This window comes from Apaloderma vittatum, unplaced genomic scaffold (assembly GCF_000703405.1).
Source record: "Apaloderma vittatum isolate BGI_N311 unplaced genomic scaffold, ASM70340v1 scaffold5565, whole genome shotgun sequence".
Lineage (NCBI taxonomy): Eukaryota > Metazoa > Chordata > Aves > Trogoniformes > Trogonidae > Apaloderma > Apaloderma vittatum.
Genome location: NW_009716385.1, coordinates 1 through 61,473, shown reverse-complemented (window position 1 = coordinate 61,473; position 61,473 = coordinate 1). Strand labels below are relative to the sequence as shown.

The window sequence follows — 61,473 nt, the reverse complement described above, 5'->3', positions numbered from 1 at the left end:
CTTGAGCACCCTGTTCTAGTTAAGGGCACCCCTGCCCATGGCAGGGAAGTTGGATTAGATGATGTCTAAGGTCCCTTCCAACCTAGCCATTCTATAATTCATTGCATACATTTCTTTCCAGTCTTTTATTTGACAGTGACCATTGTAGTCTAGTGCACCCTTATGCACGATGGTTTTAGGAAAGATACAAACACTTGTTCCCTGCACATGGCACTCAGGCAGATGGCCTGTCACCCACAGTCCCACTGCAGTTGCTGGCGCTGAGCCCCTCATTCACCTGACTGACACAGCTCTCCCCACAGTAGCTGGTTTTTTGGGACACACAACTTTCCCACCCAGTGGTTGGCAACTGGGAGTCTCACTTGCTTGAGTTGCAGACACCACAGACCAAGACTGCCTTATTTCCTCTGCCCCCTCCCCCCTCCTGGTATCAGACGCCAGTTGGCACCAAATTCACTCATGTCAGTTCCCTACAGTAGCTGACACTCTGGGCTCAAAGTCTGTAGGACCCACAGAGATGTTCCTGAAACCTTTGGCTTCTCCAACTACTGATGCTGAGACCCTCATTTACTCCTGTTGCTGGCACTACAGGCCTAGGGACACCTACACCCCAAGTCTGATTCCAGTTGCTGGTCCAGTATCAACTCATGCTGGTCTTGCTGGTAGCTGGCACTTACTCCTTGCAGCACCTGCAAACACATAGGTTAGTGAGTGAGATTACACAGAAATAGTTAAGAAAGGATTTATAAGAAAGGGCAGATTCTAGAGATGAGGTACAGGGCTCAGTCAGACAACTTTATTGACAGGCCATGGTTTACATGTGACTGGTGCCTTTTATACTATGTGTTTTTATTTTCTCCCCTTTGCACTTCCTCAATCCTCCTCCCCTATGCATTCTGTCATTAGTTTGTGCAGTTTCACTGACCTGCCACGAATATTCCAAATCCTCATGTTCTTCATGTCCCCTCCTCTTGGGAGTTTCAAAAGCCAGGTGGCCCTCAGGAGTCTATTGGTTTCATACCTTGTCTTACAGGTTTGTGTCTCTGTGTATCCTTGTTTATGGCTTCCCTCTCATTACCACCTTTTGCATTGAAAAGGTCCTTGATCAGATAGTCTTAATGAAGCAGACGCTATTGTACCCTTACAAGTATCAACTGACAAAACTCTGTTAGTTCCAGAATCACTTTTTTTCTGAAACTGAACCCTACCGTCAAGAGTGTTGTAATTTAAAGCAGAAATCTGTGCTCCACAGACAGTTACATTCCGGAGGTATACTTTTTTGACTTGCAACGTAACTGAGTACTAATGTACTTGGTGCCTCTGACAGTGAGGTGTTTGATTCCCTTGCTAGTTGAGCATACCTTCTTCATGTGCTGTCATTGAAGTCCTGATCCTACAGAACCAAGGCTTATGCCAACTTGTTGCTAGCAGACATCAACCCACATTGTGGAACCACTCTCTGCAGATTCATACTTGTTGTAAGAAGATATGCTTCCCATATCATACCAGTAACTATGATGGGACATATGGAAAAAGGTAAACTAGTTAGTTTTCTCTCATTTTTTCACATAGAATCATAGAATCATGCTACATAGCTATTCAAAGTTCTTCAATTACTAGCAGACTTTTGGGGAGAAGTCATGATTAGGGAGAATAGATTTACTCATGGTTTGATCATATAAATAAAAATATTTTTGCATTTTCAAAACTCCCTCCTGAAAGAATCAACCCCCAGAGGGAAATATAAGACAGCAGTGCCTTACAGGTAAAGAACCTACAGTGGTACTGGATTAATCTGACTGACTAGTCTCATTTTTCTGTAACTTGGGATATCTTTGTATCTTAACAAATTGCTCAAAACCTAAATAAGAGTGCTATTTCCTTCAAACACAGAACAATTCTTATATTAATAAGCAGCTAATCATTACTAAAGAAAGTGGTGCCAGACTACGTGGAGAGGTAAAAATACTTTGACTCCTTCTGCATGTATGAAAATTGACTTTCTTGTTTTTACAGAGGACTCAAGGACCTGGAATTAGACACACCTTCCATTGAAAAACGCTTTGCCTACAGTTTCCTTCAGCAACTTATAAGATATGTGGATGAAGCCCATCAATACATTCTGGAGTTTGGTATAGTATTCCCTGTACATTTTCTTAAGAATTGTTAGCTAAGATATTTGATATTGTAAAAGCAATTTGAAAAATTAGAAAAAATTGGCACATTCTTGGACTAGAAGTTTTCCCTCTAGTTTCCTACAGTTGATGAAGATCATGGATTTTGGAAGTTACACAGGTCACATATTCATTTGTTTCCCATATTCTTTCATCAGAAGAAAAGTGTTCAGCCAACAGTTGCAATGACTTTCCTTCTTTGAAAAAGAAAATTGCCTGCCTCCTTGCATCTATGCACAAATTGATAATCTCTCACATGTGCACATGAGTATTTACTGTTCACATATAAGCCCTTTTTCACAGAGCAAATTAAACCAGTCATCTGTACCATTCTGAAATTTTCTCTGGAAAAAGGAGAAAGTTGTGTAGAGAAACCTCTTTAACTAACTTCCACAATGTTAATGTTCTTTCACAAACACCCAGCATGTGTTTTGTCAACAGTGCTATGAAGGAAAGGATTTAACTTGATCTGCTTTTGTTAAATATTAAAAAAAAAAAAAAAGTTTGGTGACCCAAGTCAGCTTCTTATATGAGCAGTAAAAGCCATAAAACCTGGCTGGATGCAGCTTCTGTGTGACCATGGGAGTTACAATTCCACATAACATATACCGTGCCCCACATGTAGGCATCGAAGCTATAACTGACAATATTAATGGAAAGAATAGCAGGGAGATTGAATAAATCAATGCTCATTCAAAAACTTATCTAGTTCTAAAGTGGAGATTTTAAAATTTATGAGTTGTTATATGACATGGTTATTTACAGTGGCAAAAGTCTATCCTTCAGAAGTCATTAGGTTACTTCTGCTGCTGATGCATGATTGTCTTGATTCTAGTTAAATATGTTTGGCTTAACTGCTAGAATGATAATGGGTAAATACTGAAACACTGGTGGAACAAGTGTCATTCATGTTCCTTGATGAATTATTAAATGAATAAAGGATAAATTGTCTGTAAAGGGTATTTGATTTGTATAGTAATCTGGGAACTGAACCAATTTTAATTTCAGTTGGGTGGTTCTAACCATTAATTTTGTTCTTTAGAAAAGGCCACAATAAGTAGTAAAAATTGGGTAATTCTGTTTTACCTGGAAACCAACGGAAAAAAGTATTCCATTAGAATCTGAGTCCAGGCTTCCAAACTATCACCAATAACTAGAAAAATACAAACATAGGACCAAGTTTTCATCTCACACAAACATCTGTATGTCTTTGGACTGTGAGATGTCTACACTTGTATGAAGATTTGGACAATTATTCTTTACACATTTCATTTGCTGTAACTTTTCTTCTCATGAAGTAGTCATAAAATGCCACTTACTAGTGTGTGCACTGTTTGTGGCATCATAAATCTACATATAAAGATGACCAGTACTGTCTGTTTATAGTGCACTGTTTCTAAGAAAAATGCAGAGTAGACTCATTATAATATAGGACAGAGAGCTTAATTTTCTTCTCTCTGCAGATGGTGGCAGCAGAGGCAAAGGAGAGCACTTCCCATATGAACAAGAAATCAAGTTTTTTGCCAAAGTACAGTATATCTTTACTTATTCTTTGTCAAATAGTAAGTAGTTGAAGTGAGGAAGTATTTATCAGTGAACATGATTATTGTTATTATAATTGCACTTTTCTGTGTTAAATTATTTTTTTTAAAACTTAAAACAGTAGTAATAAATAATTTGAAAATACTGTAGGATGAAGCATAGATGTGAAAAAAATGCAGAATTATATTTTATTCTCATGATTTCCTTCCTTGCTCTATGATATGCATATGAAGTTATTTATAATATCCCTTCATTTTCCATTTACTAGCTTAGTCTGATTCTGAAGATTTTCCTCTTTTACAATCTTCACACAGATAAATGTGAACAACAGTTATTGGAATTAACACAGCTATGTATCTGTCAGTGTCACCTTCCTTATTTCTTTCCTTGTTTTAAACCCATGCTGATGTCTTTGCCACAGAATAGCTAAGATTGTAAGGGACCTCTGGCAGTCAACTAGTCTAACTTGACTCCTCAAGCAATGTCACGTAAAGGAGGTTGCCCGGGATCATGTCTAGATGGATTTCGAGTATCTCCAAGGGTGGAGACTCTGCAGTCTCTCTGGGCAACCTGTGCCAACATTCAGTCACCATCACAGTAAAAAAGTGTTTCTTGATGGTCAGGGGAAACCTACTGCCTCTGGCCCTTTCCTGGGGCACAACTGAAAGGAAGTTGTCTTCATCTTCTTTGTATCCTCTGTTCACACTGATGAGATCCTTCCTGATCCTTCTCTTCTCCAGCCTAAAGACTCCTAGCTCCCTCAATCTCTCCTCATTTGAAAGATCCTCTAGCTCCTTCATCATCTTTGTGGCCCTTCACTGGACTCCCCAGTATGTCTGTGTTTCTCTTGTACTGTGGAGCCCAGAACCTGACACAACTCTTCAGTTGTGGCCTCACCAGTGCTGAGTAGGGAGGAAGAGTCACCTCCCTGGACTTGCTGACAATGCGTTGTGTAATGCAATGCAGGATGCTGTTGGCTGCCTTTGCAGTGAGGGTCTCTTCTGGGCTTATGGTTGGTTTGCTGTCTGTTCAGACCTGCTGGTCCTTCTCTGCAAAGCTGCTTTCCAGCTGGTCAGCCCTCAGAGTGGACTGGTACCTGAGACTATTTCTCCACAGGTGCAGGACTTTGCACTTCCCCATGCTGAAAATCATGAGATTTCTGTCAGCCTAATTCCCCCTTTTATGTCAAGAAGGTCTTTCAACGTTATAAATTAAGAAATTCTGCTTATGCTTGAAGTTTATGTGGTGTTTACATATTTAAAGTGCCTTTTAAATTCATTGGTGAATAAGAAAAGGCAGCTGTTCACAGCATTTTCTAACCTTTATAACCGTTGCAGTAGATTGTAATGTTGATACCTTAAAGTATCTCCATGTGGTGCTATTTGCCAAGTTCATTGACTCAGAAGCTAGCATTCCACCTTTTTTCTGATCCGTGCTCCAAAAGGGAAACAATTTCAGATTTTCTTATTGACTGTTTATTTTGGATCTCCTCCTGGCTGACACCTGCTGCATGACACTGAGTGATGGTCACCACATGAAGTAAACGGAAAAACTTCTGTGGACAAGCCCTTAATGAGTGAGAATGTTTTGGAAATTTTATTGGATAACATCTAGAATTAAATGCCGTTAGTACACTGACAGTTGTAGGTGGATTTTTCCTAAACCTACATTAAAGGCCATGAACAGCAATAGTTGTGTCTGCATATGTGGTATTAGAAAAATCTTAAATTGTAGGACAAAACAAAATTATGCATTCTGCTTTGTACTCCTCCTAAAACCCCAAGAATGTATCAAGTCCCAGAGATAATGTTTTTTTTTTTTTTCTTCTGCCTTACCTGATGACCCTTTAAATGCCTTGAATGCTAAATAAATTCTAAGAGGAACAGATGCTAAAGAAAATGTACATATATATTTTAAAACAGAAAATATGTTTGAAATCTCTGCCTTTCATTATGACTTACAAAGAGTAATAAAGAACATAGGAAAAAAATCCCTGAGATAACCACTTCTTTCTGATGTAATTTCAGGTTGTACTCCCTTTGATTGATCAGTATTTTAAAAATCATCGCCTGTATTTCTTATCTGCAGCAAGTAGGCCTCTCAGCAGTGGAGGCCATGCCTCTAATAAAGAGAAGGAAATGGTGACAAGGTAAAACTTAAAATAATATTAATGTGTATGCATATGTGTGTTTCTCTTTGTGCAGCAGCAGTTGATTTTAGGAAGGTGAGAAGTGGGAGGCAGAAAAATATTTTTTATGAACACACAAATTAAACTACTTTTCACTTTCTTTTCCTGTTAGGAAAATTCATTTTATGAAATGAGAGAGAGGAATACATAGTTATGATTATATGCTATTTTAGAGGTAATGGTGGTGATTTTAGCATGCAGGGAACTTAAATTTAGCATTATGTGCAACAATACATCAGTTGCATAGTTTGTGGCACAGGCTATACAACCATGTGTAAGTTTTCAATGTTGGAAATAGGTATATACTGAAATCATTATTCCTGTGAAATCCTATAGTAGATTTAGAAGCCAAACTTTCTTATAACTGAGTTTCAGTAAGTATTGTTACTACTGTCCACCATAAAAAGTAAACATGAGAGTGCTGCATTCTTTCTGTAATTTGGTTTCCTAATAGTAATAACAGTAGTTACAGAAATGTAACAGAAATGTCCACTTGATCCTTTCTCTGCTTGTGATTGAACTGAAACTCGTATTTCCCATTTAGTAAGGTGGACTACAAGCTTCACACAGGATGGACTGCATAACTGTAATGTAGAGGTATCATGGTTGCTTTTTGGCTTTGAGTGGGTACTGAACCATGCAATCTGGAATTGGTGTTCTTTGAGGCTGACAGCCAGTTGATGGTCATACAGATATATACAGGGTCTGCACGATTGTGTGAATATTGAGTGAAGTTTCTAGCAACAGTACTAAGCATAAGTAAGTAACGGCTGTCTTGACCCTGCATCATCTCATGGCCTGATTTGGTCTGGCAGCTTGGCTAAATGGCATTCTTCAAAGAATTAAAAAACTCTGTCAAAATGCATGCATCTAAGTAATTTTCTGCTCTCTGAGCTGCTTTTTTTTCTGTCTATAATGCCCTGGATAACAGTATTTTCACAGTATAAATAAGTAATACAATAATAATTACATAAATAATTAAACACTCCATACTTCTGGAATATGTCAGACGTGGATATATCAGCATACCTGCTGCATAGATTGAGGAGTTCTCCATGTATGCTGTCTAGCTGTGTGAGATTCCTGAACACGTAACCCCGCAAAAGGATCAGAGCTGCTGCCGTGCTGGAGTTACTCGCCATCCAGAAGTGTCAGCCAAAGAGGAGAAAACACACTCAAGGAAACCTTGAGTGAATGATAGCCATAACCAGTGCTACTGAGCAGTTTATTTCTTAATTATAAAGACAAAAATTATGGAAACAACATTATATGATTCATTTCCTGAAGGATGTTTTGGGTTATTTTAATAGATTTCCACATTTTTTTGTGTTGTTTTGTTTTCCCTCCCGATGGTATTGTAGGGAGTTTGCCAAATCCAGAAATTTCGGATTTTCTGTTGAATTTTCCACATGGATTTGTTTGAGTACAGCTCATATGTAGGAGTTTCTTCAAGCTAAGGGCCGTTCCTGGCTGCTTTGTTTTTCCAGTGAAGATAAGCTTGCATTCATTAAGCTATGGAAGAGTATAATTTTGTGTGTTGATGACAAGTGTCAACAAGTGCAAAAATTGTTCTATGTTCAGCAAATACATTTAGCGGGAAAATACGGGTCAGACCTCTTCCTGAAATATGATGGCATTATATTCCGTCTTATTTGTAAGCAGCCTCTTCAGGATTGGATTTTCTGTATCTCTCATACGAGTACCTGTACTATTGCAGTTTCATAAAATTAGTGCTAAGCACTGACCATTTGAACGTTTTTAATGATTTATTTAAGCAAAATTAATTGCACTGGAGGTAGTTTCAGTCTGACTTTGCAAAAACATAACATCTGCTGAATGCTACAGTTAATTGAGTAATGTTTGTGTTAGAAAATAAGATAGTTTGTGAACTACTTAATATCTTCATTAGAATGGACACATTTTATATGATGCTAACACGCTTCTGTACTTGTTGGACTGGATGAACCAAGATCCTCGTAAAAGAATATATAATATATATTGGAATATAATAAAAAGTGAACAGAGATCCACCAACATGCACCAACCAGACTCATTTCTAAAACAGAGCAGTTGCTGTTGCTATAGTGCATCACTGTGCACTGGCTAAGTAGCTGGATCCAACACCACATTAACCTGACTGTTTTGATTCTGGACATGTTTCCGTTTGGCACCACACTCTTCTCTGTCACTGGAACAACATGTTCAGATCTCATCCATAAACTGTGCAGACATGCTTATGGTATTTTTGCTTTTAAATCAGAGGTTCATACCGAGCCTGCGCGCCTAATAATTTAGTAGCTTAATAAAATGACATGATATTGTTCATGTCATTTTAGCAGATGAGGGATTTTGCAGCATAACAAGATAATGCCAGAATTGATGTTGCTCTCAGAGAAAATTTTCAGGCCGATGGTGAAGATTGAGCTAACTCCTCCTAAATGTGGAGGCCAGATCAATTTGGGTAGGACAGTGTGCTCCTGCTTCTATGAATTATCAGAAAACTTCATTCTTCATTGTTCTGATCAGGGCACTGCTCATCAGCACAGGAAGTAATTCAAACGAGCGAAATGACACAGTTGATCATATCCATTTTTGTTAGTTTTTAACCATGTAAGAGTCTATTTCTCATATAAGTTTGTTTAAAAAGGAATGTATTTGAAAATAAATTCTCACTGTGTTCAAGATGACAAGATCCAAATTGGACTAGTTAAATATTTGCCATCAAACACTTCAATCCATCTGATTTCCTTACGGTTTGGTTTTGCATTGTCAGTGATATCCTGAATAGCACACTGACCACATTTTACTTCTTAAAGCTTTGGTGGTTATTTCCTCGTGGGTTTTCATATAGAGTGCTTCTATATTAATTAGCTTTGCTTTTATTTTTTTTTGTTTCTTTAATTATAATATGTGCTTATTTAACCATGTTTGTTAAGGATATGCACTTAAAAACTTTCTTTAGTACTCTGTCCCACATTCTGCTCAGATAATCGATTCTTTCTGCGTGACATCATGTTGCTTTTCCTGCTCATATATCAGCTGTTATTTTTTCTTTCTTCTCTCCCCTTCCTTTATTTTTTTTCCTTTTCCCTTCTCCTCTCTTTTATTTTTCTTTTGTCTTCAGCCTGTTCTGCAAACTTGGAGTTCTTGTCAGGCATAGGATTTCACTGTTTGGTAAGGAGACCCTTGACAAATACTAGCATGGCCATCACTTGGTTTTCTTTGCCATTTTTGCATTGTGTTACGTGCTGCTTTGTTGCATGCTGCATGGCTGAAATGCATGGTCTTCACAGACCACTAATTGTTTAGGATGGTAGATCACAGAGTTTACTAGAAGGAATAAAAAGCTTTTGTATTTACCAGTTTGGGGTTTTTCGTTTAGTTTTCTGTGTGTCTTAACTAATAATTGGATTTCATTATCCTACCGAAGAATTGTGCTGAGTTAATTATGATTGCTAATTTGTTATTTTATTCTATTTTGGGGGCTAAAAAATAGCATCAGAAGTGCCTACTGGTTTTGAAAATTCATTAAGGAAAATTTGTAGTGGGCTAAAATGCTTAGTTATGCTCTATGGGATTCTTAAATATTCCCAAATGTGCTTGACTCCACATACGCATGTGTACTGTCTTTCTGGTATTATGAGAATCTAGTGGGAGCTCGGTGTTTGTCTTATGCCTTGTGAAAATCACTTAATTGAAGTAAACTTGAAGTCTGTATGCAGTGCATATATTATATGCAACATGTGGAACAGTCATTTACTCTACAATTTTTTCCTATACCATGACAATAGGATAGCTGAAATTGTACATCCTATGCATATATTGCTTCTATGATGATTGCACTGTAAAAATCCATGAACATACCTAACTGGGTAATAATCTAGCAAATCAGAATTTGATTCAGATTACATGCATCTAACTGAATTCCTACATATTTTATTCAATTTGAAGGAAAGAACTCACTTGTTGCAGCAGCGTGGTCTTTAAAAAGCTTACAGACCATTATGAAAAGCATTAAACTGAGAAGAAAGATCGGAAGTTATTTTAGGATATTGCTTTTAAATATCTTTTGGGATGAGCTGAGTGGATTTTCCTGTAAAGCCAAAAGATCATAGGAGGAATGGAGTTGTTTCTGCAGCTGTGTGGCATTGTTACAGCTTTTTCTGAAGGTTGAAGCATGTCACAAACATACACATAAGCTCTGGTTTATACCCTAGGTTGTTTCTTCAAAGAATGAACTAGCTCAGGTATACTATTAAAATTTCGCATTTTTTTTCATTACTGTATGTATTTGTTTTTCTGACTTTTTTCTAAAATGAGTAGCAGGTGAAGTTAAAAATCTGAGTCAACATAACTTTCTTCAGTACTAAAGGGATGATCTTTTCCATTCCAAATCTCAGCTTCCGTATTGCTTGTTGTTTGGCTGGGCTCAAGTGGTAGGAGAGAAGTCAGGTGGAGTCAGAAGAGTATTCACTATGGCTACAATTAGATTTTTAACTGTTTTCCGAGCATGCAGTTAACTAACAGAATACAAAATCTTTTTACCAACACAGAAGTGTACTATAGTTTGAGTTGTGACGAGGTCACCATAATACTCCAGAGCCTTGTTGTTTACTGTGGACCTGCTAATTCCAGTCAATGTGTTGCAGTTTTCCTTGCCTTCGCAGTGAATTACATCATGTTGGAACACCTGATCAAAAGCAAAGACAAAGCCTGTGTAGAAGAGGGGAGAAAGCTCATGAGGACAGCCTCTGAGCACAACTGGGACCTAGACAGTTACTTATGGTTTTGGAGGCATCCTGGATGAGCAGGACTTGCTTGTTAATAACCTCTATGGGTAGTGGGGAGCTTGCTGTAACAAATAGCAAAATGCTGTATAGTTTTCTATACAGATGGGTTTTTTATTACTGTGAATTTGAATAATACTTCTGAAGATACAGCTGTATATATGAAAGTCATTAATAAAAGTAATGTATTTTAAGCTGTATATAGAAGTCATGATAATTTGGGAAATCAAGCATGCAAGTCTTCTAGAGTGAACTTAAACTGCTTTTGATACTTGCTGTTATTATGGAATTTTATTTCAGCATGGAATTGTTATTTTGTTCCACTGTGAATTAGATTTTGACATCAATAATTTACTGTTTGAGAGCTGTAGCTCTGCATCAGTAGGACAGTATTGATTTACTTGCATTATTATTAGTGGGCTGAATTTCAAAGTTTTAAGTAAATAATTCTGGTGAATTGAGCATTTGAATTTGTTTTCTCAATTCAAAAAACACATTTATACAACTTGTTTGATTCCCTTTTTATATTGTTTAAAGCTCCAGTAAGATATTCTTTCTATGATTATATAAGTAATTCTTAAAAAAACCTTCATGTCAGTAATACAGACCCATGTAATCTGAAACAAAAAACAGCTGGGCAAGACATGAAATAAGAAGGGCCTGGTTTTGCTTGCTCATTTTGTGGAAATTAGAGAAATTAAGTTCCTATAAAGAAACAGAAGGCTCTCTCTGCCTGCTGATACCCTGAATCTGAAGTGTCCTTGGAGCGAGGCATCCTGAGAAAAATATCCATAGCACTTATACAATACAACAACAGTTCTTCCCTCCTGATGTAAAAATACAACTTTCTAAAATATGTAGGACTGCTCCTCAAATTACTAAAGAAACTCAAGTTAATGCAGTTCATGTGATCAACCACGTTCACAATTTATACTAGCTCCTGGGACACTTTTAGCCTTTAAACCTCTTGAAGTCATGTGATGCAGTATTTGTCCAGGACCTAGGAGTGTTGATAGATGAGAACATGAGCCAGCAGTGAGCTCATGCAGCCCAGAGGGCCAGCCATGCCCTGGGATACATCAAGAGGAGTGTGGCCAGCAGATCAAAAGAGGTGATTTTCCATCTTTACTCTGCACTTGTGAGACCCCACCTTGAATACTGTGTCCAGTTCTGGTGTCCCCACCATAAGAGGGATATGGATCTGTTGGAACGAATCCAGAGGAGGGACACAAAGATGATCCAGGGTCTAGAGCACCTTTGCTATGAGGACAGGCTGCGGGAGCTGGGATTGTTCAGCCTGGGAAAGAGAAGACTTAGGGGGACCATTACAGCTGCCTTCCAATACCTGAAGGGAATCTACAGGAAGGCTGGGGAGGGACATTTTACAAGAGTGTCCACTGACAGGACAAGGATTTAAACTGAAGGAAGAATAGGTTTAGATTGGATCTTAGGAAGAAATTCTTCAGTATGAGAGTGGCAAGACTTTGGAATAAATTGCCCTCGCTGGAGGTGTTCAAGGCCGGGTTGAATGAGGCCTTGAGCAACTTGATCTAATTAAGGGCATCCTGGCCCATGGCAGGGAGGTTGGATTAGATGATCTCTAAGGTCCCATCCAACCTAAGACATTCTATGATTCCATGATTATTACAGTTTTTATCCTATTGAATTGTACTTATCATCTGCTCTCTTTTTATGACGTAATGAAACCTTATATACTGCATATTCATTTCTGCAACAGTGTTCTGTATACAGTTTTCAGTCTTCTGAAGTCCAAGAATATTTTAAATTAATTTTTAAAAAATAATGTAATAAAGTTACATATGTAAACTGTAAAATAGTAATAGAATGGCAATAGTAATAGAACTAGTTTCATTAGAAACCCCCTTAAAACTCAGTTTAAAGAAAAAATAAGATAGTCTTCTAAAATTGACTTCTAACCTCAGGTTGGAAGCAAATTTATTCTGGAAATGTTCAATTTAAAAGGTTTATCTTCTGAGTTTTAGCTGTGGCATTTTAAGTAAAATATTAAAAAGTACTCTTTCTTGTGAGCTTTTGTTTTAGAAACACAGTGAAAACAACTAAATTCATATAATGGAACAAAAGAAAGACACACTGAACCTAAAGCTGTCTTTTATAGCAAATTGCATTTTCTACGATTCTTTAGCAACTGCTGTCTGAAGGAGACATTCCAGAAAAGCAGTTCCATGACAATTTTGAAAGTCTGGTTTTAGTGTCACATGGATAAAACTGGTCAAATGCTAGTATATGAATTAGTTTAGATTGAAAGGGGCTGCATTCATCATGATCAGTGAATTCTGCTTTGATATCCCAGTCTGTGGAGCCAACCCCATGCTTTATCTGCTACAGGGGTATGCCTAAAGCTTGTCTGGTTTTCAGAATAGCTAGATGGATTTCTGATCCTTCTACCTGGTTGTAGCATACGAAGTACCTGATTCCTGATGAATAGCATGGCTCTTGAAATGTACATGCATTGTATGCATAGATGGCCAGTGTAAATTTTCAGGGAACTTGAGTGAGCATCTCTATACTGCACTGTAGTGTGCAGTGTATACACACCTGCATGACGAGTGCTAAGGTACTTTTTTAGGACAGTCTAAGCCACAGTCTTAAATTTGGGTTGCGTTGAGTACTTCCCTCCACCCCTTCTGTCATTAGCCCAGCCCTGCACTCTGTTCTTAGTCAGTCAGCACTGCAGTCCTGTCACCAGAGAAGTAAAATAGTAAGGAAAAATATAGCAACGGACAAAAAAAACCCCACCTTAATCTTTTGTGGTGCTTAGTTTTGGTAGGAGTTTTTTAGGCCACCTCAGCTTTCTCATCTGCTTGTTACATCGTTGCTGAACACCAGTGCAAAGAGGCTGGGGCTGCCTGGCTAGGGGCAGCCATGGAAGCTGTGGTTGAGGTTTGTTTAATCTACTGTGGATGAACACCACAATGCTTCCTAGTTTGGTAGCACAAAACAATATTCTCAGTACTGCAATAAACTCCCACTCCTTCCTTGAAATTTATCTGTTTTCAGTCTCTATTTCACTGAAACAGTTACTAATTTTAATTGTTTGTCTGTATTTTCAAATGAATTAACTCCCAGGTGAGAAAGTATAGTACATTGGATATGGATTACAATATTTTCAGAAATTTATTGTATGTTAAGCATTCTACTTGTTTCTTCTTAGTTTTTTAATTGAGAAACTTTATATGGAGAAGCAAGAAAAGGTGTTTTCATTTTTGCAGAGACTTAGATTTTTGAGGGTTTTTTACATAGATACATCAAATAAGCTGTGGGTCAAATTTTTGTAGCCTAAATCTGTCCTGGATTTAAGAAGTGAACTTAGAGGTGTCTTGTACGTGGCAAGATTTGAGGGCTGGCTAGCTCAGTCAGTTGAGTGTGGTGCTAACAATGCCAAGGTCGCAGGTTCGATTCCCGTTCGGTCCCCATGTGTTGCCTGATCTTGTCGAGAGGTGGCGTCCCTGGTGACAGGAGTGCTGGATTAAAATGATCTCTAAGGTCCTTTCCAGCCTAGGCCATTCTATGATTCTATTTTGGATTGTACATATGCATACAAGGCATGGTGTGTGTAGATTCTCTTCCTACATACGTAAGTGTGAAAAAAATTATTGACTGTGGGAGATATTATGTCAGAGACTGTTACTCGTGGGCTGCACCTGATCCTGCTGTAAATAACTGCAGCCTATTTGTAACACCAGGGAACTAAGTTTTTTGAAGACATCTTATATAAATGTTCTCTTTGTGCAATAGCAGCTTGTGAAGTTTAACAGCCTGAGTGGAGGAAGGTAAATGTCTAGATAAACTTGAATCACTTAAAGCAAAATTTGTAAAACTTAGGTGAAAGCCAGACAATACACTGCAGCTCTAATTAACCTCACGTTTAAGTGCTTCCATCTTGACTGCCTCAGCTATTTGATGAGAGATGCTTTACTGCCTCTAGTTACTGCATTTGTGTAAACAAGGCTAAAACATCAAACTGCATGTTTTTCAACTTGAATGTTAAAGTTATGCAGAAGTTCAGTTGCTCTTCTGCTGTGTCATTTACTCTTTCATTAAAGCCAGAGATACAGTTAGCAGAGTGTAGGTATGCTGTAGAGTATGCTCAGCTTAATTCATGGATAATTTTCCTCCCTGTTTAGGAAATGATGCAACATCAATAGTCAACTGTCTTCATATACTGGGCCAGACCTTGGATGCAAGGTAATACTGAATGTATTTTCTAAAATACAAAGGAAATTTTCATTAACTGTACAATCAACGATCTATGCTGAAAGTTGACTTCTAGATCTTTGCAGCTGTGAAAAAAACCATGATAGTTTAAACTACCTCCAGGGTGAGTCAAGGTAACTCTTTTCATTTTGCATTTACTCGTAAAGACAGCTCTTTATTGAATTACATGCAGGTAGCTCTTTATCTCAGTATCTTCATGGTGCCTTGAATGAACAAATTATATTTTCCATTTGCTGTGGGGTAGAGTTATGATTGTGGTTATTAATATGGATCTGCTGTTGCAATATCTTGGGGTTTTTTGTCAGAAATTGTCCATGCTCCATGCAATTATATGGACTGAATACAGATGCAGGTGGAGGTCACCAGTTCAGCTCTTGGTAGACATGTAACAATAGCTCCAGACAGGAATTAAGGGATTCCTGGAGGTTCCATGGAAGTTTGAAAAGACTGACACTGATGTAACAATAGCTCCGGACAGGAATTAAGGGATTCCTGGAGGTTCCATGGAAGTTTGAAAAGACTGACACTGAAACTGTATATATTCGCTCTGCAAAACAGACAATATAACTGGACTGTTATTCAATTTACAAAAGAATTTCACCTGGATTTATTTCACACATGCCTGAATGGATACTTCCCTTAAACAAAGGAAATCTGTAATTGAGCTAGTTAAAACAAATATGGTAATAATTCTCCTGGAATATGTCATTACATAACTTAACATGGTGTTATACTTATGTAATCAATGCATTTATTTATTTAATTTTAAGCAGATTTAATTGGTTTGGCGCATTCCATTCTGATGTCCTCATTCTGGAGGCAGAAATATGACCATAAAGGTTGGGAAGGCTTTCTGAGTTCTAGCTTAAGGTCGTTCCCTTCTGAGACTCATAAATTGCAGACTTACTCCTTCTTTTTTGTTAGGTGATTTTTTTTTCCCCTCTGAAGGCAAGTGAATTACTTAAATTATAAAGTTAAAAGGGCTTTATTTTTTTCAGTTAGAAACCAGATAAAATATCCTTGTGTTCTGCAGGAAACATATGAAACTTTTTTTTTAGTAGGTTGTTCTGCTGTGAGAAGATTTTACAAAATCTAATAGATGAAAGATTTTTTTCTTCAGATCTTTATGTTTCATATAAGCCAACACTAGGCTATATTCCATGCTTGTCTAATAGAATATTCCTTTTCATTCTTTTTGCATGCTGTATGCAGGACTGTGATGAAAACTGGCCTGGAATCTGTTAAGATGGCATTGAGAGCATTTTTGGACAATGCTGCTGAGGATCTGGAGAAAACAATGGAAAATCTTAAGCAAGGCCAATTTACACACAGCAGAACCCAGCCAAAGGGAGTTACACAAATCATTAATTATACAACAGTTGCTCTCCTGCCAGTACTATCTTCATTATTTGAGCATATTGGACAGCACCAGTTTGGCGAAGATTTGATATGTATGTATTACTTAGAAGTGCCAGGCCACTAAGATATGTGTAGCGACGTGCAGTAAGCATTACTAGACTCCTAGAAAAGGACAAATCCCATGTCAGTTTGACAAAATTGTCATTGACTTAATCAGACAATTGCTGTAGGAGGCTTGATTTTGTTTGTCTTTACCACAGATTTACTGTGACTTCCTTCTTGTGTGAAAAATTACCTTGTGTAAATTAATTTGTCTTTGCTCCATCTATAAATGAGGTTATACTATGAGAATGATGTTATTCTGTCATCCCAAGGAAACGTGGAAGTTGCTCCTGAAGAATTCAAGCATTATCTTGTAGATGTACTGTCTTGTACACTCTCCCAGCCCATTAAGTCCTATGCTACTTCACTCTTGATGTTTTGTTGCATACTGGGGGAAGATAGCGCTGTGAGAGAGACTTAAGAAAAAATATATGGAAAGAATGGGAGTGTTGTCCTTCTGGATGGTTCTTACACTATTGTTATGCTATTACTGCAACTGGCATTGAAAAAGCATTTTTTTCCAACCGATATTAGGATTGTTCTCACATTTTTGTGACTGAAACATTTGATAATTTCGCAACATGATTTGGTGACATGTCCATTAAGGACTAAAGGATTATTTCTTTTTTTAATCCTTTCTCAATGTGAAGTGTAAATTAAGTACATGCTATGAACTGGTATCTTGGTCTAAATTTTAAAAAATCTAAACTGTGTTTAAAAGAATTAAATGCCTTCTTAACAGGATTATTTTTCTTTTGTAATGTGTTTTATACAGTGGTGTTATATTTGTAAATTGATTTCTTCCTTAATACTTTTTTTTTACTTTCATCACTATGTTTCATTTGCCATGAAACTTTCTTCAGTGCAACAGACAAACTAGAAAATACTTACTGACATATTTTTTATAGCTATTAAGTTAATAAATTCTAAGATTATGGAATTAGATGTTATCTGTAAATAGGTGGTATGCTATTAATTTCAGAAAGTTAGTGCACAAGTGAATTATGTTCACTCCCGTAGCTCATAACTTGACATTGAAGTAAATGGAAGATTTTTAGTAGAAACTGTGGCACTCAGCGCAGAAGATTTTTGTATTCAGAGAAGGATTGCTGTGAATTGCTTTGATAGCTTAATATCATTCAATTATTGTCAAAAGAAATGTATTTTAATTCTGCTGAAGTGTATTGCAAAGAAAAATCTCTTTATACCTATAATTTTCTTCTCTTTAGTGGAAGATGTTCAGGTCTCCTGTTACAGAATATTGGCCAGTTTATATGCTCTGGGAACCAGCAAGAGTATCTATGTAGAGCGGTAAGAAGAAAAAAATGTTCGTCTATTTTTCGTATTTGTGTTTATATTTAGCTTCACGAATTTACAGTGAAGAAATGAATATAGGAAGAGATTGTTGTTGGAAAGATGTAGCTGCATTTACTATAATACACTTAAAATGTTGCATTCTATATTTGCAAAATATATTTCTTAATTAAAACAGAAATTATATAAAAATTATCTGACTTTACAAGAAATATTACTTGATTTGAGATTGACTTGAAATGAGGATCAGTTGTAAAAATGTGTCATTCAGCTTAGCTGGTGTTATAATTCTTCCTTATGTGTTCTTTAACTCTGATGTACATTTTTTTTCTTGGAAAGAAATACCCTAATGCCCTCTTTACCCTAAATTTAATAGGTCACTCATATAATGCTACTTCTTTCTAGCTCAATTTTTAGGGAAATGAGGGCTTTGTATTTGCTTTTTTTGTATATCTATTTATCTGCTAACCTCCCTCCAAATTACATTTGGTCTGTGTATACCTTAGTGAGCTAAAAAATAGAATTACTTAGGTACCTCTAACTTACTTGAAACTGAATAGTTTCTGTGTAGTGACTAGCACTGTTCTGAGGTTCCTAAAATGAGATAAACTATAGAATGAAGATGAACATTTTTAAATCACAACATTGGTTTGTCTGGCTCAGCTTCAGCAGCTAAGGATTTCTCATGCCTAAAATCTGCTCTGATAACTGAATTGGAAGTCAGAAACGATAGTTTTAAATGTCCCCTGAAGGACTCAAGTGAAATGACAGGGGATCAATCACTTCTTCCTAGAGATAGGCTTTTCATAATTTTGACACATTTAAGGCTTTTTTTGATTATCAAATAAATGTTGTATTTTTGAAGAGATTAGAGCAATGTTTTTGTTCAAAACTTTCAGAGTTATTGATCAGTTGAAGCAATTTTCCACTCTCTGAAGGACTTGACTTTCACGCTAGATCAAGGTTGATTATTCCTATTTCTCAGAAAAAAAGGAAATTATATCACTCAAATAAAATGATAGCATATTTTGTCTCTTGGTCTATTCAGTAGCTTTTTCTTAATGGTAGAGGATATAAAGTCAGTAAAACTGAGGAAAGTGCTAGAACAGGAGGCCTTGTTATTATGAGTTTGAGTTTTCCCTGCATGCTCCTCATTTGTGCTCAGTGAAGTTGGCCACCTTTGACATTTTATGTCCTAACATTTCATTCGTATATTAGCAGAGGGTTGCTGGACTTCAGATTCTATTACCTGTTCTTGTGCTGGTGGCTATCATCTGTCATCTCTGAGATGAACTCAACTCAGAATAAAAATAAGGCTGATATACAACTACCCTGAGGTATAACCAGGTGTTTATACTTAACAATGTTTGTTAATTCACAGGCAACGATCAGCACTAGGAGAATGCTTGGCTGCTTTCTCAGGTGCCTTTCCAGTGGCTTTTTTGGAAACTCATTTGAACAAACATAATATCTACTCAATTTACAATACCAAGAATGCAAGAGACAGAGCAGGTATTTTAAAAAACTCACCTAATGGTTGTGAAAACACAGTTTCACTATAAATGCTTCTCGCCTTAATACATGTGTTTTTGCATACATTTTATAGTGCAAGTATGTTCTTGTAATCTCTTTTTGTATTTCTTTCCTAAATCGATGGGCTGAGTCTGAGTCTAGTAAAACCAATTATTGTATGTTTCTAAACGTAGCGATGTTTTTGTTGAATAATGCCATAAGGACTACTTGTTCCTAATGTAAATAGAAAAACTGTTGCAGTAGAACTGTACAAACTCTGCAAATAGGCCAAGTATGAATTATATCACAGATGTATGTAGATGATGGTGTATAAGACACCGGTTTATAATGACATCCATTTTATAATTTCACCATCATTTTTTTAAAAAAGGGAGCATACTAGATTTATTCCTCATAGAGGAATGATATCTTGAAAATATCAACAGCTGTACTTGCTTACCATGTATATACTAGCTATTTAAATAGAACTAGAATGACAATCAGCTGTATTTTTGTTGATTTTTAGCAGAAATTTATTTTCAAAATTGCACTAAGCTTTAAGGAGATTCTGCAGTGGCTGCATAAAATGTATTTGGGTAGAAATAAAAGAGATTTCTTTTGGAAAAAGACTAGCCTTAGGCCATGTTACTACAAACATTTAGATCCACAAGCTACAAGCTAATTTTCAGTATATAGATACCTGTATATCTAATTGTATGTTTACATCAGGATATTAGACATTCAAGAGCTAATAATTGTGCTTAGAGATATTTATTTGTAGATGAAAAAGACTGCCTGCAGAAAATAAAGGCAACTGCAGTGCCTTCTCAGAGGAAGGAGTTGATAATTCAAATAATTTGAAAAGTAAAGATTTGCAATCAGAAATTCACCTCCAGAAGTCAGTTTCCCAGAGTCTGCACTACTCATGATTTTTTTTTCCTCCTACTAGTGTTCTAGGTCTCTTCTGATGTGTTATGGAGAGATGTTTCAGTGTATCAGTTTGTTTCCTCGACTGCTTAGCTTATATTGGAAGAAATTCTGAAATTTAAGCTTCATTTGGAATATAGCAAGCAGCATCTGATTTTTCTGAATTCATTCTGTAATAATTACATTGTTGAAGCTTCTGTATAGGAAATATTATAGAAAGTTTTATTAATGAAGCTTATAGCTGTTCTTTACCATTGTGTTTATGGGTTTGTTGGTTTTTGGTTTGCTTTTTTTTCCTTGTATTGGGAGGGCATAAATGTAAATAGAAAATAAAAGTTGGACGAAATAGCAATTGAAAATAATTATTTTTCATCTATGACTTTATTTTTCTATTATTTTGTTTTTGTCAATAGTTCTCAGTTTGCCTACTAGTGTAGAAGAGGTTTGCCCAAATATTCCTTCCTTGACGAAGCTAATGGAAGAAATTGTGGAACTGGCTGAGTCTGGTATTCGTTACACACAAATGCCACATATCATGGAAGTAATACTGCCTATGCTATGTAGTTACATGTCACACTGGTGGGAGCATGGGCCAGAAAACAACCCTGAAAAGGCTGAAATGTGTTGCACAGCCTTGACATCAGAGCACATGAACACTCTGTTGGGTAACATACTGAAAATCATCTATAACAACCTTGGTATTGATGAGGGAGCCTGGATGAAGAGATTAGCAGGTAAGATGTAAAAGTAAATAAATGAATAAAGAAGCAAGTAAGGATAAATGTGTATATATTCAGCATGTGTGTGCATATATATATACACACACACACATATACACTCTGAATTCCTGTATAAATGTACCCAGTTAAAACTGGAGTAGAACACTCATATTCTTATGTTTTGAAACAATACAGATCTTAATGAACCAGAAATGTTAAATACAAAGAAAGAGCAGTGTATGGAGTATGCTTTAGTCACTTAATAAATAATGTAAGAAGTATAGTAGACTGTTTCTTTTTCCCCAGAATACGCACATATGCATTTTACAGGATATGGAATTAAAAGACTATTTAGCCCATATTCATTATGTAGCGAGTTTTCTTTTATGGGCGTTACACAGTTCCTCAATATTCTGTATGAGTTCTGGATTCTTAAAATATTGTTTTGAAGCTCTGTATCTAACATACCTATTACAGTGAAATGTGGAAATACATGTGTCATTTAGTAAACCTTATATTAACTTCACTGTGATAACACCTTACAATTTATTTTAAAATGCTTTATTTCTCGATGTTATGATCTGTCAGGAAAAGTCACTACAGTGTTCTAAATTCAGTTTCTCAATTAGACTTTCTTACAACCTTTCAGTATGTACTGCAGTAGTAGTTTCATTCATGGTCGCAGTTTAAATTCCTAGTCTTTTGAGAGTTACCAATGCACTCTAAGGATAAGTGGTAACTGCATGAAATTCTTTGTAATCTAATGGGTAGGCCACAAAAGGTTTTACACTAATGGGCCTAGATCAAGTGTTAATTTGCATATTCATTTTTATGAGTAGATTTGCAAAACGCGTCTGCTATCAAATCTCAAATGGCTAGCCTATGAATGGTTGAATCGGCTTTCTTTCTGTCTACTCACAAGACTTCCACTGTCCTAATGTGCCTAAGAAATACAGACAGGCTGTTTCAGTAGGTCTGCAAATAACCAAAGCATGCTCTCCAGTTCTCCTTCACTCAAGCTGAAAAGCAAGGTTGGAAAGAGAAGCCAGTGGCTGAGAAATCTTGTGTGCACACTATGGAACTATGTATGTATCCACCCATACATACCATTAAACGGCGTTTGTGTTACTCAGTAAAATTATGCAGGCAAATAGCAATATTTTGATAAAATGCCAGTGAAGAGGCATTTCCAGTTTTACGATCTTACAAGCTTAGTTTATGAGCTTGTAATTTCTGCCCTCGTAGTGACTAAGTTAATTGACTAAGTGAAATCCTGATCACATTTAATTCTTGGCAGAACTTCTGCTGATTTCAATGGGGGCAGGATTTTACTCTGTAGCCTAAAATAAGATCCAAGAAAGAGGGGGAAGGTAAAAGTTTATATTTTGTGGCCAGGTATATATTATAATATTCATTGCCTTAAATAGTTTTTTCCCAGCCCATCATAAGCAAAGCGAAGCCACAGCTCTTAAAGACACACTTCCTGCCACTGATGGATAAGCTAAAGAAAAAAGCAGCAGTGGTTGTATCGGATGAAGAACATCTAAGAGCAGAAGGCAGAGGTGACATGTCGGAGTCTGAACTGCTCATCCTAGATGAGTTCACCACTTTGGCACGGGACCTCTATGCCTTCTACCCTTTGTTGATTAGATTTGTGGACTATAACAGGTATGTGGAGAGGAATAGGTCAATGAATCTATTAAAATCTTCCTCTTAATTGATGCCATCTTTTACCCCTTGATATCCCTAGCACAGAATTAAAGTAGCTTTTACTCAGCCTGCCAGTCGTGAACTTGCTCAAGCCGGTGCTTTATGACTTTTAGGCCGAGCTGGGGTATTTTTCAGAAGAAAACAACAACAAAAAAAGGTCTTTTGGGTTAGACCTAGGATTAATATAAAAGGATTTTAAGGGTTTTGAAATGGGACATGACATCAAAAAGACACTGCTACCAGAAAAGATTAAAAGCATGCATGTTTGGTTTTGTTGACTCGTATCCTCGTGAAATGTTGAAAACTGATTTCAAAGCTTAAAACCGGTGAGGATCATCCACATTTCCACCCTTTTACCGAACTGTAGGGCAAAATGGCTGAAAGAGCCCAACTCTGAAGCAGAAGAATTGTTCCGCATGGTGGCTGAGGTCTTCATTTATTGGTCCAAGTCTCATGTAAGTAATTCCTTGGTAAATACTTCTTTTTAATTAGATTTCTTAGTAGGCAGATAAATTACTTAATGGCTGTGTTTGGGAAAACACATTTAATGGAAGAAGTGAAACTGCATATGGGATGTCTTCTGAAACTTTTGAAATGCCTGAGTAGCTAGAGGAGTTGATAGGTGTTTTGTAGCATAGTAACACTGATAATCGTTGTTTGTTGTGGAGTTTTTGGACTTTAGTATATTAAGCTCATTGAGGTCTGTCCTCTTACCTTTTTTTCTTTTTTCTTTTATTTTTTAAAAGCTGTTATTTTCACCCCCAAAGTCTTCTTCCGTAAACAGGATATGTGGCTACTAAATTACTAGAAGTTGTCTCATTGAAGTAATTTTCTCTAAATTGTACATTCTGTCTGCTTGAGCCTCTTGGCAGTCATGATTTTCCAAATTTCCAGTTAGTTAATATTTTTATTTAATGTTTGTTAAGCTAAATTCCTAATTTATCAGAAGGGCTTCTAACTGAGATCTTCTTTATGTTTCCAGAATTTCAAAAGAGAAGAGCAGAACTTTGTGGTACAAAATGAAATCAACAACATGTCTTTCCTTATCAGTGACACCAAATCTAAGATGTCCAAGGTAGTGTAAAGTATTTTTGTATTTTTATTTTGCAGGAAAGAGACAGGAGGATTCTAGAGAAGCTTTTTCTTTTTTTTTTTTTTGCTAACAATATCTGTTGAAAAAACTGTGCTGAGAATCAAAACATAGGCATTTGAGAAACACAGTGAACTTCCAAGATACTGGTGCAAAATATTGGCAATGATATAATGGCAGTTCCATTGGATAGGGTTTCAGCTGTATAGTTAGTAAGAAAATTGTCAAAACAGAGACAAGTACAACATAGCTACTGAAATTTTTTTTTATTTAATATTGGATTTTTTTTTCATCTTTGCTTTATGCTGCAGGCAGCAGTTTCTGACCAGGAAAGGAAGAAGATGAAGCGAAAAGGTGACCGGTACTCTATGCAGACCTCTCTCATTGTGGCAGCGCTGAAGAGATTGCTTCCCATTGGCCTAAATATTTGTGCTCCTGGAGACCAAGAGCTAATTGCGCTGGCCAAAAATAGGTTCAGTATGGTAGGTGCTCTTTTTGCACTTCTAAACCGTAGAAATATTTTACTAATGCAATTCCTTGAATACTTCCTCTTCATACTCATTCTTACAGCATGACACAAATAATCAAGACTATAAATCTGTTATGTAAAGGTACAGTGGGTGATTATGGAAGATCGTAATCTGCATACTCTCATTTTTAAGACACAAAACATTTCAATTTGGACATACTTATTTTCTAAATGATCAATACATGGATAGAGATGACACATTTTTAAATTAAAACTGTTATTTCTGTATCTTAATTTTTAATGTTAAATTATATTTTATTTTACAAAACTTGAATTTGGAAGTGCAAATAAGAACTTGATGTTTCTGAACTTCTGTGGCCAATATTGGAACTGATTCCTTTTGATCACAATCAGATGAGGTCTTAATGCTGACCCCTTGTTTATGCACAAGAATTTCTGTAGAGATAGGCTGCTTTAGAAGTGATTCTACTAGGAATAAACTCACAATGCAATAATGTGATTTCATATAATTTTGAATATACTTCTTTTTCAAGCTATGATACTTTATACACCTTAGGGGGTTATATGACCTCCAAACAGCTGAACTGAATGTTAATAAAGTATTATTATATCAATATAGTTAATAATTAAGTATTATGATATAAATAATCTGTTTCCAAAAGAAACAGAAATCAAATCAGAGAAGACTGTGTTCATTATACTGATTTCATTTGGTGAAATTTTTTTTAGTATATGCATATGCTAGTAATTTTAATTCAGAGTTACATTTAGTGTGTTACTTCGGATAAATATGAATGATGTCATCCAGAACTTGTTCCTGTGAGCTTGGATATGGCTAACTCAGGCCTGATACAAAAAGGCATATTGACACTGAGGTTTTCTTCAAAATTTCACATTGTCAGCATTATTCATCATCTGGACTAAGGCCAAGGTTGTAATTTATACGAACAATATCCTTTCTTAGTTGCTTTTTATTCCTAATTTATATGATTTGTAATTTATTGACAGAAAGATACTGAAGATGAAGTACGAGATATCATCCGCAGTAATCTTCATCTCCAGGGCAAGGTAATCTATGTGCAGTTTTTAAATATGATTTGTTTGTCTTGCCTTAAATTAATTTATTGCTGCCATATAATGACAACCTGCTTTGGTTCATTAGGGTAACTTCTAGTCCTTTTTTCTCTCAAGTAACTTGTTCAAGTGAATTGTTAAGTGGTAGATTTTTAATGTGTTTATATATGTATTATGCATAGTAATGTGTGGCGCTTCAAATCCCTGCCTATGCACACCAACAATATGAGATTGGAGATAGAATCAAGGTCTATCACTGTTTAAACAGTTCGTGATAGAATCTGCAAAATGCTCAAAATTTTTTTGTGTCAATTTGAAATGTAAGGGAAAAGGGAGCTGCCGCTTTGGCATACTCTGTGAGGTGAAAAATCTCAACTTTGTTTGGTGTAGTTCCAGTTTTTTTAGCACAGGGAAAAGAAAGTATTTTGGGAAAAGTTTAGATATTTGTTATTGAGTTCCAGTTACTGGCAGATGCATAGCCCTAGGGAAAAAAGCCCTGAAATGGCCCAGTGTAGTTGAACTATTTTTTAAAGCTTCAAATAATGGCAAAGAAGAGACCATGGTACAGAAGTGTAATAAAATTTTGTATGTTTCTTCTGTATTGAAGGAAGATGGAATCAGACCTATGGATGGTGCCTCATTTAGGATTGTTCTTTACTTCCTCCCACTGCCCCAGGTTTTATTCACCTGAAGAAAGAAACTAACTAGTGTTTCTTGTGCCTGTTAAATGGTTACAAGAGAATTAGCATGTGAGTTGGAAATCTGGTGCTTTTTTTCTGAAAGGGTATTTAAGAATCATCCAGAAGTCTAGGTTCCACTGCAATTCAGTGCATGGCAATAGAAGTCTGGTTTGTTGGGTTTTTTTAATGGCTTGATAATAGGATGGCTCTTCCTGAATAATATCTGAAGACTAATTTTCTTCCATCTTATGTTTGCTGTATATTACTGCAATGTCAAGCAAGATTAATGTAGGTTACTGTTTTTGGGAGCTCACAAGAAGAAACATCAGTCTGCAAAGCTAACAATTAGCATTTTTCATAAAATAATTCAAATAAAAGTCCAATATCTTTACTTTATAGGTATTGCACATAGAAAAGGTTACCACTGAAAACAAGATTTGGTTAAATCCTAAAAAAAGCTTGAAATGCTTGTCCTTATAAAGCAGATACTATTATGTACTGAGAAGCAGAAGAAATAGAAAAAAGTGCTATTAAAAAAAAAGAATTTATGACGAGCAACAGTACTTAAGCAATGTGCATGCCATGAACATACAATCCTTAAATGTGTTGTGTTTTTGTGTGTAAACTCCAGTAATGTTTTCTTAATGATAAAGATAGGTATTTCTGTTCTGACATTTTCAGTATGTGTATACTGTCATTTTGTGAGCCATGCAGTTGTAAGTATTGCCTGGCATTTCATGCTGCTTCTTAGCACTTGTCCTCCTGTTTTAAATAATGCAGTTTCTGTTTTGCTTCTTCAGGATTACATTCTGCATACTGCGAATAAGGCAATTCTGTCTGTTACTGCTTTATTGCCTTGGAGTAATGATACTTCTTGATACCTTGATCTGTGTTTTCTCTTCAGAAACTTCCTTTGCTTCAATTACGAGTTTACTATTGTTCACCAACATATCATATCCTCTCTTTATAACATAAGAATGAAAGTACTTTTAAATTTCATGATGAAATTTCATGGTACCTTGATAATTAAGAAGGAAATAATCTTAGCAAATCAAAAAGTACGCAGTGACAAATTTTCCAGCTGTAAAGTTTTCAGCAGTGACTTTGGATGATTCTAATTGTAAAATAAATTCCTAAGGAAGATGACATTCTGAAAGGAAACCATGTAATACATAGCTAACAAAGCTAAATAGCTATTGTAGCTATCTTTTATTTTATAGCTACCTACGCGTTGCTTTACTAATTTTGAAAAGCTCCGGTTTTGACCTGTGAGTGAAAAGTAGTCAACTCAACTCTGGACAAAATACAGCATTCTGGGACTTAAAAAATTTAATTTATTATTGCATTTATCTTTATTATGATTTGTTATCTGCTGCTATGTAGTTTGTTCTCAGTGGCTTGAAATAATCTTTTTATTAATTATTCAGCCCTAGCACATTCTAGAGTTCACATTAAAACCTAGTGTATAATTTAATTATTTGAAAGTGTAATAAATATTTAAGTATTTAAGGATTTAAAAATATATAATACATAAAAGTATAAAAGTTGAATTTATTAGTTATTTACAATACAATTTATTCTGTAATTCTCTGATGTCATTAGTATTCAATCATTGTTGTGAATGAATCGAGTACATGTCAGATACAGTCAAGTATGATGTTTATTATTAAGAAAAATGATGCCGTTGTGCTATATGCATACACTACCCTTTTGTTGTCTGAGTTGAACATAAAAGGGATATAGGCCAAATGATCTTATAAATTTAAATTATTATTTAATGTTATGAATTAATACATAGCTTAGTTATAATGATGATTAAGTAAGGTGGCTTTCAAAACAGAGGGAAAGTACCACTTCTTGGAAAGGTTGATTTTCTTCCAACTATACGAATATTCTTTCTTCAAAAGTTGTTTTCTGTTAACTACTTCTGCTTCTCACAACCACCATGTTCTGTCATTTGTGTTGGAGCTAAAATGTAATTTCTCTTGATTTCTTTTTGGAAAACTTGAGGTGTTTGAGAATCATCTGAATCTTTAGCTATTAATGTTGTGGCGTCTATTTCATGCATTTGTCTACCTTTGTCTACATTTGTCTTCACCCTGTTTCTGTCTTTCCTTTCCTTGCATGCCTGCATGTTGTTACTCAGTACCAAGCCTTTTATTTCAAGAAATTGATGATGAAACTTGCATTCATTTTGACATGGATGAAGCTCAAGTCACCAAAACCTTCTTCCAGCCATGTTAATTCACACCTTGAAATGTCAACTACTCATACCCTTAGAAAACTACCTATACAAAAAAGCTCTACCTTGATAGAATGTGAGGAGTCCTCAGATCAAAAGACATCTCCACCTGTGATTAAAAAGTCTTTTGTGAACTATCCATTCATGATGAACCATTCAAATGCTCACACAAAGACTGTGGATGTGACAATTGTTAAGAAATGGAAAAGCCGAAAGGTGGAAGAAATGCCCGGCAATTGTGGCTTTCTAGGTTGTAATAAGCTATTACTGAGCGTCTGTGTAAGTTTATAATCATTCCTGGAACTTAAGTAAACTACATATCGTAAGATGTTTTATGGAGGTGAATTAGCGTTACTTAGGTACAAATTGAAATCTGGATCCACAAAGATGTTTTAGAAAAGTAAGTGACGAGTTTAAGCCCTATTGGAATCTGTAGGGTTTAGACTCCTAAATGCTCTAAGAATCCATGCCAGTGTGACTTGAACCTAAAATGCACCATCAGGAATACTCACTGGCCACAGCTCTCAATAAAATGGGTTACACATTGCATCTGTTTCCAGTGTCTTCGGCACAAAAAATGATTGCAAAGTGTGTTGCATCACTGTTGATTAACAGAAACACTGTTGAGACAACATGAACCAAATAAGAGATTGCTAATGGTAAAACAGGGAATCACAGGTCACTGGAATGGAAAAAATGAAATATAAAGAGAAAAATAAGAAAAACATTTTGCTTCTTACTGTTTGATATTTGTAGGCTAATAAGCAAATGTGTCCTGAATTCATGTTTCATAAATTAACTTTTCATTTTTTAGCTAGTAATCAGTAAAATCAGGATTTTCTAACAATTGAAAAAAGTAAAATGAAAAAAATTAGATATACATAATGCTAATATTACTAATTTCCATGACTGATCCCAACTAGTAGGACAACAACTTTTTCGTTGTTTGTTTTAATAACCGTTAATAAGTCAATGTGCAATGTTATGTCTGTCTAACTTGTGTTCATTACTTTTCCTCGAATAGTATATTCATTGCTGGTGCCAGTGCTGTTTGTTGGCCCATGATCATTTTCTCTTTGTATGAGAGGACTTTTAGTCCTCTGGGAGGTCTCAAGAAACACTGCACAAATCAGTCTTTAGTTTTGTTCTCTCGGTCAGTGTAGTGGACACTGCATGAGTTAGTCATGTAAAGGCGTGAGTTAGCCGTATGAAGTGCTTCTGTTGCTGTTTGAAGCAGTTTCTGTACTCACTAAACTGTTTGCCCCTGTGTTTGGTACTTCTTGCCTTGGTGATGTGAAATCTTTCTCCTGCAGCTTGAGGATCCCGCCATTAGGTGGCAGATGGCACTTTACAAAGATTTACCAAACAGGACTGAAGATTCCTCAGATCCAGAGAAGACTGTGGAAAGAGTCCTTGATATAGCCAATGTACTGTTTCACCTTGAACAGGTTAGACACATATTCCCAATTTCGTTGCTTCTCAGTCTAAACAAAAGCATTCAACTTTTCTTTTATACTTTAACCTTCTGTATTCAATTTTATATCGTTTTTTCTTTTGTTAGCTACTGTTTACATGCTTTGTCTTGTCTTTTGGAATCCAATATTCATAGAATCATAGAATATCTTAGGTTGGAAGGGACCTCGGAGATCATCTAATCCAACCTCCCTGTCGTGAGCAGGGACGCCTCTCAACTAGATCAGGCTGCTCAAGGCCCTGTCCAACCTGGCCTTGAACACCTCCAGGGAGGGGGCAGCCACAATGTCTCTGGGCAATTTATTCCAAAGTCTTGCCACCCTCGTACTGAGGAATTTCTTCCTAAGATCTAATCTAAATCTATTCTCCTTCAACTTAAACCCATTTCCCCTTGTCCTATCAGTGGACACTCTTGTAGAAAGTCCCTCCCCAGCCTTCCTGTGGGTTCCCTTCAGGTACTGGAAGGCAGCTATTAGGTCCCCCCGAAGCCTTCTGTTTTCAAGATTGAACAATCCCAGCTCCCGCAGCCTGTCCTCATAGCAAAGGTGCTCCAGTCCCTGGATCATCCTTGTGGCCCTCCTCTGAACATGCTCCAACAGATCCACATTCCTCTTATGGTGGGGGCACCAAAACGGGACGCAATATTTGAGGTGGGGTCTCCCAAGAGCAAAGGGGAAGAATCTCCTCTCTTGGTCTGCTGGCTATGCTTCTCCTGATACATCCCAGGATGCATTTATCACATAGTATGTTTACAACATCTCCAGTAAGCATTTATTTGGAAAAGGACTAAGAAAGAGATACCTATGTTTTAGCTTCCTTCTGGTGCATTTCACCTGATAGGAAGTAATCACTAATTGCCCATGGACCATGAAATGTCCATGAGACATACTTGTTGAAAAAATGCAGATTTTCAAGGTATTTTTCCTCAGTTGAGATTCTTGAATTGTTGAAGTAGCAAGAAATTTAAAGCTGTCTGCATAAATATCTGATTAGAAGCTGCATATTAGAGCTGTCTACAGTAGGATAGTCAGATTATTTGTTACACAGCTTCTCTAGTGCTGACTTTAGAATGATATTTACTATAGACTAGTTAAAAAATGGCAAGAAGGATATCTACTTGACAAAAACTGTATGGAAGTTTGCATGAATGTGTGCAATCATATATGCATTTACAAAATCAAACTGACATTGAAATTCAGATAATTCTTTATAATCTGGAAGTTTTTGCAAGGCTGTTCTTTGGTGGTCCAGCAGACTGCTTGCAAACATGAACTCAGGACTCATTTGTGCTCATGCAATAGTGAATACAAACCAAGGTTAACCTGGCCAGATTGAATACTACTTGCTTTATTCAAGAAATAATAGAAGCAGGATGGAGGAATGATTTTTCTGAGAAAGTTCTGGCAGAGTATTAACATGTTTCAGAATCTGGCATGAAGCTCTGTTGTTTTATCTAATACTCTTGTATAAAAATATGAGCTTCACGTGTGACCTAAACTATAGTAACTTTCATTAAAAAAAAAATCTGTAATTTATTTTGTGTCCTTCTTACCACTAGCAGTGTTAGAATTTTGTATTTTGTCTCTCTTTAAGAAATAAAAAAATCCATACCCTATGTCAGTACATTTTACAAGTCAAAGACTACATGATAAATTTAGTTGGCCCATTTTACTTACTGGATTGTTAGTGTATAAAATTTGCTTGGGGCTTGGTTTTTTTTTTTTCGCTTTTCAAAGAACATTTGAGAGTTCAAGGTTCTCTTGCCCTCTCATTAGCTGAGTCGGTTTGATTCAAATGCCTGACACAGGCTTTCGTACTATGTGTCAGGAAGTTTCAATATTGTGGTGAGAACACTCATTCAGTCGAGTAGTAATCAGAGAGATGGGTGAAAGTGCTTGTGTATACACTGTGCAGTACTTGATTGCTAAAAGTGATTTTCAGAGATCTTGGAATGCACAAAGTGTGCTGGTGTGAATCCCTGTGTCCTGGCTGTTGCACCACACAACTCTTCGACATATAATTTGCCAGCCTTAATATAGACTGTCTCTAAGTTCATCAGCCTTACACAGTTTGATAGAAGAAGATGAAGAGAAATCGCTGTATTTTACCTGTTATTGAATATGTGTGGAGCAAGCAAAAAGTCATAGAATGTGGAAGTAAATCCCTGGCAGTCATGGTTAGCCTGTGAGAGAGAGAGAGAGGAGATAGGGGGTCAATTTGAAGATACAAGGTGGCTGTGAGGAAGAAGGAAGAGTAGAGAAATGCTTGAAATGATGGGGACAAAAGGTTTTGTCTTTTACCCTTTTTTTTATCAAAGTTAACTGAGCTGAGAGGAAACTGGCATATACAGAGTTGCATAATTCAGTATTAGACTATTTGAGCTCAAAGAGCATATACAGTCTCTTGATTGCTGGCATTTTAGCTGTATCTTCATGTATATAAATTGATTAAGCTTATGTAGTTTGAGGAAATTGTACACAAGAGTGAAAGCCATGGAATGATCCTTGTGTTTTCTGTATTGTGCCATAGGATTAATCTTACATTGAATAGAATTCTGCAGTAATCAAGAATAGGATGGATTCCCATTGTAATACCAGATTGACATTTCATATGCTTCTGATCAGACCAATTAGTGAAATAAATGCTGGCTGCTTCTATTCTGGATACTTTGAACCTATTTCTTTAAAGATTTGGCCCCACAGCTTTACTTATCTTCCATAGACAAGTCCCCAATAGTTTTGTTACTGAAATAGATAATTCAGTGTCTAAAAATAATGAGTATGGGAGCACCGAGTCTGTTTTCATGATGGTCTTGAGTAATCCTTTGCTCTCTATAGACAAATACTCTGATCTCCATATATACGCACTCTAAAAGCTTTGCTTATTGCACTGGCAAAGATCAGCTAATTCTTTATATTTTCTTCCCAATCACAGCTAACTTCTTTGTTTTCATTATTTTCAGAGATCTGCTTGCGTAGGCCGAGGCTATTTCTTTTGGGAAAGTATAGAGGATTTTATAGTTTTTTGTGAAGATATTACTAATTACCTAACTGTCAGGTTTGGTTTTAGTTACCTAACTTTCACATTATTGGTGCTTTGTTTTCTGTGTTTGCAGTGAACACTTTTTTGTCTTTTCTCCTAACAGATATTTTTCAATTGTATTTTATCTTTTGGAAGGAACTTGTTTTAGAATATCGCCATTTAATCTTACAAGATTGATACTTACTGGATGCTTGGCAGCATTTTAGTCTGTTTTAATAAATGTTTCCCATTTTAACTGTGAATAAATTTTTGTATTTCGCTAAACTAGAAAAATCTTCTTGGTTAACTATGTTTGAATTGAATATTGAGTCTACATAAGCATCATCATCACTACATATTTTAAATAAAATACTTTATTTTATTACAAGCAAGAATCACCAAGTTTTTAGGGTAGGGTAGAGTTGTTAACTTCCATTGACTCCTTCGATGATGTTGGAAGGCAGAGGAGCTATTATTTCACTAGCACAGTTGTCCGTAAAAGAAATGAACAAAACCCCCATGACCAACCAACTCTACACAGAAGACATACCTCTACCTACACTCTACAAGAGTTGTGTAGGTTAAATGAAATGTTAATTTTATTTAAGATGATTGCTTTAAAATTGTTGTCTGAGGCAATGTAGAGGTATACGGTTTACCTGTACATATGCAAAGAGCTGCATATGAAAGATAGGAGGAGTGAAGATTCTTTGTATTAAAAGTTAAGATTTCCTGAGAGATGACCTCAATGTTCTTTCTAAAAGATATAGGAAGCAGGATGAAATAAGAAAGAAGAATATATCATAAAAGGAAAGGGTGATTTTTTGCTTCCAGATTGATTTTCAATGTTCTGATTCTATAATTTGGCTGATCACTTAAACTATGTCTAACACTTTTTCCCGTCTTATTCTTCTGTTATCTTTACACTTGATTTATGTGTTATTTCACATTTTTGGTATTATTACTATGCCCAGAGAGTAGGGACATTGCCACATTGTTTATTTTTCCATGTGTATTTTATGTAACAGGTTGAGCACCCTCAGCGGTCCAAAAAAGCAGTGTGGCATAAACTGCTGTCCAAACAGAGAAAAAGAGCAGTAGTTGCCTGCTTTAGAATGGCACCATTGTATAATCTGCCAAGGTAAGAGCTGTATTTGTTCTATCTCTCACAAATTCATTTATGTTCATACAGTGCCATTTGGCAAGATCAAAAGGAAGAAGCCCATGTAAACCTGTAACTGATAAACTTTGGTTTGTATGTTAATTTCTTCTAATAGATCTAATTACTTTTTTTCTAATATATCTTCTGAAAAGAGTAACAAGGAGTATAATATTAAATGTCTACTTCTTTCCTTCTGTTGTTATTCCACATGTTCCTCTTAGTATGTTTTCTTTTCTGAAAATTAGACATGTTTCATAGGAGATAAATGCAGAAACAGACATATTGGTGTCACTGTAATATCATTTTGGGAGATAAATTTCCTCCTAAGCCATGGTATAGCTCTGGAAATATGGAATTATTTTAATATTAGATGCTAAATGTTCTATCCACAGGAAATAAACTGATACTATTTATCTGAAAACTTCTCTATTTGTTGTGCACTTTTAGGAAAAGCATTATATTAGGCAAGAAATATATGCACATACTCTAGGTGTTTCACACCTTTTCAGGTGGCTACTTTTCCTCTTTTGTTCAATAGAGAAGGGAACCTATAGACAAGCAAGTTTCAGAATCCTGAGATTCTGGAAAGAATGAATGTTTAGAAAAAGTAGATATACTTGGAGTTTTTATGCAATTTCTAAAAATAAATACCCAGAACACTTGTGTCTGGTCTTTTCAACATAATAATATTCTCATTTTTCCCCCAAAAGTATGCACATTATTACTATTACTGTAGTTAGTAAAATGAATCTTAGAGTTTGTCCCAGGAAGAACAAGGGCATAAGAATCGTACCAGCTTGAAATGAGGCTGCCCTGACAGCTGAAAATAGAACAAAGATATTTCCGTCTGTGGCTGTTCTTTAACAAGTAGGTCACCTGCACACAACTAGCATTCATGTATATTTTAATCATACGTCTTCCTTTTCAGTATTTGAGACTGGCAGTTGTTTAAAAAAAAATAAAATGACTGATGAAATTCTTCCTGGAGAACTCGTTATCACACAGTTAATTTTGCATTGAATTCTGAAGAACAAAAAAGCAATAAAACACAATAATTGTCATCACTGGCTTACCATCTTTCCCCTAGCCTCATCATCCATTTAATTTCATGGAGTTTGAGATTAAAAAAACTTGACTTATTATTTTAGAAATGCAAGTCTAATCCTGAACATTAAAAAATGCAATTATTGGAGCACAATCTAAAGATATGTTTTGCTGTTACCTTATTATTTAAAATAAAATAATATGAAAATATTTTATATTAAAAATAAAACTCACTAATGTGACAAAGTAATTGCTTTTTTTTTTTACTTGTGTTTAAATTAAAATTCTATTCATTATCTGTCCCTAAAATCATTATTATTACATTTTAATATCAGTTTTACAAGTTAATGAAACACAATTTTGGATAGAACATTTTAATGTAAACTTAATTTTTAAAATAGTTGCTTTTGGCAAGTTCTACCTTAGAAATTTTACTTTCCTTTTAAATGGTAGCTGTAATGACTGGACACTTCTTCAAGTTAAAGAAATTCATATTGATCAAATTTTCTCCTAAAAAGTTTACAGCTTTTGTTTTCAATGTCCCTGTTTAGGCACCGAGCCGTCAATCTCTTTCTCCAAGGCTATGATAAATCATGGATTGAGACAGAAGAACACTATTTTGAAGATAAACTGATAGAAGACTTAGCAGTACGTCTGGGTGCAAAGGGTCGTGGGAATGTATTATGGATTAACATTCATCTTGTATAATAATAATTATAAGTCTGTGAGGTACACAAGATATGAACTGAGCTATCTCTACCCACAGGGGCCAGCTGTAACCAAGTCTCTCTTAACAAGTGTTGAGCATTAGAAGTGGTGGAGATTCCAGAACCCCCACAAGCAGTCTGCTTCAGGGCTTCAGGAACCTTTTATAAAGCTTTTTGAACTTTTATCTAAATTACATGCCAGTTGCTGTCATTCCCCTATCTCTTATCTTCTGCCCCGCAGAGAATGGGAACAGCCTATTCCCTTTTCTTTTTGGTTAACCTTCTTGTGTTTGAAGACTTCATAACATTAAAGCCATTTAAGTGAAAAGGTTAGAATGCGAAACTAGAGGACTTCTGGTCTTAGATCAATCAGTCCTGCAGCAGCAGGTGGGCTCTAATGCAGAAGCAGGTGGGCTCTGATGCTTCTTTGCAGAAGAATCCTCTTTCCAACACTAAAGTATTAGAGCCACGTCTTTAGCCTGGTAAATCCCTGTGGTGATTTTCAGTAAAGCCTTATGTCCTCATCCCTTACAGTTGGATCTCAGAAAGGTCGTTCTTTCAAGGGTTGGGCAAGAACTAGTAGTAGGAAATGATTCGGTCCCTAGAAGATCTGAAACAATTTGAGATCAGTCTTTTAACTGCAAGGAAAGCCTGCTCTCTCTCTGCAATAGAGAGAGGAAACTGGAAAATTGCTATTAGAAAAAACCAAACATTTGCTTTTACTGTTATACTTAAAACCAGCTACCCAAGTTGCGAAGGATTTTGAAAATAAGGGTCAAAATAGTGAAAGGAAAATCAGCAGCAAGGAGCTCAACACAAAAAGACTATGGAAGTTCATTTTTGCCTGCATGCATACAGAGGTCATTTCTTGTGGCATCCTTATTGTGAAAAAGCAAGAGACTTCTGCAAATACTTACTTGATATACAAGCTTTTAAACTGATGTATTGACATGTCCCAACACACTCCAAGTGTTTTAGATAATGCAGGTTCATCACCAAATATAATTATGTTTTAGCAGCTGAGAGCACGTGTGTGTAGATATGGAATGGCACAGCATAGATCATTGCATATGTGGAGGTCTGTGTGTGTGAAGAAATGCCTGAGCATTGTCATTTGGTTATGCTCTGACATAAAGGGTTGTCTCCTTACCTCCACTATAAACCCATTTCTCTGCCAATTTTATGAAGAGCAACTTGCCAGCAGGTAGCTTATGTGAAAAACTGTCTTAAAGAAGACAGAAAGACTGGACTGGCTTCTCTACCATCCTATAGTAAACTACAGGCATTCTCTTGTAGTTCCTCAAGCATACATATAAGTGTGTCTCCACAGAGCGTGGGTGAAGTTCTACTGTTCAGCTCTGCATCTGACCTAGACTGTTGTGTGGTCTTCATGAAAGATGTGGTTGTGATGCTGGTGAAGGTTCTCTGTCCCTCATAGAGAAACTAGACCCTGGTGCAACAAAGAATTAAAGATTTACTGGACTGTTGAGATGGAATACAACCCAAGCTGTGGTGGCTGAATTTGTCTAGAATGGGAGAAAGGAGAAGCCTTGAGTTGTCTAATGTATGTTTGAAGGATTGTCTGAAGTTTGTGAACTGTTGACATATTAGGTAGAAAACTGAAACAATCCAGGGCCCAGAAACTATAAAAGACTTCCTGTCTTTTAACACCGTTGTATGCCATAGTGCGTTCTTTCTCAATACTGAAAACCTTGAACTCTCTTTTCTGCCAAGTAAAAATAGTTTAAAGGAAGAAATGCAGTAGAAACTGCCTCCTTCCTGGCTTTGTCAGATCCAAGCATTTTATAGACTGATTAGGGCTTTTTCTGGGATGTGAGAGATGAATTTTTGCATCCCTTAAAGCAGGCTGGACTAAACTTGAAGTTTTGTTCGCTGTCCTTAAGTCTATTGTTCTTGTCTCCTTAAGTCTATTGTTCTTCTGTCCTTAAGTGTATTGTACAAAGTGATACTACTTCTTCTGCCTCTGTTTATTAAAAGAAAAAAGTATACACAAGTCCTCTATTTGAGGAGCTTAATTCTGCTGATTCTTAATTCTGATAAAACAGATCAAGTCTCTAACAGAACTAGATTTTTAATGTTCAATATTAAAATCATAGGATATTCAACACTGTCTTTATTAATAACTAAAATGCTTATGCTTTAGTCAGATAGCTTATATGAACAATTAAGCTTATGTGATAAAATTGTTTATTAATTTTGTTGGTAGGCATTACTGGACATGATAATTTATAAGAACAATATGTTTAGTAGTTAGATTATATAAAAATTAAGTCTTTAAAATCTTCAGCATTTAGAAAAAGCAACTAAAACCCAACTTATTTCTTTTAACCTCTGTTATGTTCAGTTAAAGCTTTTAATTTCACACTTAAATAATTATAGGGCAAATGTCTCAAAACATTGAAAATTAAGAATACTTATTTGCCAGAAATGTCAGAAAACCTTTTATTTCTAGTGTACACACTATACTTAATGCGGAGTCCTACTTAACTCAGTCACTGGTGAATGTGATCCTCCATTTAATTTGAATTAAATCTGTGAAAAATAGTAACTTGTATTAAACATGAACACAACTTCTGCCCTTTTGCTTCATCAGTTTTGATAACAGGAGAGAGGTAATCTAGTTGATAACATTACCAAGAATAGAATGCTGCCATTTAATTAGTTAGAAAGGTCAGCATCCTAAATGAGATTGAAATAAAGAGCAGAGGAAAGCCTCCATGATGGTGAGCTATAACTAGAGTTATAGTTTGTGGTGTTCAGATATTGATACTAAAAATATTGTCGCACATTGCAAAATGTGAAATGAGCCTTGTAGGGCCATCACAGACTAGCGTATGAAACAATCATTGTGCATATACATTAACTAAGGTAAATTCTCAGCTGCAACCACTCATGTTGGGTACAGCTGTGTGGAAAAGGTGGATTTCATAGGCATGTATGAAGTGCAGTACTCATTGATCTACAAGCTTTCTCCCAGGAGTATATTTGACACTTAGCAGAGACAAATTTTTTTCTTAATAGGCAAAAAATTCATTTTCTTTGTATCTGTCATGTGGCCAGCCTTTTCTTATTGCTAACAGATAAAAACTGACATTCTAATAATTTCCTACTTGTGCAATCTTATCAATTTATGGACTTCTCTTTTTCTGTATCTTATTGCATACTGCTAGGTGAAAACAAGCAGGAAGAATGAGGATAATTTATGCAAACAATTTTCTTGGAGCTTCCAGATGCTTTGTAGAAAAATATGTCTGGATTAAGTTATTTTGTTGAGAACTTGATATGCAAAATTTACTTTCTGAAATGTCTTTTTGCAAAAGACAGATAGTTGGAGGACCGGACAGATTTTTTTCAAAACACTGATTTGGTGGTTGTCGTTATAATATTTAGGACTTTTTTCTTTTAGAGTGAGCTAACTAAAGCTGTCTAAATCTGAAAGCAAAATAACCATATGAAAGAACTATATATATACATGTGTATATATATACTATTGTTTGACATTTTTTGTACGTTATTGATTTGTCATCTAAAATTCTACATCCTGCCAACATTACTGATGTTGGTAGATAGGGCTCCTTCTGTCTCAAACTATTGGTGAGCTTTAAGTTTAGATTTCTTCTCCCTCAAAGCCTCTCAGCGTTCCTCAGTGAACATTGTACCTGACATAAGACTTGAAACAGAGATTTCTAATTTTTAGCTGATGAAGCATGTTAACATAGAGAAGATCAGGCAATACAATAGCAAATGATGGCATCCGGTTACCACTCGTTCTGGATAAGAGCAGTAAACCACTGAAGTGTATTTTCAGAATCTAGGAAGAGAGTTATTTTTTCTGAGGAGACGAAATCCAAAACTTTGCAAATGGTATAACCTTTTTAAGACTTCATGTTCATGAACACAGTCAGGATTCAGGCTTTTTGTACTGTGCTCGGAACTTGTTTCCTCCTGGTTGTCCAAATTAAAATCACATACCTGAGTATATGATGTTTAATAAATTACGCAGAGTAAAACATTTTTTGCTATAGATAATTGAACATACTTTTAAAATCTTTTTTTCCCTAAAGAAACCTGGAGAGGAACCGCCGGAAGAAGATGAAAGCCTTAAAAGAGTAGATCCTTTACATCAACTTATTCTGCTATTCAGTCGAACAGCCTTGACTGAGAAATGGTAGGAATGGTGTGAGAGACTACAGAGTGTATGCGGATTTTCAGATTGCTCTTCTATTTGAAGTCATACTTTGTCTCTGTTCAAGTGACATTGAATTGGCTAGGCCAAAGCATGTGCGTGTGTACATATGGTGAGTTTGGGTTACACTCAAACCTCTCTAGCCTGTGATGTGTAAACATGAGATTTTAACATGACTGATGAGGAGATGTAAGGAGTTTTCCAGAGACAAATAGATGCCCCTATACACTTTTGGATGGATGCTGTGTTCAGGACTTGTTACACCTCTCTCTTCTCTCTGTGTTCCCTGTTGACAGTTATATTCTGAATGTAAAGTATATTCTAGATATAATTGAAAAATTAACTGTGTTCGCTTTATTGAAAGGTGTACATGAAGTTCTGAGCACTGTAACTGACTTTACTTTTCAGTTAGTATTAGTTAATGGAGTCCTCATTTTCAAAAAAACCTTGAAATTAATTATGAACAAAGATACCCTTTAAAGAGATTTTTGAGGTGCTTAAAAATATTTTGGTTCTCTAATTCTACTATAATGGCTCTAATGTTCCTCACTTTCCCTTTCCTCCCTCATCCCAGCAAACTGGATGAAGATTTCCTGTATATGGCTTATGCTGACATTATGGCAAAGGTACCTTTTTTGCTATCATCTTTTTCATCTTTTTGTTTTAATAAAATTAATGAAGAAAATCAGGAGCAATTGTGCAAAGTGAAGGAAGGCTTAGACTCCCCCATGTACCCCCAACTTATCACTAAATATTTTCTTTCTACATCTTATCAGAGCTGCCATGATGAAGAGGATGATGATGGTGAAGAAGAAGTTAAGAGCTTTGAAGTAAGATCATGCTTTGTTTTGTGTTTCTTGTCATGTTAGACATTATTTCATAGCTTCCAACTGACATTTATGTTTCTTGGTTCATGGCTTACTGCAGCTTACTATGCCAGTGAACTGCATGTTAGAAGCTGGATTGGCAGATAGGAGTCACAGAGAGAGTAATTTATCAGATTTTACATGTTTATCTGTTTGACTTCAACTTTTTAGTTGTTTACGAGAAGCATTACGGGTAGTAACTTACTCTGGAAGTCTGATAATAACAGGCTATGTCTTGTAAAGTGTCACGTCCTTCCTTTAGTTTGGATGGTTGAAATACTGAAACAATACTGTTTTTTACAGTAATCATTTACATTCAGTACCAATAATTTATGCAGTATTTTTATTTTCGTGTGTAAGTGCTTCTCAGTAAAAGGTGAGTATTCATCAATACTGCTAAGCTTTTTGATTTGTTGATAATAGAAAACCTGTGTTTATTGTTGTTTAATCTTGAGGTTTTGGTTATCATCACTGTGTAAAGAAAACACATGATTACAAGAGTGAGAGATGAGTCCTTGTCATGTGTTTGCCCTGGGATCTGTCTCTCTTTTTCCATTAATAAAATAGAGTTTAGAACAAATTTGTCTCTTCAGAGGGGCCCGGAGGGAATTAGGTTGTTATTATATTTTCATAAATTTTAGCATCTGACTCTGACATTAAAAGTTGTCTTATATCTTTCAAATCAATTAATGCTTATGTTTAATATCTTTACTAAACCACAGAAACATGTAATACATGCTTTTATTATTTTTTAAAAAAATTTTCTAAAAATCCTGATTGATTTGGTATAAAACTACCTGTGATGTTTTGATTTTTGAGGAGTGGTTTGGGGCATGTTTACTTTTATTCCCATTGTTTTGTACACATCAAATGTTCTACACATTTTCTACATGGTGCTGCATGAGAGAGCACTGAATTATTTAAGTACGTATTCCCTCTTTTGGCTATATACAGAAATCAGAAAGAATACCAGTACCAAATTCATTTCAGAACTAGAAGTTCTAGTCCAGTTCTTTTATTTCTTTTTTTTTTGTTTTTAGTTTTTAGTTTTTGGTATTATTTTCCTGGAAATGCAATGTGTGATGTGTCATTGACTAAGCTAAGAATATTTATTTCTATGTGCTTTTTTCAATGAGCCTATGCATGCTTGTTAGACATCAAGTCTTGTGATTACAGGTGTGAAAATTTATAAATAGGAAATCACTGAGGTGAATGAAAAAAATTGTAAGGGATTTATTAGTGCTCCTTAAATAAATTATAATAGATTCCTTGTTCAGCATTCAACTTTATCTCTTGAGAGAAGATCCAAATCATTTGTTTGTGCTTAGTTTTTCTGTAGTTATGAAACTTATGTTCAAACAATGTATTAAGCTGTTCAAAAGACAATTTTGTGTATGTATTTGGTCAGTCACCTGCAGAAAAAAAAATTTGGAATTCTTTTTCTTATTACTATTTCGCTTCTTGTCCTTGCCCTTCCTTAAGGTGACAGGATCACAACGCAGCAAGGTAAAACAACAAAAAAATATGTGTGTATTTGTCTGGGTCTAATTTTGTGATTTTTTTTAGGCCCAACATCTTGGATAAGTTCAACTGAAAGGTCTTGAAAATGTTTTTTACGTTTCAGTTACAGCATGACATCTCTGCCAAAACCCTTCTTTTGCACTAACTCTTTTTAAAGACTCCGAGAATTATGTATGCAAAATATGTCACATAAGATTACATTGCCACTTTGGAGAAAATGAAGTGTCATTTGGCTTGTTCATATTGTGTTGCTGTTCTTGCCTTTTGTGCATCAGTTATCTTCTTTCTGGTTATAATTTAATTTCAATTATTGAAATAATTTATTTGGCTCTTGCAGGAAAGCAGTTGGACTTTTCTTTTGCATCTAAGTAGACATGCATTTCTGATACAGTAGTAGAATTCTATTGCCCATGTTTGTCACAGAGAGAGCATTATTTGTATTATAGCTTGTCTGTGATTCAGATCCTTTGGGATAGATTGAGTCCTTAGCCTTCATTATGATAGTATTTGATAGAAACTCCATAGCTACTCCATACCTGAAGTGATTTCTAGTTGTTCCATGTTTTCTCTAAAAACATAGAGGCAATAGCTCTGAAATTTCAGTGTTAATTTTTTTTTTTTGTTGACTCAATTTCTTACAGTCTTTTGTGTCTCATCATGAAAGTCTCACCATTTGTTTCTAAAAGGTGGCCTGTGGCTTAAGCACCAGCCTACTTGCTTACTTCATGCAGGTAGAAGTCTCAGTTCCCATTGCTGCCTCAGGCTGCTTGCTGATAGTGCTGCAAGTCTAAGAGGAGGTATGGTGTGCGGGGTAGTTAATTTTTGTTTCTGACGTGTTTAGATATAGTTATTTTTGCTGTGGCTAGTGGCAGCTAGATCTCAGTAAGAGATGAGTTGCTTGGCCTTGGGAATGCACAGATTTTTAGCTGATGGCCAGACTTCAGTACGTAGCTTCAGAGTTCATTGCCTGTAGCAATACGGGGAACAATTGCAACTGTCTCCATTGAAAAGAACAAGGTAATTTTGGTGTTTGCTATCGTTTCTATTAACATTCAATTCACAAAGGGAGAAGGCTCCCATACAGCTGTGGAAAGAGAATTTGTCTTCTGGGATCAACTTCATTCTTACTCCTTCAAAAGTTTGCACAGATCTGTTCCACCTTCATTATCTTGGAAGATGAATGCACTCACATAGGCTCACAAAAAGTTGTTTAAAAGGTATTGTAATTGCCAGGAACACAAGTACATATTACAAAACCCCAAAGGAAGTATGTAAGCAATCTAATACTACATCTCTTTATTTATTCCAGTCACTCAGCTATATAACTTCTATACGTCTGTCACTCTGCCTACCTGGTTACTGTACGCTAAATACAAAATTTTCTGTCTTACTGATTGAGGAGTGTTTTGAAAGGGGAAAAAAAGAGAACAATAATCCTTGTTTCCTTAATACATGACAGGAAACAGTTGTAAAGATATGAAACCATGTGTGCCATCTTGTCTGCGTACTTGTGAGCATTTGTGTGTTTGTTTCTTTCTGTCAGTCTATCTCACAGTTTAATGTTGAAGGCAGTTATTTTAATCCTTACTCTGTGTTAATCTAAAAAGACTTGAATGATTTGTGTGGGAAAGACTCTACTACTCCTCTAGATTTTAAAAATGTGTGATGTTTGAAGTCCTGAATCTTTTCACAGTCAGAGCAACAGAGACATTTAGGCAAACTTAGAATTAGTATTTTAGTGGTAATTTTCATGCCCACGTCTCATGCAATGTAATCTCATTTTTGTAAAATAATCTGTATTGGGATCACTGTGTGGGCAGTAGGGAGGTCACAATATAAACCCACAATGAAGTTGTCTGTGCACTGCTATGGGCCTGTCTGTGAGTGCCTGCTAGTATTGGCTTTAAATTATTGTGGTTATCTTTACTCTTTGGCTTCCAAGTTAACTTTCTATCATACTGAACACTGAGTTGACTCCCTGTAGAGTTGGTGTCACTTGTCCCCCTTGGTTCTACCTGATAGGAAATTCTTTCCAGTCAGTGTTTCACTAGATGAATGCAAATAGGTTTCTGCATTTGAGTCCACCAACTCTATGGATTTGCTACTGATCTATGTGCTCTAAATATGTGTGGGATGGAAACTCCAAAAACGTATCAAAACTTAGCTCATCTTTGTAGTATCAAATGGTTTAAATTGGCTTTTCACAGGAAGAAATGAGGAAGATAGAGCTTCCTATGTCAGTTGTGGTCCCTGTTTCTGGTAGAGACTTTGTTGATATGCATTTGTATTCACTAGATATTTGTCAGAATGATACATTGTGCTGTCACAGCAGGCACAGAAAGACTGACAAGTTGCTGTAAGTACAAGTAATCCAAGCTCCTAAGGTTCTAGCCCATCAGAGATGGTAGCTGTTTTCTCTCACTGTCACAAAGCCTCCATAAATGGAGTGACCATATACCATATATTTACGATAAGTAACTATTTTTGTTAAAGAACGGTATGAAATAAAGTCAGACTCCATGACCAATGTATCAATTCTTTGGAATTAAACATTCCAATTAGTATGCAGAAATGTGTTTCTCATTAGTTTTTCCTACCCGTAATGGGATGAATGCAACCTAATACATGATTTCGCTCTCCACAACTACAGGCTCTAACATTTATACATAGAATTGTAGAATAGTTTGGGTTGGAAGTAACATTTAAAGGTTATTTAGTCCAACCACTTTGCAATGAGGAGGGGCATCTTCAACTAGATCAGGTTTCTAGGGATGGGGCATCTACCACCTCTCTGGGCAACCTGTTCTAGTGTTTCACCACCCTCATAAAAAATTTCTTCCTTATGTCTAATCTAAATCTACCTTCTTTTAGTTTAAAACCATTACCCCTTGTCCTGTCACAACAGGCCCTGCTAAAATAAATGTCACCATCTTTCTTAAAGGCCCACTTTAAGTATTGAAAGGCTTCAGTAAGGTCTCCATGGAGCCTTCTCTTCTCCAGACTGAATAGCCCCAACTCAGTCTTTGTTCATAGGGAAGGTGCTCCAGCTCCCTGATGATTTTTGTGGCTCTCCTCTGGACCTGCTCCAACAGGTCCATGTATTTCCTGTGCTGGCGAATCCAGAGCAGGACGCAGTACTCCAGATAGATATCCAGATAGATGACATCAGTAGCTCTTCCTTTGTCCACTGATGTGGTCACTCCATCAGAGAATGCTGCTAGTTTGATCAAGCAGGACTCGCCCTTGGGAAAGCCATGTACTTTATGCCCATGTGGATTATTCTGCTGACTATTGATACTGAGTGACAGTTATGTCATAAAATCTAATAATAGGACATATTTTTTTTCCTCCCTTCTTGGCATTTCATTGGAAAGTCAGCAGAATACCAGTACTTCTTTCTCTAAATATTGATGTGAATACAAGAAATAATTTTGATTGCTATAATTCTTGTGACTTTTCAACTGTTATATTATGAAGTATTTAATAGCTTTTTGCTGTCTTGTCTGGAATTTGTTAAAAATTTATAAGATGGTTTGTTCCTCTTCAGGTTTTTTTTTTCCTAGGTACTTTTTAGATCAAAGTTACTTCATTTCCTCTCATCTTGCCTTATTACAAAGTATCTACTCTAATGCCCAAGAAAGGTGAATGTTGTTTACAGCCAAAAAATCAAAACAGCCTTTTTTTTTGCATATGAGTTTTTCCTAGCTACATTTTATTTTTTGATTTTATTATTTGTTTAGCACCAACAATGATAAAGATGAATGCAGAAAATATTTTCAAATTTTCTTAAGTCATTGAGTTAAAATAGAATAGATGAAAGCATACGTTTACTTAATAATGTTTAATAAATCCTCTACTGCAAGAGGTCTGCCAGTGTTCTAAAGTCGTACAATAAAGTCATGTGTTCTAAAAGTCAGTGTTCTAAAGTCGTACATACAAAATAAAAATTGCTATCACAGTACCACTGACTGCATATATCTAAGAATGTGGTAGTTAATTTATGAACCTGCTTACTGTTTTTAGTGATGATACTTAGACACCACTTTCAAGCATTTTCAGAAGTACTTGTATCATGAAAGTAATATCAAGTAATAGAAGGTTTATAGATGCCTGGTATTGATACAAGTCAGAAGGAAGAGTACATAGAAAAAAAAGCACAGCAGGTGGCAGAGAAATAGCTTTAGAATGGCCATTCATTTATTCTGAAATTTACTTCTGAGATTAATTGTATTTTAATTATTTTATACACTTGCAGTTTAGTAGCCTCTATATTTCCTGTTTACCTTATTCATACATTTTAGCATCTGTAGTTTAAAAAATTCCTTTCATTGTACATAAAATATACTTCATCTCAGTGAGATATAATAATGGATATCATATCAGCTAGTTAAAAATTACTTTTCAACTAGAAAAAAAAAAATCTTTTGGGTTGAGACTTTCAGCAGAAGCAGAAATAAGAGTGTGAAGTTGCAGGGATTGAAATATTTAAGTAATATGGAAAGCATATTTGATACAATAAACTCCTCTAACACTCTTAAATATGCATTATATTTTCATTTTCTGTATACTCTTTTTAGAGCTGATGAAGTCCAAATGAGTGATTTAGGAAAAATTCAACTTTGCAGAGCATAAACCAGCATGTATTGAGTTTAAAGGCTTAATATATATAAAGGTATATGGATAAAGTTTCTGTTTGAGTACTTGATAATATATTTTAATACATGCCTTGTACTCATGCATGCCTGACAGTGAAACTAGCAGATGTTTTGTCAGTCTAAGACTTATCTAATAGGATTTATTCTCATGGAATAAGAAAGGTATAAAATATGAAGATGATTCAAGGGAGAATCATAGAAACACTCAGGTTGGAAAAGACCCTTGGGATCAAGTCCAACCTATAACCCTACTCTACAGAGTCCACACCTAAACCATATCCCCCAACACCACATCTAAATGACCTTTAAGCACCTCCAAGGAAGGTGACCCAACCACCTCCCTGGGCAGCCCATTCCAGTGTCTGACTACTCTTTCTGTGAAAATTTTTTTCCTAACATCCAGCCTAAATCTCCCCTGTTGCAGCTTACGGCCATTCCCTCTAGTTCTACTACCAATTACATGTGAGAAGAAACCTGCACCAACCTCTCTACAATGTCCTTTCAGGTAGTTGTAGAGAGCGATGAGGTCTCCCTTCAGCCTCCTCTTCTTCAAACTAAGCAGCCCCAGCTCCTTCAGTCACTCTTCATAAGATCTATTTTCTAGGCCCTTCACCAGCTTTTTTGCCCTCCTCCGTACTCACTCCAGCACCTCGATATCTCTCTTGTACTGAGGTGCCCCAAACTGAACACAGTACTCAAGGTGAGGACTCACCAGTGCTGAGTACAGAGGGACAATCACCTCCCTAGTCCTGCTGGTCACACTGTTTCTAGTACAAGCCAGGATGCCATTGACCTTGGCCACCTGAGCACACTGCTGGCTGGTATTCAGATTCTTGTCTGTTAGAATCCCCAGGTCCTTCTCTGCCAGACAGCTTTCCAGCCACACTTCCCCAAGCCTGTAGCATCACATGGGGTTGTTGTGGCCCAAGTGCAGGACCTGACACTTGGCCTTGTTAAATCTCGTCCCATTAACCTTGGCCCATTGATCCAATCTATCCAAGTCCCTCTGTAGAGCCTCCCTATCCTTGTGCAGATCAAGACTCCCACTTAACTTGACATCATCTGCCAACTTACTGATGATACCTTCAATGTCCTTATCAAGGTCATCAATAAAGATGTTGAAGCATTCATCTTAGAAGAGTTGGAGTAATTTCTTCCTTTTCCATCTATTTGTTTATTCTGTTTACTCTTAAATTCTTTAATAGTTTCATATTAACAAAAAAAAATGAGAATGCTCTGTAGAAGTATGTTCATATGCCTGTACGCCATGGCTGCAAGCCCATGAGAGAGGGTCCAAGAATCATTTTTTGTGTGCATCATGAGAAAACAATTTCAGTGGCCCGCTTGTGAGTTAAAACTCTTATTTAGCTTTAGCAAGTTTTCTGCCTACAAATTCAAGATAAAATTTGACTTGCCCAACATGTGACACATCCAAGATAAAATAGCCTTGGTTATCTTTGAGTTGTGGGTTGGTTTTTTTTGTTGTGTTTTGATTTGGTTCTTTTTTCTTAATTTTAGTGAATTACCTTAAATGTTTCGTTTTAGTATGAAACATTTTCGCTGTTGTTGCAGTGATTTTATGAATGAGAGCAAACTCAAACTACTGGCTAATGACTTTGGTAGTTTTCTTGGTATCAACTGCAAGTGCAACAACGTGCAAAAACTGTGCTGATAGCACAGATAAGTAAGCATATATTAGAGAAATGGGGATACCTTGACCATCCAGCAGCTCTATTAATTTAGTATACTTTTTATGCAGTGGCTCGCACACTGCATGTCAGTGCTGCCATCACATATATGTATTAACATTCCATGGGGAAAGTAACAGTGAAAAAGCATTGTCAAGCTGAAGAAGGAACCATGATCTTTGGGGGTTGTCATTAAGGGAATGGTTGCTTTTAGAAGAAATCTTTGTGGGTTTTTGTTTGCTGGTGGATTTTTTTTTTTGGTCTGCTTTGTTACTAGTAACCTGGACAGCTTGATTTCCATGGAAAATGCCATTCTTCTCACCTTAAACTGTTTGGCAGTGTCTGTTTCTACTGTTCTTCTATAGAACCATTGCAAGAAGTGCATTCTTTTAGTCTGTAGATACTGCAGATACACCCTCATTATAAGCATTCTTATGAACTTATCAAAAATATTATTTAGTGAAAATAGTATAGCTGATGTTAAGCCTCCTGTGAACCAAAGTGAATAAAAAAAAAAATCTTGTAATAGAAGAAAAATGAAAGATTGTTGGGTCTAAAACTAACTAGAAACAGGAAAGTTTGGGTTGTTCTATTTTTAAAAAAGAAACACTGATCAATTTTCAGTGACATCTGAAGCAAATGAAAATATTGTACCTATGTCAAACCAGTGACGTCATGATTTTCTGGTGGTTTGTGTGTGTGATGTGTGTGCGCGCGTGTGTATGTGAGTATGTTTCTGTTCGTTTTTGTTGAACTCCCAGGAAGAGGTTTAAACATGAAGGCAAAAATTTCAAACCTCAGCATGGCTAAATATGAAGCAAAGCTGCCATATTTTTTTTTCCTTTTTGTGCCTCCATCTAGATCTGTCACGTAATTTAAAGAAAAAAGAAAGATACACTTTAACCACAGGAGAGCTAATAGTGTGAAAAAAAAAACCCTGATGAATTTTGTTTCCGCAGCACGATATTATCAAAGATTTAAGAAACAAATTTGCCAGCCTCGGCGAGAACTCTCTGGTAACAGCATAAATGTCTGTGTTGGTTTGCTTTTGAGTTAAAGGTTTCTTTTTTCATTCATTTGAACATATTTCTCTTTTTTACCTCTTCTTTTTTAATTTATTATTCATGCCCTCTATTTAGCAAGCCTTCATTTTTTAAACCTCTTCCATCTTCCAGTGTCTTTTTTCCGTAACTTGGATGGAAAGTTTATGGCAGCAAAGCTGTCATTCTGGCTACTTCTGCTGCAGCTGTTCCTGCTTTTAGGTCATACATATTTTGGGCGTTGTGTTTTTGGACATGATACTAACTGATCGTGTCATGTTCCTTTTGAGTAAGCTTTTTACCACACCATCCGATGGACTCACTGTCATAGGGCTCTATGCAACTTCCATTTTGCAACTTATACTGCTTAGTCATCCTCAATTCTCCAGCAAACTTCAATTAACATGGTGAAAGTTCAAACTCATCTGGAATTAACTGTGCCTTTATGTTTGCTCTTTATGTTCCTCTTTATGTTTTGGTAGTAGTTTAAATTACAAAGAACAAACTTCACCATTGCTCAAGCAACACCATGCAGTATTATTTGTTGCCGCTAGATAATATAAAATATAAAAGCACAGTGTATTCTGTCAAATATTCTGTTGATAGGGTGGGCAATCTATATCGTAATATAATAATATGTTTTGAAAAAAATTCTGAGATGCTTCTGTTACTCTGGTATTCAGCCACAAGTTGCAACTCAAGAGCCACATACTGAGCAGTATGAAGTTATGGTCACTCTATAGAAGATCAGGAGTATGAACTGTTGCACAAAAACATGGCACAAAAACACAAGTTTGATATATGCAGTGAACATGGGCTTTGAGCTAACCTAATGATTTACAATTGAGATAAGGCTTTTCAGATAAACTGCTAAAAGCATATTAAAGAAAAAAACCAAGGGGAGAATATTACTTGAACATGTTAAATATCTGTTCAGTAGCATTGTATGTATTAAAATGGTCCGTGATGTTGCCATAGAGCCCATATACTAAGAGAAAACCAAAAATCTTTGGACAACTGATAGTAACTGAAGTCCTCATCTTAAATGACTGGAATTTTTATTCAGGAAAAAGAAATGGAAAAGCAAAAACTTCTGTATCAACAAGCCAGGCTGCATGACCGGGGTGCTGCTGAGATGGTTCTGCAGACAATCAGTGCTAGTAAAGGTAATGTTTTATTGTGTAGATTATATATTAAAACTTATTTCTAATGAACTTTGAAATTATTGTAATTCTTATTGGGCAAAACCCAATGTTTGGCACTAAAATTTTCTTTCAGAATGCACTCAAAGATTCTAAAATTATTGACAGCTAATCCAGAAAAGAATAGTTCTCATGAGGTTATTGTTGCTGTTATTAAAAATATGAATAACAATTAGTGATGATTGAGAGGAAGCGTGAAAAAGTTTGTAGCTTTAGCAGTATGCAGTGATAAAGAGGCTCCCAAGTTCTGGGATGTGTATGATTCTGAAGTAGGTGTGAACTTTGATCCTTTTTAAAAAATTTTATTCTCCACTCCCCCATCTGTTTTATTGGTATAGTGTGATAAAACATTTCAGAAGTGTAAATGATGCTTTTGTCCCTTAGATACTCTCTTACCTGAAAGTTTTATGCGTTCGTTGTCCTGTGATTTGTTTCTACAGTAGTGATGTTTTAAAAATGACTGTATAATTTTCATTTACTGTAAATGGTTTAGATGACTGTAATTTTCTGAGGAAAAGGAAAAAAAAAAATTCGGCACCCAACCTTAAATCAACCATTGGGTGCTCTAGTGAATGAAACATTCTTTATATTCACTGAGCTCAGTTTTTCCTGTCTTACCTTGCTTCTGTTGTGTTCTGTGTGTACATTACACTGTGTCTGTAGCCACTCATAAAGTCACACCAGAGATGATGAAATAAAACATAGGTCTGTTTTGCAAGAGAAACAAAAAGCCTCCTCTGATAAACTACAAATTAAGTCACTATATGGTTAAGTAATAGAACATTCTTATTTTTATATGTGATCTAAAAGTATATTTTAAAATAATTTTAAGGTGAGATGGGGCCAATGGTTGCAGCTACCCTGAAGCTAGGGATTGCCATCTTAAATGGAGGAAATTCTACTGTTCAGCAGTTTGATACTAATTTATTTTCATCCATTACAGTCAGTATAGATATTCATACCATGGTTTTTGTTATTGTAATAGTGTGATACGTGATGTCACTACTTGACAGATGCTTTTTATCCTCCTACTCTTGTTCCCACAAGAAAATAGAGTAAAAAAGCACCTTATTTGATAGATATATGTTTCTTATTTGTATATGTATAATTAATCCACAGAATACAAGGCTAAAATAAATTTGTTTTACTCTTCAGCTGGAAGTAGGAAATGTTATGTTAAAACACTAATTTCTAGAGGAATTCTGTGGGAGGGAGGGATTTCTTGGGAGATTGTCCTGTAGCCGGTACAGCAAAAATTGCTGACCCCACTCTTCACCAAAATGAATGTTACACAACTTCAGGAGCTTATGCCATGGAGACTCTTGATGATAAAAGCAGAGAACTCATTCTACTCATCTATAGTAAGATAATGTGGTGAGCCATGGGCAAGTCTGGTATGTTAACAGTATTCTGCATTGTTGAAGTGGCTGATACAGAGTACATTTAATGTTTCGTATTAGTTGCAGAGCCTTGAGTCGTTACCTGGCATTACGACATTGCTGTAGAAGAGTTTGAAGAATACAGACAACAGGGAACAGTTAAGGTCCCAAGTTAAGCCACGTATGCAGCCAAAAATAATGTTCTCTTCAGGGGTTATCATTATCAGAATTTTACTAGAAAGACCACAAATTGTGCAGAAAAGTATCTACTTGGACCATTGCCAGTTCTTTGGGATGTCATGATATTAAATTACTTGGGAAAATCATGAAGTTTGAACTTATTTAATCTGAATTTGCAATGCTAAAATCTATGATTTGATAAAGTCTTAACTGATCAGAATGCAGGAAATATTTATTAGTTTGGTTACAGTAGTACTAATACTCTTAGTATAGATTACATACTTATAAACCCATCAATAATACTGTTAGAATAGCTATTTTTTCAGTTGCCTAATTGCTACCTGTTTTCTCTGGTGTTATGCTCACCTTTCCAATTTTCCTTTAGGTCCTAAGATAAACTTTTCCGTCTTCCTTGGGAAGAATGGTATTGGTGGGGGGAGAGGTACAGAAGTGTTTTTAAAAAGTCGTCATCCTCCTCCTCTGGAGTTTTTTGCTTGAATTAGTACAGTGTTGTTGATGGGGGTGTTCTTTTTCAGTGATCTTGGGTCTATCTGGGGTTATGCAGATACATTTTGTTAAAACTGTCTGCTTATGTGCTCTTTCATTTTTGAGGTTACTTATTTCCTCATTTACATTGAGAATTCTTGTAACACTCCTACTAAGACTGATCTTTGAGCATTACAATTTATGTTCACAACTGGGACCTCTGGTATTATCTTGTATCTTCACTCAACAACATGTTGCATTCCAGATTCAAAGTTCGTTCCACTGAATAACTTCTTGTTATTGCAGTTCATTTTCAGATAGATGTTACACACTACAAAAAAGCTAAACCCGCTTTTAAAAATACTCACCTGACTAACATGCTGTTGCAGCTAAAATACTCTAAACCAAACTGAGGTTATGACAAGCCAGGTCCGGTGCGTAAACAGCAGTGTCCATACAAATTTGTGGCCTAATAGGGACAAGGTTGTGTTTATAGTAAACACTAAATTCTGCTGGCTGTGTTGACTTCAGTTGTTATCTTTATTTTCCATGTTTTAGGAAGGAATATCCAAAATGGATGACCTTCTTTTCAGCAAAGAACATGAGCATTAAATGTTCTTTTTATACTTAATAGCTGGATTTTTCTCTGCAAGACTCTTAAATAATTTGTAAATATTACAAATATTTCAAAACACCAGCATTACTTGTAATCTAGAATTCATATAGTATTCAGTTAATTAGATTAACACATAGTATAAATATTAATTCTCCATGTAAACTACTTGTGTTTACTGCAGAAAATGCTTGACTACCTCAAGGATAAAAAGGATGTTGGATTCTTCCAGAGCCTTGCTGGTCTTATGCAGTCCTGTAGGTAAGAAAATATCTCCTTAAAGATTTATTATTTTGCATTTAGGTTTTATTCCTCAGGATTTATAGTTTTGGAAGAAAACTTTACCTACTTTTTGCAAACAGCAACTAGGCACTGTAATGTGCTAGATTTGTGCTAAAGGACAAGATAGTACCCATGGTATGAAAATCTTCATATGATACAGATCTACCTTGGTAAAAGAGCTCTTTTCATAAATGTATATGGCACTTGTGTCTACTTGAGATATGCCAGAAAATAGTTCCAGAGGTAGCACCATTCCTCAGGGGTGAATTCTAACCCTGGACATACTCTGTAATCCTGCAGAGACCGATTAATGATCAATATTAAGTAATCATAAAGATTTTGGTAAAGCCCAACTTTCTTATAAATATTAATAGGAATTTTTAGAAGGCAGAAAAAGAAATGGATATCGTGTTTAAATAAACTGAGGAAGTACTATGATTTTTTTGTCCATTCATGAAAAAATAATAGGTATTTAAGTGTTTTTTATATAATTCCAAGGAATAAAGCATAACAATAAATAACATGTTAATGAACTTAAAGCATGGGACTAGAAGAGGCTTCCTGGGTCATGCAGGAACACCATTTCTGGCCAAGTTTAATTTTGAAATCAGTGAGGTTTCTTGCCAGCAAAACTACTGCTGTAGTTCATCTACATTCATCTGACTTTCATAAACTTTCTTGTATATGAACAAAAGTGGAGACTGAAATGATAAGCCATGAAAGGCATAACTTCACAGTTTCACAGCTGGAAATATATAGGAGTATATGTTCCGTAAAGCTGTTTAGTTGAGTGCGTATTCCCGTTCAGTTTTTCAGAACGCGGAGAGAGAGGAGCGCTGGGTGGAACTAGTAATGGCATATAGTGTCTTTATGAACCTTGCTGCTTTGGGTGAACTGGGCTATCAATATAAAAATAGGCAATAATATACCTTCTTTGTAACCTCTAAAATGAGTATCTATATCAAAAAACACATGCATTCCCTTTTTTTTGGTCAGTCATAAAGAGCTAAATTCTATTGTCATTGGCAGGGCAAAATCAGGTTAAGTCTGTAGAGCTGAGCTTCATAAGCTTGTAGCAGGCATATATTAAGCCACTGAAATGTATCTTCTTGGCACTAGTATGATTGTATACTTAAATGAAATCACAAATCCTTCTCTATCTTTCAGAAAGTGAAATATTACATATATTAAATTAATCACAGGAAAAATGTCATTTTTTTATTGCAGTGTTCTTGACCTCAATGCATTTGAACGTCAGAATAAAGCAGAAGGCCTTGGCATGGTGACTGAAGAGGGATCAGGTACTATTGGCCTAAGAGAAATAATCTGCAAACTTTTCTCTTTTACATTTTGCAGAAACAAGCTGAATTTGAAAGAATGCTGTAAATATATACCTAGAGGCTGAAGCTAGATTATGATTCCTAAGAGTGGTTTATATTTAATTGACCTACCTGAGCCCATTCTTGTCAATAGTAAATCACTAGCACATGTTGAGTTTCAGAATAATCTCAGAGGGCTCTTACCCATCATTTTGAAGAAGTGAAGACATTATATGTAAAATTGAAAACAGATTCTAGTTGCAAACAGGAGTGTTTATGCATGTAAAACATTTCACAAGTCACTAACCAGTTTCAGCATAAAATGAAATTAAGAGTTCCCACCAGATTTCTTAAACTGCCTTGGCTGGAATGAAAAACAGACAAAATTTAGTTAAGCCAGAAGTTAAGTACTAGAGGTCGAGGGAACTGTATCAGCTGTCTGGAAAAAAAGTCTACTGGGAAAGCTTTTTCTTTGAGATAATTCTTTTCTGTTTGTCTTTGGGGAAATACTGCAAAATTTTCACTTTACTTTTGACTTTGAAACAATTTGGCTTTCTATCCTCTGTGTTGTCAGTTCACTGTCAATTTTTTTCTTCTGTCTGACACTAAGTTCTTCTACTCCCTTGTTGTGATTGTCTGGAAACATTAGATTCATTCTTACGTGACTTAATGGAGCTACCAAAGCACATTTTCTATCCTTCAGTGTGTTTTACGGTGCATTTTTATGTTTAAATCCTACATGACCTTGTTTTTTAATATGTTTTTATCTTAAAACCAAGGTAAAAAAGCTTGACGGTATAATCATTATTGCATTTGGGGTTCATAATTCATGCCTGCAGCACTGCATATCTCATTGGCTGTTGGGACTGCAGCTCGCTTAGGTGGCATATTTCTTGAATATTCAACTGCTTTTCTAAAATCAAAATCATGAACTATTAAATTTGACTGCATGACTTCAAGGCTCATCATAAATGCTGCTTCTCTGAAAGTGCTCCCACAGTTTAACTTATGGCTCAAGTCCTGCTAGACTTACAGGAATAAAGAAAGTAAAGTGAACACATTTGGATAAAATTTGGGAACAAGATTGTGGATTGAGCACTGATGCAGCTATCTGGCATAAAAGATTTTGGCTGTTACTTTCATGTTTTACTGAAGGTTATTCTGCCCAATGTTTTGCTCTTTTAGAAAACATTTCTACTACTTAAATAATTACATTTATCATTTATAATGTTGGATTTTGAAATTAATTGTCAGGATATCAGTTCATTTTTCTTTTGACCACTGCCTCTATTTCTAGAACTGACTGATTTTGCATGCAAATATAAATAAACCTTTAAATGCTGCATAATTGACTCTACCTAAGTCAGAGTATTTTTGTGCTTCCTCATTTGAGGGATTTTTTTTCTTAAATTTTCTGTTTATTTGGCTTTTAGCTTTTAGTACAGAATTAATTTTGCCAAAATCAGTACTAACTATATTTTGTATTTGCAAAAACAATTTCTCAACTTTTTTTTTTCTTTTTTCCCTTTTTCTTTGAAATAATTGTCCTGTCTTCCCTTCCTCAGTCATCACTCATGAGCGTGGTAATTATTAACAACTGCCTATTTTTTATTTTTCCTGCTCTTAGCTTTGTGTCAGCACTGTACAGCTCCTGAATACCATTAGATTTTTTTGTTCGTGTAAGACTGTTGGACTAGTAGGTTCTTTTCTGTTATTATTACAATTGTGTATTCCAAAATTCTTGGGTTTTATGTCAACTCTCCCCACATCTGTTTTTCCTCCTTTTCTCAGGATTTGCACAGTGACTGGCACGCTAGATGTAAGAGCAGCAAGCTTTTTTAAACTCTCTTTTTTTTTTTACCCTGTTCTTTTCTATTTCTTTTCATTTTAGTGAGCCTAGTATTTGCGATGGATGAATGTTAAAATAAAAATAAAAAAAGTAAACCTATACATATACAAAGCCTTGTGCTATAGTCCTCCTGTAGTATTTATGTTGTGTATTGAATGTGGCTTTATTGCTGCATTGTTTTGTGCAAACACAGTAAATCAGTGGTGGATCCAGTGAGGATTCGAGGGTGGTTAATAAGAAGAGATCTTGCCACTGGCTAGGTTTATCTAATGCGGTCAGGAGTTGATACAAGAAAGAGGTGGTGCATTGCTAATTTAGAGGAGACAGTAATCTTCACAGGTAGTTGTTTCTTGCTCTGAAAACTACCTGATATGTTAAGGTTCCTATATCAAAAGTTCCTTACTTCAAATAAAGGAAGAGCTTTGTAGGAGCAGTTATTGTGAGGTGTTCCTGTCACCATGAGAATTTAAAATACAAAATGCGTAATTTTATATTTGTATTCAGCAGGTACAACAAGCTCAAACACAGCAAATGTCTTTTCACTAGCCAGATGTTGGGGAGGGGAGTGATCTGTATTTTTACTTGTTTTCTCAGTGGAAATTTTTATTTGGCAGATGTATAAAGTTCTACACTGAGGATCATATGTTTTAGGGTTTTTTGTTACTAAACAGCAGCACTGTCAAGATACCATGATCACACTATGTCAAAGATTTCTTAGCACAAAGGGAAAATATCTGCTAACAGGACCTTTTGTACATATTAGTATCCATCTACTGAGAATCCAAGAATATGGAATGAAGCAAAGCCAAACCAAAAAGACTATATTTTTCCTTTTTGGGGTTACATTGTTGTCGACAGTATGTGACCTTCAAATAATAATATTTTTTTTTATATTATGAAGCACACCTTTTTCAACTCATTGAAAAGCATTTTATGTAAGAGCTGTACAATTACTGGTATTAATACCTGATAGCATTATGAAAGCCCAGCCAGTGTGCCTATGGGGAAGCTCCCATAGAGAACAGATTTTTGGTATCCCAGATTTTATGGGACACCTAAGATCGTATGTCTGTTTGTAATCCTTTGAATAACCATCTGTAAATACTACAAAGGAAGTACCAAGGATGTGGAAATGTTTTCTCCCACTCTATTTTTTGAGTGAGATACCCTATGAGTAATTAATTACTCCTCAATTAAAGATCATTTTATTGATTCCCAAGGGAATGATGAGATGTAAAATGTGTACTGTAGCTTGTTTCTCTTGTCATATGAATCTGATGCAGAAGCGTGTTAATGAGTACTTAGTTTATGACCTATAAGCCTGAAACTATTGCCAGAATCAAACTGCCATCGACACTTACGGGAATAGAGTTGACTTTTCTTCGTAGGCAGTGCTTGTTTCTGGTCCCATGTCAACCTTGGCAATAGGTAGAACACCCTGTACTGAGTCAACATGGATGTGAGATTTATTGCTCTATTCCTATTGTTTCTTTGTGGTGTCCACATCGTAAGCTCCTTGTCCTGATATTCCTCTGACTGGTACTACCTCCCTTTCCAAACCCTGGAACCCCCACTGGTAACATTGATGGTTCTTTAGCAAATGTGTTTTTTACTTGATTTTGTGATGTACTCAGTGTTGTTTCCTCTGTATGTATTTTGTTTTGATATGCTTCCTTTTGAAGAAGAAAAGGGGAGGGAGTCAAAACCAGGGACATCTAGAAACACTGTCTTGCAATAGTTTTTCATTTTTCATTCTATGCTATTTCACTGTGAGTCACAAAAATCTTGAAAGTGCAATGTTTTTCTCCTTTAGAGAGACTTGTTTTATGAAATAGAAGAAGAGTTAAGATGTAAAATTTACACTTAGATTATTTTACCTTTTTTTTCCTTTTTGTTGGGAAAGTTCTATTTTTTTTAAAAAATCTTTTAATACCGTAATAATATTTCATAGCATAATTTTGTTTCCCCATAAGTTGTAGGAAGGCTTATTTTAATGAAATATAATTTTAGAATCAAATTTGATCTGATAGTAGATCTTAAAGGACTTTCTATTAAACTGAAAGTGGTATACATGGCATATTATAAATAGCTATATAGAGTAGAGATCAGGGCTGTTTTCAGACATTAATAATGTGAAATCAATAAATATGGTTTTGTCCTTCACCAACCTAGTCAACACTTAAAGTGAATGTTGAAATTGTGTGATCCACTGTACGTTGGAGTACCGTGTATTTGAATCAGTGTTTGCATTTAAAAGGGAACTTTAGTAGCTTCAGTTTGGATAAATTGTTATTCATCACTCAGTGAGACATTAAATGCTTTTCTTATTTGAATCAGATTATTGAGAAGTCAAAGGCATTCAGCACTCACAGTCCAACCCATTATTGCCTAGATTTTGTGATGAAAGTAATTTCACTTTATCATGGCCATCAAAAAGGAGGCCCGTTCCTTTCTGAAAGATGAAAGTATTTGTATATTTCTGTAATATATAACATCAGACTAATGTTTCTGAGTAGTAATAGAAGTCAGATCTTTCCTGTTGGAGATTTTTATTTTTTTTAAAAAAGAGAATTATAAAATTTGGACATATGCACTTTCAAGGAAAAAAACCCACATCCTTCATTTTTTGTTGATTCTTATTTTCATTTCCTACACATGATACCTCTGTTCCTATATAGCACAAACACAGGTTTTGCAAAAACTACAAGCTTAAAAGCTTCATGTGTGTAGCCATATCATTTACATATGGCATGAGCAATGGCAACATTTTAATGTCTAAGCAAAGATCTGCGAGAATATACATCATAACAATAGAAATTAAAAAAACATGGTTTTGTCGCAGCCTAACTCATACTGTATGCCATGTATATGTTTGTAAGTACCTTATCTCCGCGAATCTGTGTGTGTACTGACATGAATTCATACATGCAGCAGCAAAGGTTGTTCTCTTAGATTTTATAGAAAGAAATGGATCTGCACTTCAATTCTGTAGTTGCTAGTGAGACACCTCTTGCAGTCAGTAAGTAACATTTGAAAACTAACATTCTTGTCAGTATCAATATTGATTTTATTCAGATTTTTATCCGCTATAGAAATTGAAAACTAAGGTTATTTTAAATCTTTGTGTGGCCAAGCTTTTTGAAACAGGTTCTTTTGCTTTATTTTGAAATACATAAAAATATTTCCAAAAGAAAACAGACCTTTCACCATATGTGTAATTACATAACTTAAACACCTTGTAATACTGCAGAATTTTGCAATAACTTGTATTAATTTTTTGACTTCTTTATAGTAGACCCTTCCAAACCCTTCCAATATTAAAATTGGAATATATTTCACAGTGGGTGTCTGAAAAGCCAGAAGATTACTTCCTAAATTAATCTCCGTAATCATTGTAACTTAAGACTTGTTTTCCTTCTTGTTCTGAAAAATTTTACATGATACAGAGGGCAAGAAATGTAGGGATGGAAAAATATTAAACTGTAACTTATTCTGTACTTGTATTCATACAATTGGCTTCAATTCAGTGATGCATTCATATGCAAGAAATACGTGGTTGGTCCTTTTATGGGCTTGATTTTTCCAACCATAATACGTGATCAATTTTCCTTTTGAGTTTATTTTTTTAAAAATAATTGCCATCCCAGCAGCCAAGCTACATCAAGGTACAGGCTCCACCGAATATTTGGCTTTCTCTAGTGCTTGTTTTTGCAAAATACAATTATCCGTCTAAATCAACAAATCATATGTAACTTTAAGACTGACATGAGTTCGGTCAAATTAAGAAAAAAAAAGAGAAAAAAAAAAAAGGACTAATCCTGCAGAATATTCCATACTCTGGCCTTCATCCAGCAACTTGTGAAAATCTACTGAAGGGCAGAACTTGAATGTAATGTTGAATAGTATACTTTTAAGTGCACAGGCACCTCTTAATTTTGCCTTCTTGCCTTCTAAGGCCTATATTGCCATAGAATGTCATAGAATGGCCTAAGCTGGAAGGGACCTTAGAGATCATCTAGTCCAACCTCCCTGTTTTGGGCAGGGACGCCACCTCTCGACTAGACCAGGCAACACATGGGGATATTGTATGTACACATTAATCAGCACTGACAGAAATAGTCATTTAATTTTTGTTGTTTAATTAGCTGAAAGGGTTTTCAGTGACTGTAAAATTCTATATCTGGGATAGAGAAAAATGACATGGAATGTCATTTACAGTATTTGGATCATTCCTACAGAGAGAATTGCATGTTGTTTCCCTCTACCATAAGTACACGTGTGGAATTAGGAGGAAGAAGCATTGGCGTATACTTTGGTGGTATGTGCTCTTAATACCAAAGCTTGTGTACTGATCATAAAAGGGAAGAGTGAAATTCTGTACTTTTAAAATATTCATAGTAGCTTTCAAAATGCTTGTGCTTCCTAATCCTATAATTGCACTGAAGCTTTTCTCTTTAAAATTTAAGATGGATTAATAAATCCATTATCTTGAACTGTGATAATTCATGACTTTATGTAAAGTTAAATAAATGTTTATATATGTTCCAAATTCTAGTAAATATTGTTTACAATTAAACTCTAATAATAATACAATAAATAATAATTATAATAT

General features: G+C 35.7%; 1 protein-coding gene across 1 annotated transcript; it reads left to right on the top strand.

Annotated features, from left to right (window-relative positions):
- Positions 1–9,061: 9,061 nt before the first annotated feature.
- Positions 9,062–45,359, top strand: LOC104273997 (ryanodine receptor 2-like). The gene is made up of 18 exons (XM_009869505.1): positions 9,062–9,078; positions 14,858–14,918; positions 16,161–16,399; positions 17,639–17,720; positions 19,105–19,235; positions 20,576–20,896; positions 22,309–22,549; positions 22,959–23,046; positions 23,574–23,666; positions 23,993–24,163; positions 25,180–25,239; positions 29,481–29,615; positions 33,690–33,802; positions 35,419–35,545; positions 39,660–39,763; positions 40,356–40,407; positions 40,558–40,611; positions 45,261–45,359. The coding sequence occupies exons 3-18, from the start codon at positions 16,168–16,170 to the stop codon at positions 45,357–45,359; spliced, it is 2,103 nt and encodes a 700-aa protein (XP_009867807.1). The 5' UTR covers positions 9,062–9,078; positions 14,858–14,918; positions 16,161–16,167.
- Positions 45,360–61,473: the final 16,114 nt, after the last annotated feature.

Excerpts from the sequence above, each read along its gene's own strand:
- LOC104273997 (XM_009869505.1), top strand. The coding sequence starts at position 16,168 with ATGAAAACTGGCCTGGAATCTGTTAAGATGGCATTGAGAGCATTTTTG. Across the intron at positions 23,047-23,573 it reads TTTATTGGTCCAAGTCTCAT|AATTTCAAAAGAGAAGAGCA; the intron begins GTAAGTAATTCC and ends TTATGTTTCCAG. Across the intron at positions 29,616-33,689 it reads TACTGTTTCACCTTGAACAG|GTTGAGCACCCTCAGCGGTC; the intron begins GTTAGACACATA and ends TTTATGTAACAG.